Source organism: Silene latifolia, chromosome 11, assembly GCF_048544455.1.
Source record: "Silene latifolia isolate original U9 population chromosome 11, ASM4854445v1, whole genome shotgun sequence".
NCBI classification, from domain to species: Eukaryota; Viridiplantae; Streptophyta; class Magnoliopsida; order Caryophyllales; family Caryophyllaceae; genus Silene; species Silene latifolia.
This window is the reverse complement of record NC_133536.1, coordinates 182445120-182517208: the sequence shown is the minus strand read 5'-3', so window position 1 is coordinate 182517208 and position 72089 is coordinate 182445120. Positions and strand designations below refer to the sequence as shown.

The window sequence follows — 72089 nt, the reverse complement described above, 5'->3', positions numbered from 1 at the left end:
TTTGAAGAATTTTATTTTTTGAAAATTGATTTTAAAACTATTAAAATCGTGCCTTAAAATGCAAACCAAGGTTATAGTAGGAATGGCTATAACCTGAAGTTTGGTAAGTTAAGTTATAGGTGAAATAGCTATAATTTTTACCTTCCCAATATTACTTCTTAAGATGTCGTTATTAGACGAAATCCTATACTAGCTAATCTTCCTGGAGATCTTCAGTAGTAGGATCATCTTTCAATCTTTATCATAAGCTCTTCATCTTGAGCTTGTTATAGACTTGATCGAGCCTTTTGCTTGAGTGATCATCATACTTGAAACTTGTTACAGTTACTATGACACTTTTAGAATCTTCAATGTTATAGCTTAAGCAACTATAACATTACTTGAACAATCCTTCACAAATCTTCAATATTATAGCCAAGATTCCTATAACATTACTTGCTCAAATTGTAAACTTTAATCAATCTATTAAAGACTAAACAAATAATTACAAGCAAGAGTATATATAATATAAAGTACATACTTGTCATTATAAAAACTAATCATATATCTATGGTCCAACAAACCTGATCGAAGAATTGAGCAATCTGATCTATCCTAGCATGATAGGGTGCTAGACTTTCACTTCGGATTTTCTAGGATCCAGTGATTTGGTTAATGATTAAAGATGAGTCCCCGTGAACTTGAAGGTTCTTGATGCCTAAACTCACTGCTGCTTGTAGAGCAATGAGGCAAGCTTCATGCTCTGCTGCATTGTTTGTCACCTCGAAGTCGAGTTTGACAGAAAGTGGTGTATGCTCGCCATCAGGAGAAATGAGCAACACTCTTATTCCAAATCCTCTCAAATTGGATGCCCCATCAAATTAAAGATCCCAAGAATCCGTACTGGTTTGTAAAATATCTTCATCTGCAAATGACCACATGTCTATTGCTTCCATATCGTTGATAGGATTATCTACGAAGAATTCAGCCACGCCGCGTCCCTTTATGACTTTCAAAGGTACGTATTTTAGATCGAACACTGCGAGCATTAAGCTCCATCTTGCCAAGCGTCCATTGAGGACGGGTCTCTCGAAGAGGTATTTGATGGGATCCATTTTAAAATACACTTTGACCGAGTAGCTAAGCATGTAATGGCGTAGCTTCTTTGTTGCCCACACAAGAGCGAGGCATGTCTTCTTGAGAGGTGTATACTTACTTTCGTACTCCAAGAACTTCTTACTAAGGTAGTAGATAGCTCTTTATTCTTTTCCAATAGTCTGTGCGAGCATAGCCCCATGGCTGTTTCGGTAACTGTGATATATAAAACAAGAGGTTGATCTTTTTTTTTGGTGAAATGTGAGAGATTTTCATTAATCAATAAAGAGAAAATTCAATTACAGCCATACTTCAACATTTTCTAATACTAACCACAGCTAAAATAAAATATCAAGGCTAGAAATCCATTGCTGATCTTGGCTAGTAACAGGTTGTTGGATCATCTGACTGATTCGAGCATGAATCAGTCTCTTCAAGTCTTTAACAATAATTCTAGGTACTGTCAGCTGCAAGTCCAGGCGACTTTTGTTTCTCTCCAACCAGATGGTGTACCAATAGGCCAATTTTGCCATTCTGCAAACATGTTGCTGCAACTGAGAGCATCTCCTATCCGGGTCTAAAGCAAGTTGCAGCCAGGTCTCTATTTGTCCCAAAATTTGCTTACTGTATAAGCAGTCTTCAAAAAGATGGGAGTGAGTTTCAATGCCATTCTCACACAGCACACAATTCTTAGAGTCACTTATCCCATGAGCATGTAACTTTTCCCGTGTATTGAGAGCCTTATGAGAAATCAACCAAGCTATAAAGGCATGCTTAGGGATATTCCATCTATCCCAGACATCAGAATACCAAGTCACAAGTGGGTGTTGTTCCTGCAACCAGGTATAACCAGACCCTACTGAGTAACCTTTAGGGTCAGCTACCCAGCAATTATCCACATAGCCAGCACTCATTTTGCACCTGATCTTACAAATGTTCCTCCAATTCCAATTGGAGTCACAAGGAGGGACATAGGTAGACCAGTCAGCATCCTTCAGATAAACATGATGAATCCACTGAACCCATAGCCTATCAGCATCAGTGTAGAGACAATTTACAAGCTTCCCAACATTAGCAATGTTCCAACTTTCAGCATCTTTCACACCTAGTCCTCCTGTTTTTTTACTGCAGCACACAGTGGACCAAGACACAAGAGGAGCCCTCTGGTACTCTGTGCCCCCATCCCATAAAAATTCCTGCAGATGGCCACAATCCTCCTGATGATCATTTTAGGAATCAGGAAAATGGAGGCCCAATAATTATGAAGAGTATTGAGGATAGAATTAATCAAAACCAATCTGCTAGAGTAGCTAAGCTTCCTAGCCCCAATCCCTCTTACTCTACTAACAATCCTTTCCACCAGAATGTTACAGTCCTGTTTAGTGAGTCTACCAGGCTGGATAGGAATGCCAAGATATCTAAAGGGAAGGCCACCTTCTTGAAACCCTGAGATCTGCAAGATATCCTGTTTAAGTTCATCAGAAACCCCAGCAAAAACTACTTCAGACTTAGCCTCATTCACCACCAGTCCAGAAGTAGCAGAGAATGTAGAGAAGGCTCTAAGTAGTAGCATAATAGATCTAACATCCCCCCTACAGAAGAGTAATAAATCATCTGCAAATAGCAAATGAGTCAATTTAAGGCTTCTACAGAGAGGGTGAAATCTGAAGAACCAATTCTGAGTTGCATACATCAAGACCCTTGACAAATACTCCATACAAATGGTAAAGAGCAAGGGAGAAATGGGGTCTCCTTGTCTTAACCCTCTTTTCCCAGCAAAATATCCAAAATGAGATCCATCCAGCTGAAGGGAGAAATGAGGTGTCCTCACACAAGTCATAACCAAATGCTTAAATTTTTCAGGGAACTTCAAGGCAGTCAACATCTGCTCTATGAAATCCCATTCAATGGAGTCATAAGCCTTTTGCAAGTCCAGTTTAAACATACATCTAGGAGAAGCATTACCTCTGTTGTACATCCTTACCAGATCTTGGCAAATAAGAATGTTTTCCAAAATACTTCTTCCTTGAATAAATGCACCCTGATTCCTACTGATAATGTCAGGAAGGACTACAGCCAATCTAGCACACATAATCTTGGATATAGTCTTGTAGATGACATTACAACAAGCAATGGGACGAAAATGCTTGACACTAGTTGGTCTGTCAGTCTTAGGTATAAGAGTAATCATTGTAGAATTGATTTGAGTGAGCAACTTACCACTTTCAAAAAAATCTAACACAGCAACACACACCTCATTGCCAACAATGTCCTAGGCATCTCTATAAAATTGACTAGTGAAGCCATCTGGGCCAGGGGACTTATCCTTAGGGATGCTGAACAAATGAGTCTTAACTTCTTCTACAGTGACATCTTTACTCAGAATCTCCCAGTGAGCAGGACTGCAGCATTCCCCCAATCTGACTACCCTATCATTAACAGGGATAGTACTCTTCTGAGATCCCAAGAGATCCAAATAATACTCCAAAAAAGCCTGCTGAATATGAGACCCCTCAGTACAGGTCCTACCATCCTTATCCTCAATGCTAAGTACTTTATTCTGCATCATTCTTTTTTTAATTGAATTATGAAAATAAGCAGTATTCAAGTCTCCTTCAAGTGACCATTGAATTTTAGCTTTCTGAATCAGAAAACTATCCCTAGCTGTCATAAGATCTCTTAACTCAGTAGCCACCAACAACTCCTGTTGCATTAGCTCCATATCACCAGGATGGTCCACCAAATCCTTCTGAATTGTTTCCAAGAGAGCAGCAGTAAGATTTGTACTATTCTCAATATCAGAGAAGCACTCTTTATTAAGAGCTTTTAGCCCAGGCTTCAGTGCTTTCAATTTTTTAACAACAGAGAACATTTTAGTCCCATGATAAACCTGGCACCAGATATTCTTCACACAAGGAAGGACCAACTCAGATTTCCCCCACATGTTGAAGTACTTAAAACTTTTCCTTCCACCCATGTCAGCTTTCTTGTTAACAACTGTGCAAGGGCAGTGGTCAAACACACCTTCAGGGTGGAAATGAGCTAAATAGTCACCATATTCCATCATCCACTCATTATTACCCATCACTCTATCTAGTCTACTGTAAACTCTATCCACAGGATTCTGCTTATTAGTCCATGTGAACATAGCCCCAGTAGCCTGCAAATCTTCAACACAGCACAAAGATACACATTCCTGGAAATGCTGTATTTCAGCATAAGAAGTAGAACCACCAAGCCTCTCCACTGGACTCAATACAGTGTTAAAGTCCCCAGCCCAGAGCCAAGGTTCAGTACAGTTCAAAGCAATATGCTTCAGGAAAGTCCAAAGTTCAACTCTCTCATGTAAGTCATTGTGAGCATAAATCATAGTAAGCAAAAAAGACTTATCATCAGTCCTAGCAGTCACTCTCATGTGGATATATTGGGCATTATAAGCTAGCACATTAACAATGAATAGATCAGGTTTCCACAAGACCCAAATACGACCTCCCTTGTGCCAACTGCTATTAGTAGTTATGCGCCAGCCTTCACAAAGAGAGGAGTTCTTATTCATAAGATTCCTAGGCTTTATTTTGGTTTCCAGAAGACCAAATAACCCTACACCATTATTATGCAGAAACCATTTAACTAATTTTTGTTTATTAAGATCATTCAACCCTCTCACATTCCAAAAACCCAGATTATGCATGGGATGATTGAGAGGGGGGATCTTTACCACTCTGCATCACTCCCCCTCTAGGAGTAGTGCCATTCAAAGCATTTAAGAAAGACAAAGGACCCTTCCTACCAGAAGCTATTATCTCAGTAAAACCACCCTGCTTGTTAAGTTTCATGATATGCATAGCAGGGGTAGTAACACTGGGTCTGACCAGAGGAGGGAACCCCTCAGGGGAAAACACTATTGAACGTTTAGCCCTAGAAGGATCCATCTGTTTTTGCACTGGCCTCCATGTTTGTTTATTTTGTTTCTCAGGAGGGGGGTTTGGCTTCCTTTTTGGCTGAGCCGTAGGCTTAACCTTTCTACACTGTTGTTTGTCATGACCAAATCCTTTACACCCCTCACAAGAAACAGGTCTCCATTCATAAGTCATCTGAACAACCACAACATTCCCAGTTTCATCAAGGAACTGAACTTTATCTGGTAAATGCTGATCCATCTTCAATTCAACCAGGACACGCGCATAACTAAGTCTCTTTTTTTCAGTAGTAGCAATGTCCTTTCTAACAAAGTTACCCACAAGCCCTGCAATAGGCACTAAACAGTCCCTCCAGAACTTCAGGGGTACACCTGTTAACCGCAACCAAACAGGGACCACATCTATTTTCTCCTTCACAAGGTCTACATCCACACTCCAAGGCTTAATCACAATTGGCTTGTTATCAAAGAAATAATATCCAGCATTCATAAGAGCAAACATCCCAGTAGGCTTAGTAAACCTAACTAAGAAAACACCATTCTCCATGAAAGAGACTCTGTCTATACCAAATTCAGACCAAGCCTGATAAACATAATCCTCCATAACATCCATAGGAGGGTTAGTCCCTAAGATATAACAATAAACAGATTGGTTCCAAAATTCTACCTCAGATTTGATATCTTCCGGGGTGAATTTCAGAAGATCCAACTGTTCCTCCTCCTCAACAATTGTCTCCATAACAATATTTTTGCCACCCTGACGAAGAAGCCATCCAAAGTCTGGTTTATCAGGCACACCCTCATCAAGGTTAAGAACAGGGATACCCACAATAGACCCCAAAGACGCTGTCTTTCTCGCATCACCAGTTTGAGGCCCATGTGTAGTCTCCTTAGTACGGACCGTCTGTGGAACTTTCTCAGCTGTCACATTCACCGTCCCCTGATTTTTTTGATTTTTTGTGTTAGTATTAGAACGTGGGAGTTTAGACGATGAAGCTAGAGGTGAGAATTGATTATCTGTAAAAGTCATGATAGCCATAGTTGTTAGAGCTGCACTGAAAGCAAGGAAAAGTTTCAGGTTTTTTTAGGGTTTTCTCTCTCTATCTCTTCCTTCATTTTTTTCGGCCTCTAATAACAGATAGTATTTCAAGAGGTTGATCTTGTTGAGGAGGCATTAGCTTTAGTGGCTTGGCCAATATCTCCTTTATCCTGTCAAATGCCTTTTGACAGTCATCGTCCCACATGGTATGGTCCGTTTTCTTAAACTTTTTGAAGATAGGTTCGCAGATCATAGTGAGTTTCGATATGAATTGACTTATGTACTTCATTTTACCCAGGAATCCTCTAACCTCTTTTTCTATTTGAAATTGTGGCATCTCGATTAAGGCCTTGATCTTGGATGGATCAATTTCTATGTCCCTCTGGCTGACAACGTATCCAGAAGCTTGCCTGACGTTACCCCAAATGCATATTTCTGAGGATTGAGCCTCATGTTTTATTTGCGCAATATCAGGAAGAATTTGCGAAGGTTAGCGATGTGCCCTTTTCCATCCTTAGATTTAACGATCATATCGTCCACGTACACCTCCACCTCTTTATGCATCATGTCATGTAGCAAAGTAGTCGCAGTGCGTTGGTACATAGCCTCAACATTGATTTGCCCGAATGGCATAATAGTATAGCAGTATGTGCCCCACTGAGTGATGAAGGCTGTCTTGTGCATATCTTCTTTGGCCATTTTGATTTGGTTATACCCTGCATACCCATCCATGAAGGATAACAACGCGTAATCTGATGTATTATCTACCAATATATCGATGTGTGGTAGACAAAAGCCGTCTTTAGGACTCGCTTTGTTCAAGTCTCTGAAATCAACACAAACCCGGATTCTCCCATCTTTTTTGGGTACGGGGACTATATTAGCCACCCAGTCTGAATACTCGGAAACTTTGATTAATCCGGCTTTGAATTGCTTATCAACTTCTTCTTTAATTATAAGAACCCACTCTGTCCTCATCCGACGAACTTCTGTTTTACATGTTTGAAACCTCGCTTAATTAGAATGAAATGTTCTGTAATATCCCTATCGATCCCTGGCATGTCCTTGTAAGACCAAGCGAAGACGTCTTTGAACTCGTGTAGGATGTCGATAAAACTGGCCCTTTCAGTTGGGTCTAGGGTCGTCCCTATCCTAAGTTCTTGAGGTTCTAATTTCGTTTCTACGTTGATAGGTTCGGTGTTTTCTATAACTGGTGCCCCTTCCCTCTCTTCTAGTATTTCTTTAATTATATGGGGAGGTAATTCGATTGAGTCTGGGTCAGGATCATCCTCATTATCATCGTAAACAGAATTGAAATCAGAATAACACAAGGAGTAAGCAGAATCAGATTTATTCGTATTAATGTTTGAAAATAGCTGAAACAAAGAATCCATCTGTGCATTAGTTTATGGCAGTAAAGGGATAGTTGCTGGGACATTCCCCGAGCTACTGTTACTAGGTGATATTATGCTAAGAGAAACAAAGGGTGGGGAGTGACGATAGAAGGAGACTCTCCAGCGACTTCTCTAGACTTATATTACGACTCCGACTCTGATTCCGACTCTGACTCGAATTCATCGTCTTCGGGTTATCCTTTGAACATCTCTCCTTATCCAGTAGTGATCTTGAAGAGTTTTCCTTGATTGTTGGTCCACTTGATAGACTTTCTCCATCCTTTCTGCTGATTTGAGCTGGTGTGAGTGATCAGTGCTGTAGGGTTGAAATGGTCATCTTGAAGTATCATGGTAATGATCTCATCCTGTGCTGCCTTGACGAATCGATCCTTTCCAAATAGAAGGTTAATATCCCGTTGGTCGAGACAAGGTGTCTAACGAGTTTTGGCGATAGGAACCGTTTTTGGAGGAATGAAGTAGCAATTGTGGAAGACCTCGATTCCAGCTAATTGATTGCCTTTGTGCCACCAAGGTTCGGGAAATCCAAGAAAATATTCACAATCCCCTTCCCTGACGAAGTACCCATTTAGTTTAGGGAGTTAGGGTTGCATTTAGACTCCCTTACTTTTGCAATTCTGAACCTGATTAAGCATTTCGAAGGTTTTGGCCTTCGTGGGCTTGTACCCCAAGCCTAGTGGTATCTTTTGGGAGTTACCTTCCTTAAAAGGTGTAAAGGTACTCTATCTAATAGGGATTAGTGTCATTCTTGGGAAGTATCCCTGGGATTTGAGTATGTGGTTGACCACTAAGTTGGAGTATGGGTTGAAGTAAAGGGGAGCCAACTCGCTCTCTATAAGGTTTATGATTTGAAATCCTCCAAGCTCATGCACTGGATTTGTAACTACTTGGTTGGACATTTTCTCTATTACGGCCTTGATAGGTGACGAAGTGATCGTTGCTACCTTGCCATCTAGAGGGATCTTGATCTTTTGGTGTAAGGTGGATTCACTGATTTGGAAGCGTGAATCCAGAGCCTACCTAGAAGTAGATTGAAAGATGCCTCGATGTCCACTATCTAAAAATTATCCTTTTGCTCGATAAGCCCAGTGGCCATAGTAAGGTTAATTAGCCCCACTATTTTACGTCGCATTTCATCGTATGCCTGAACGCCTTAGTTAGTAGAAGTCCAGTTTGATTCTTTCATGCCTAACTTGAATGTTGTCTTTAGTGGTATGACATTGACTGTGGAGCCATCATCCACCAAAGTCATTGGTACGTTTTTCTTCAAGCATGTGACTGTGATGTATAGAGCGAGGTTATGAGTGCCGCCAAAGGGAAGCAAGTCCTCATCTGATAAAGTAACTGGGTTACTTAGCTTGACTGAGTCTTGAAAGACTAGGTTGACGACGTCATTGGGTGTAGAGTCGTGTGCTACGTTCATTTTAGCCAATGTTTGCAGTAAAGTATGACGATGAGGAAATAAACTTACAACTAGTTGCCAGACTGAAAGATCAGCCTTTGTCTTTTGAAGTTGCTTCAATAAATGGTCAGCAGATTTATATTCGCCATCATTTGGTGTGATGACATTGGTGTTAGTAGTTGGACCATTAGCAATTGGACCACTCATTTGTCCTTGAGTGACATTTTGAGATAGACGTCCTGAACGACTAAGGTGGTCTATATCTTATCTTCGCTACCCTTGAGTAGAGGATTTTCTTTGAGGTAAACATCTTCATCGTCATCCGCCCATATTCTATTGACGATACTGAGCTCTCTCAAGCTTATGATTTCAGCCTCTAGGCTGATTATTTGCTCGACTAGATTGTCGGTCACTGCTGTCACTTCTTGCATTTTGGATCGTTGAGATAAGATTGGAACCATTGGCATGTTTCCCCTAGGTATAGTGCTTGGATTGCGTAGGGATGCCACTGTAGCTTCTAGATCTGAAACTTGTCTACTTACACCCTTTGCCCATGCGATAAAATCAGCGATAGTAGGGGAGATGGTGGAATAACTCTCCTCATTTAATAGTGCATTGACATCATCTTCAGCTGGAGAAATGAAGTGTGAACAATCCAAGGTGGATTCCTCGTCTGTGGTCATCATAATTCCAAGAGGATTCTGAGTATGTCTAGGCTTGCTTGCAGGAGGTATAGGCAGGCGCCCATATTCAATCATATCCTGAATGGCATGCTTCAATTTGAAGCAATTCTCTGTATCATGCCCTTTGCCTCTATGGTACTAGCATTACGCATTCTCATCCCAGAACCTAGACTTCTTCTCTGTGTCAAGTGTAGGTCCTATGGGTTTGATTTTGCCTTGTTTTATCAATCTTTTTAGAGCGTTGGAGTACGAGTCACCAACGTTGCTGAACTTCCTCTATGGGTTATTCTTCTTAGTAGACCATTTGAAAAGGTTGACCTCGTCGGTCTTGCTAGTGGAGCCATAAGAACGACTCGTTGTGCCTTGATATCCGCGACCTACCATTTTGGACTAGAGTCCTTTACGGATGTCGTCTTCAATTCTTGTTCCTAGCACAGTTATGTCTTTGAAAGACTTTATGTTTTGGTACCTTAGATGGTTTGCATAGATTGGCCTTAAATTGTCCACGAACCTTTCAACAAGAGTAGCGCATATTGATATGAATTTTAGCATTATCTGCGTACTGTTAGGTGAAATCAATTGCAGCATCGTCCCAAGTAGCAATTTTCTTGTGATCCATGAGTAGAACCATTGCTTTGAAATAGTATCAAGAGATGAAGGAAAGATCCTTAAGAACATCTCTAGCTTAATGCCTTTGATAGACATATAATCTTTGAATGCACGAATATGGTTCAAAGGGTTTTAATGCCCCTTAAACTTTGGGATGTCAGTCATGTTGAATTTAGTTGGCAGGTGAGCATTTACTGCCTCATATTTGCGACTATTTTCCCTATAGATGTCATCTTCCTTGAGATACATTAGTTGCTCCTCCAAATACTAGAGTCGCTTTTCAGGTTCAGTAGGACCTGGTGGAAGATTGACTTCTGGTTGTTCAAAGGGTGGAGAATTATCGTGTATGGGCGCGTCGGGAATGGGACCCTCTACAGGAGGAAGTCTAGCTTCTATAGCGACAATACGGCCTTCGATAACGTAAGGCGAGCATAAGCTTGGTCTTGGCTTGTCTGGAGACGAAGGAGTGCAGCTAGGATTTGATCATTACCATTTGCGGGCTGTTCGGGTTGACCATTAACGCTTCCATAACTAGTTCCCACCATTTTGGACTAAGGATAAAAAATCGATGACGAATCAAAATACGATCGACCATTTTTGCACACTTACTCAAAAAAAAGACTCGACTTGTGAAGTGGGTGTGTGCCACCGTGTCAAGTGGGATTTAAAAATGACAAATTTTGAAATGTTTGTCCTAGACAACCGTAGTGTAGTTGTAGGAGTGCTGACTCGAAGTGAGTTTTGAAATGGGTTTGAGGCCCGAATTTTGACTCGACATTTGGACAGAGTTCCGGCTTATTTTGCGCTATTTTAGGCCATATTTTAAAATGTTTATATTTTGAAATGGATTTTATTTTAAAAAATTTCGTCATTGTTTTGTTTACAAATGGTGATCACGGCTGTGATATAAACATACATATGGGCATTATAACGGTATGCTGAGTGCATTTAAAGGGTTTTGGCTTAAAAAAGGTGGGTTGTCATACCAAGCAATCAAACCCTGGTTTGTGGAGAGGTCCGTGCCAAACATAAGTAAGGTCTCCTAGTCCATTTCCTCGAGTAGTGAAAGCTCTCGATACAAACATGAGTATGTACCGCAGTATGGTTGATGTAAATCGCTATCCATATTTAGGCCCAGATAGGAATTTGGACCATCTAGACGGGATGATTGGTCGAATGGGTTGGTTTAGGGCCGAGAAAGACCAAATGAAATGACCTAAGAAGGTTGAGTAATGAAAATCGACAACTGTCTCGTATAAACTATTCTCTATCCTTGTTCATCTTTCACCCTGGGTAACACGTAAGTGTATCATTCCCAGCGGAGTCGTCAAAATGTGGACAGGGCCATCCGCGCCGCGTACACCCGTGCGTTTTGCTTTTGAGGCGGCGACACTTCTCCCACGGAGCCTTGGTTTGCCAAATCACGTCATGGGCCGTTACCGATTTATGAGGCATTGAAACCGGTGAAAGGTTGAATAAGCCTACATTTGTGGAGTCGCCACCAATTTATTGTGGAAAATTGGAAACCGTTCGAATATCTCGGGCTATGTCAAGACACAAAATAATGACATGAACACTAAGAACTCGTTACCCTTAGCATTCTATGTCTAGAATGACTCTCGAGATGCCAATGGACAAGGATGTACCGAGATAACTGATGTAAGGGGTGAGGGTGCGTATCAGGAAGTTCTTTAATTCAAACACCTAATCCCGCCCGCCTCGATAGCGGCCTCTACTAATGATTAGGGAATTATAGATACCTCATTTCTGCACCTCCCGCAAGCCACCCGGTGATGATTGGCCCGCATGTTTGGTACACGGAATGATTTATGACAGTTTGTAAGTTTATCGTCAAGTGATAGCTCAAATACTTGTGTCTACCCCTTGGTTGTCGTCTACGGGCCATTACGGTCGTTTTGACAGTAATTAGAGTTCATTTGGAGTCCGGGTCAAAAACCGCTTCATTTTCTAATAAACCAATTAAAATGCCGAGTCGGAATGTTCTGGAATATTCCGGGTATTTCTATTCTATAATCTTAATCTTTTTATCTTTTGGTATAATATATCCCGAAATCATATTTTAAAGAATAAGGAAGTCCAGATCTACCGCAATTCCATAACAGAAACGCGGAAATCTTTCTTCCGCAGGAGGAAACCTCTGGGGAAAGGACGCAGCACCTGCTGCGCCTCTTCCAAGAGTCGCAGTGGTTGCTGCGCCTCTTCCCCAACCTTTTTCTGCGTATTTTCATATCTTTTCGAGATTTATTCCAAAGTTTCAGTAATACCATAATTCCTCCGTGTGATTAGAATAAATAGGGACCTTCGTTCCTCATATTTCTCACGCGAGTGTCCGCCCTTCTCTTCTCCCTTTTCATTCTTAAACTGTGCTCTAAGCTTATTGACGTCTACGTGCTTAATCAATCGACCACCTAAGCTCGGATCCTTCTGAGTACCAGTCACGTTGCATGACCGACCAATTTGACCAACTCCACTCATTTAATCAAATCACTTTAATTTAAATCCTCTAACGAGGGCACTTTCATCATACATTTGAGTGGAGCAATCACTAATCGTTAACTTAGTTAATCTCGTTTCGTCAAACATGTATGTCTGAGGGTGTAAATCCCATATTTTATTATTGTATCAATTAATGTAAGGTTTACGTCAAAAATATGCTTAAGAACGATTTCCAAAACCCTTTCTTTTAAACTGTTTTTTGCGGATTAATTACTGGCCGATGTCGAGAAGAAACGCAGCAACTGTTGCCCCTCTTCGAAGAGTCGCAGCATCTGCTGTGCCTCTTCCTGAGACTGCCGCAGTTCCTGCTTTTCTTCTTCTTCCTCGCCTTTCTGTTAATTCGTCTTCTTTCGGTTTTCTTTCTTATTTTCTTCTTTTTTCATTCGTATATAATAATTATAATCATAACATGTATAATTATCACTTTTAAATCCAGACTTAAATCTCTTATAATCAATATTTGCGAATTTTCGTCATTCAAATCAAACCTAGATTTTGGAGATTCGATTCATTCATATCAAATCTCTGGGATTCGACTTTTGTATATATTTTCATTAGTTTATCACATCTTTCATTCGTTTCCGTCTTAATAATTTGACCTAATTAGTTATAATTCGCTCATAATACGTCTTAATCCGTTCTACTTCGTTTCATTCGTTATCGCTTTTATGACGAATTCACAAGTAAATAACCTGTTAAATCACTTCTACTTGAGTCAAATATCAATAATCGATCATTAAATCACCAACGAACATTAACAACACGCAGTTCTGACTTCACAGCCAGAACTTACCTCGGGAACAGACGCAGTAACCACTGTGCTTCTTCCAAGGGACGCAGCATTGTTGCGCCTGTTTCGGGGTGACTTCTGTCTATGAACTTCCGTTCTTGCTTTGACCTAATTTATTAGTTTACGTATTAATCGACTATTAACCCTAATATCACTCTTAGTCTGTCCGTATTTTCTGACCTAATTTATTTTCCTTTCTTTTCTCAAGTTATCCGTCTTAAATATATTTTTGACGTAAATCATTAAACCGTTGTAATTTTATTTATTGTAATTTTTTTTATTATTTTGTATCGTTTATTTGCTTGTTTTTCACATGTAATCAATCCTAAACCCTACTTCGACATTATTGAGTGCTAAATTACGTGTTCACCGACTTAGTCAATTCTCACATGCTAGGATTAATCTATTGTTTGTTGCATTGGATGCATATAATCGACAACATATCGAGTACAAATGACTTCCCTAATCATTAGTAGAGGCCGCTATCGAGGCGGGCGGGATTAGGTATTCATTAAAAGGACTTCCTAATACGTACCCTCACTCCTTACTCCAGATCGCTGTGAACATCCGTGCGAGAGTCATTGTAGACATAGAATGCTAAGAGTAACGATTTCTTAGTGTCTATGTCATTACTTTATGTCTTGACATGACGCGAATTATTCGAACGGTTTCCAATTTTCCACAATAAATTGGTGGCGACTCCACAAATGCAAACGCTTGTTTCCCAAGCGCAGTTTGGCGACTCCACTAGGGAGTAATACACTTGAACAAGGTTAGGGAATAGTTTATATGAGACAGTTGTCGGTTTTCATTACTCAATCTTCTTAAATCGTTTTATTCGGCCTTCCTAGGTGTAGATACCCAGTATCTGCTGAGACTCCAACAAACACCCGATAATTATCGGACTATAACATGCTTTGGAATCGCGGCGTTTGATCGACAGTTCGTGTACAACTTTACGTCGGAAAAGTTAAAACCATTTCGAAAATAAAACATTTCAAAACATTTCAAAAGTGCCTGGAGTGTTTAATGCATGACGACGGGGTCGCAATGACACTAACTAGAGTCAAAACCGACACCGGACCAAAAACCGATTCAAAATTCAAATCCCGACTCCAACAACGAGTCAAACCGAGTCAACCACAAAAAACAAACCATTCAAAACCTTCTATACTAAGATTTCCCGGATTCATGAATGGTCAAGTACCAAACATGTGACTACAAATCATAGGATAGAACAAATCATGATTGCATTTGTGTGAAAGTGACAGGACAACTCGAAGACCCGCGACGTGGCTTGCGCCTCGTTGAGCAGCCCAGGTGGCCACGTCGCTCAAAACTCACACAACCACTCATTTTCTTATAAATATCCCTCAAATACCCCCATTTGAGAACTTACGCGAGTGTCCGCCCCCTTATTCTCCCTTAAAATTCTAGACTCGACTTCCTAAGTCACAATCCGACGCGTATTTACGACCTACCGATCGTAATTACAAGCCCTACACATTGTTTGGTACCGTCATCGTGCATTAAATCAATTGACCGACCACTTCGACCACTACACCATCACTAATCTTAATAAAAAAATCTTTTTACTTACTAAAACGGTTTTAAACCGAGTCTTTTCCGACCAAACGAGTTGTTACACTTACGTCGGTTTCTCGCCATAACCAAGCACATAAGTATGAGGGTGTAAAAATCCTTCTTTTATCATGTCTTTACTTATTTCATGACTATAACATGCTAAATCATGCATAACACGATCCAAAACATGGGATAGACGAGCCAAAACTGAGTTTTGGCCTGAGACAGAAGCCCCTTGTTATGCAGGGAGGCCCGCGCCTCAATGGGGTGTCCAAGTCAGACTCGACCGTGTTTGATCTCGTCTTTCCTCCTTAATTTATTTTCATATTTGTAATCTGTTTTTACCGTTTCAAATATTTTCAAACCTTTTATTTTATTTTCTTTTACAAGTTTTAACCATAAAACATTTTTCACCCTTGGTTCTTAATACCATGACGGTTTAATCCGTGTTTCGGTGATGATATTTGGTTAAAAACATTTAAAAGGTATTTTAAAGCATTTTATTTCATTTCTTTACATTTTCAAAACAAATGTATTAGTCACCAACACAAAGTCATCCTCGGTTCTACATACCATGCCGGATTTTAAACCGGGTACGATGATGAGTATCGACTAATTATATTCAAATGAACTTAAAACAATTAGTTCATGATCATTCTCAAAACTGTCCATGTCAAGTCGAACCTGACACCGAATATCATCAAAATAATGATGATTATTCGAGTCTCGTTCTTCAAATCAACAAATACGGTCTAAACGGCCCTTTCAAACCAAATCGGGTTCAAATACCCACTTTTCAAAACGTTTTATAAACGTTTTTCAAATGGTCAGAGCACCTCATATAACCGTTGACTGACCCGCGCCTAAACAGGCATTTTCTTTCCTATTTTCAAAACCAGGGGAGACCCCCCTTACACCGCCGGCAGGCTCGCGCCTCATGTGGCCGTCTGGTACAGGGCCTGTTTCCTTTCCAGCATTAGTCTAGGACGATCTCGACTCCGGCTAACCCGGATATAGGACGGATCAGATGATTAATTTGCTCATTCAAAAACCATATTTGCAAAATGCTTTACTAAGACAAATGGATCACGTTATGCACCATAAACCTAATACGGTAAATGGATGTTTAATTTCCGTCTTGCATGCAAATCAACCATAAATCCAACTCGACATCTTATACTTGATACTTGGATTAAATCAACCGACTTAGAAAGCTCTCACATGTTAGGTTTAAATTATTGGATGCGCATTCATGCATTTAAACCGTTTTATCAACTTTTGCATTCAACCAACCAAGATCGATCAGTAGAGGCTGCTACCGATGTAACACCCCTCGATGAGGCATCAAAAAAAATATTAAATCTAAGCGGAAAATACGAGATTTTTAAAACCTTTAAAAGTTTAAAGGGCGAAATCCACCATAAGTGATCAAACAAAAATGAAAAGAAAGATAATTAAGTTTTACAATTAAAAACAAAGTGCGTTGGGGAAAAGATATCCCACGAATAAGTGCAGGTCTAAAGATAGGTGGGTCTAAGAAAACGATAACTAAAGTCTAAGGTCAACGTTCTCGCTAGCTCACACGTCTTCCCCATAATCTGCATCACAAACCTGTCATTCATGTAAATAACGGATCAATTAAATAGAAAATACATGGATGGAAACAAAAAGCCATTACTTTGAAAACCTCTTAACAACCATAGCATGGGACGCGGCTACTAATGTCACATTCATACTTATAGCTTGCATCTCACCATAAGAACGGATGGGAACATTGATCCCGACGATCCTATCGCAACTAGGGGCTTGCATCTCACCACTAGTATCCGATATGACCAAGACTCTCACAAACAATCATATAAGACGTGAACTCTCGTATATAAGGACACGCCAATGACCATGATCAAGCAAGACATTTACGTAGTATGGACTCACAAGACAAACCCCTAGACTCCAACCTCCTGGTAGGACGACGATCATTATACGGTCCTAGTCTAAATCTGGCCAGACTCTCGGGATGGGCGACACCCGATTCGACATGCGGTGACCTATCCGCATCCAAGACTCGATCCATGACACCTAACCGTTCCCCAAGGTCGAGTAACCCAAAATTGGAACCATGGTACCTAACCGTACCCCAAGGTCCGAAGAGGCGGAAGGATAACCCAACTCGGAAACAATAGCACCTAACCGTGACCCAAGGTCCGCAAGGGTAGATAAATAAGGAATGTCAAGTCATCACACAATGTAAATCATCACACTTGGGTCACAAATACGAGTAAAAATGATTGCACAAACATAACGTAAACAATTCATGTGAAGCATGTATAAATATAAGAGTATAACAAATATCTGGTGCTCTCTGCCGGTGTGGGCACCGACTGCCGGCCCACCGGCAGAGGATACATGCTAAGGTGAAACAAGGTCAAAATAGATGAAAGTGTATTCTCTGCCGGGGCACCGGCTGCCGGCCCACCGGCAGGGAATACAAGCCAAGGTAAAACAAAGCCAAAAATAGCTGGAAGTGTATTCTCTGCCGGGGCACCGACTGCCGGCCCACCGGCAGGGAATACAAGTCAAGGTAAACAAGGTCAACAATGCTCAATGATTGTTCTCTGCCGGTTGACCGGCTGCCGGCCCACCGGCACAGGATACATGCCAAGTCAAAACCAAGCCAAAATGCTCAAGTGTGTTCTCTGCCGGTCGACCGGCTGCCGGCCCACCGGCACAGGAACACACCAATAAAAAAGGACATCAAAATTTCATACACTTGCTGCCAGTTGGGTAGGCCGGCTGCCGGCCCACCGGCAGGGACATACAAAGGCTATTTTCCCCATTTTTCCAACTTAGAATTAAAATGTAACGCTGCCGGTTGGGGAGGCCGGCTGCTGGCCCACCAGCAGGGACACCCTGTACATGAAAAACCCAACAAATGTCCATCCAAAGTTCTTTAATTTCAATCATCTTAAATTCAATCATTTCACACTTCTCTAATATGATGAATACTCAAAAAAATTGGCATGTTAGGATAATTTAAACATATGACATCAATTATGAACCTTAAAATAAGATAGCATGTCACTCAAACATATGAAAATGCTCATAAAACCACCTCATTCAATACAACAATGGAATGAAACATGAAAGTTACCAACTTTAACATTTGTATGCATCCAACCACACATAAAATACACAAATTTGACATGTAAGTCGAGTAACCCATCACAGTTACCTTTTTAGCTCTCAATCTCTAATGGAATCGTCTCACATGCATGAATTCACTTCCGGGTCAACTAATCTTTCTCCTAAACATAAGAAAACCCAAATTAAGACTAAGAATCGAAACTAGAAAAAGGGTACCATGAGTAAAATGGGTCGACAACCCAATTCATGGAGGAAGGTTGGTATCTTTCTTACCTAGAAAGATGGAGAGCGATGAGAGGAAGAGATAGAAGCGAAACACACTTGATTCGGATAAGAATTGAGCAAGTTATGGTGTTTTGAAGATTTGTAAGAGAGATGTGTAACAATGGTGTTTGTTGTTGAATATGGTGTACTGAAATTTTGAGGAAGAAAAAGTGGTTAGGGTTTCCTACAAGATTCTTATGAGGAGGAAGGAGTAGTATGTGAGCCCATTAGTCATACTAGGCCCAAAATACAAGATTGAGTCGATATACACAAGAATTTACGTCTCAAGCACACTACAACTCAAGACGAAAAATATTATTATTATTATTATTATTATTATTATTATTATTATTATTATTATTATTATTATTATTATTATTATTATTATTATTATTATTATTATTATTATTATTATTATTATTATTATTATTATCCGACCAAAATATTTATTTTTATATAACTTAAGCTTTAAAAATATAATATTTATAAAAATCATGTTCAATAATGAAATTAATTTAAATTAAATAATTTAAAATATAAATAAGACAGTAGATGGTTAATTAAATTATAAATATCAAAATGGAAAATTCGCAGGTGTTACAATCACCCCATCTTTTAAAAAGTTTCGTCCTCGAAACTTGAAGGTAGAAAAGAAAGGTTATAAAAATGAAACTGAACTTTTAAAATCGGTAGCCAAAACATTAAAAGGTTACTTACTTGTAAGAATTAAAATTCTTTCAAAAGTTTCAACTAAAATTTTCCGACAGAACCAAGTCGAAAGTCAAATCATTTGTATAAATCGAAATCAAAACACTTTCAAAAACATTAACGGAGAGTTTTCAAAAGTGTACGTCTCATTCATGGAACGAAAGTAGAAATGAAAGATTATAAAAGTAAAACTGAAATTTTGGAACCGGTAACCCGAAACATTTAAAAGGTTACTTATCGTAAGAATTAAAATTCTTTCAAAAGGTTCAAATAAAATTTTCCGACAGAACTGGATCGAAAGGTAAATCATTGGTATAAATCAAAGTCAAAACACTTTCAAAAACATTAACGGAGAGTTTTCAAAAGTGTAAGTCTCATTCATGGAACGAAATTGCTCTTGTTGTGCACACAAGAACGCTAACTTTCCAAGTCAAGGACAGGTTTAAAACAAAATCAATTCGCCGACAAGCGTAGAACAAGTTATCAAACGTCTCCAATAACGAGTTCTAACATCCGGTCAACGTAAAATTCAAAAGGAAAAGATAATCTACTCAAATTTTATTTTGCAAAAGCCAAAATAAAAACGAAGGTTTCACCTTAAAACTCAAAAGGGAGTCAAATTTCTGAAAATGTAATATTAAACCTTCACCAAGAAATCATAAACAGATCAAAGTTAACCGAAATTGGATAAAATTTAAAGAAATTTCGGGTTTAGCAATTAAAATCATGATAAATGAGTCTATACTCAAGGAACAAAAGGAGAATTAAATCGAATTTTCATTTTTTTTTTCAAAATTTTAAAATAGGTAAGGTTTGAAAAAGTAACATAAACTTCTAACAACGAATCAAAACTGGTAGCTTGGAAATTTAGAAGTTGTACAAAAAGGAAGGTAACTTAGATAGCATAAAAAACAAAGTACGTTAAGAGAGTTCAAACTTAACCAACAAGGGAGCTATACTGAATTTCCTAGGGGTCAGGTTTCGAAGTAAAGTCAACAAGGATGTCAAAGATAGAGCTTTATAGGTTACTAGCATCAAACTTAAAGGAGGAGTATGATGAAGTAAGGAAAAGAGGTATGAACGGTAACACTTATGGCCAAAGGAGAATGGAAATTACATAACAAGGAAACGCCAGGTACTTGAACCTCAAGAACAACATCATCCAAAACGGTTCCAAAAACTTCCTAACCACATAACTCCCAAAGTTTCTCTCAGAACACTCATGTTACTCCGCCCTAAGTCATTCCGGGAAACAAGGTACTCCACTATAAGTATGATCTCATCACTCCAAATCCTCAAACATCCATAAACAACTTCCACAAGATCAAGGTCAAGGTTTCCAACAAAGTTGTACTCATATCCAACTAGTGTCAACCATGGGTTCCTCAAAGGGGTAAAATCCTCAATCAAGGATCCTTATTCTAAGCTCTAAATTCCCATAAAAGGTTTCTCAACTATTCCACAAGGTTCTCACATGAGGTAAGGTCGTAACAAGTCAACGTTAAACTCCTTTCATAAAAGTTCACTCTACTAAACACTCTTTGAGAAAGATGCCTAATCACTCAAGTTTGAAAAATCAGTAGGATCTCGAGTCCTTCTATCCTTTTACTTATTACGGATTCCCAAAAGCGGAACTACACTAAACTACAACATCATCCCATCATCTCAAGTACTCAACCTCAAAGTTTATAATACCATAGGGTTAACCATCATGTCTCAATACTAAGTCTCTCTCAACTCAAGAACTCCCATGAGCCCACTAATATCAAATCACATAACCAATCCTTTATGGTCATCAACATCCCAAGGAATATTCTTTCAAATCCGAAACCCTAGAACTTACTTACCATCGAGTTCCCAAGAAACAAGATCTTAGTCGTAACAACGCTCTACCACTTCATATATTCTCATTCTAACACCAAAAATTGAAACTATGTCCTTTCACTTAACAATCGGCATCAACCATACCATTATCTCTCCTAACTACTAAAATAAGCGCTAAAACTTCCCAAAAAAGTACCTTAGTCTCACTCTCGTTCCATACCTCGAGTAGTAATCAAGATCACTCACTTAGCCCAACCAATAATCCCACAGTTAGCATTTCTCATATGGTAACATATACATTATCAAACCTTCTTATCCAAAGAGACTACGAAAGCCAATCACAAACTCGACTTACTTAGTCAATCCTACATCCTCAAGTCCACCATTCAGTTTCATCCATTTTTAGGTCAAGTACTAAGCACTAGTATCCTAAGACACGTCTCACTACACTTCTCAAGCCTTTCAAATCCCAAGCATAAGAAACAAAGCCAAGTTCTATAACCTCAGTAACAAATGCAACTCACACTTGACAACACAAATAATCCCACTAAACAACCACACTCACCTTATCAAGGAACTAGGTATAAGAAGCACTAAGTATGTCTCATCATACTACCTGAGTCTTTCCAACATCACAACCTCTCAAAACCAGGGTTAAGGGTCAGACACAAACAATCTCCTCAAAAGCCAACTTATTCGACCAAGGTTAACATTCCATGAGGCAAAGATGAAGGTGTACATGAGGGGTCTTACAAGGAGAAAAGGTACAAAGACAACTCCCAAGATATGGCATAAGAGTTGCGAAAGGTATAGAAGCACGAAGACAAGGGAGTATGACAAGGCACTCGAAGAGATGGAGGTATCTTCAAGACGGGAAAGACATCCTTCAAGGGAAAGAGATCCATAATCAAGATGTAATGGAAGGAGAAACTAAACGAAGGATAGGTCGGGTGAGTACTAAACTACTTTCCAAGGTTAAGCAAAAGAGAGTTTAGAAGGGAAGGGTGAGCATCATGGGGATAAAAGTGAGGAAAGGAAGAATGGAAAACACACCTATAGCGGTGTCGGGGGAAACGGCGGTTCCGACTTGATTCTTGACAAGAATGACTCCATGAGGGGGAGGAGGAGGGGTAGTCTTCTTCTCGGGGCAATCCTTGATGAGATGTCCGGGCTTCTCGCAATGGGAACACTTCAAGGGCGTATCATAGCATCCAATCCCGGGGTGATAAGCTTAGCTACACTTGAAGCACTTGCGGTTCTTCATAAGTCTATTAGTAGATATAGGGACTTGTCCTTTAGGCTCTTGCAGTATTGGCTCTTGTCCTCCATGGTTTTGTAATCTTTGTCCTTGGACTCTCGGCACCAACCTCTTCTTGTTAACAGATGGCGAAGATGAGGCCACAAATGGCCTCTTGCCACGGCGGTTAGGGCGAGGATTAACTTGAGCATAGGCATTTCGTTGATTCCGAAGAATTAGAGTAAGAGCTTCCATGATAGTATTCTCCACCTTGGTTGGTCACACCATCATCTCAAGACACCAATCAATTAGATCGTGTTAGCACCTAACAAATAGCATGGACAAAGAGACTACCAAATTAGGTCCTTAGTTCTACCCATCTCTCATTCATTATTCAAGGTCAAGTTCACGTTTAAATTCGGGGTACACGTGTGTGCGTCGGGAGCAACATATGCTCTGATACCCACTGTGATACCCCTCGGTGAGGCATTGATGTGACCATAATTAGCGCATATTTAGCCCCCAAATTAGCCTTGTTGCCATGCTTTTTAGTGCATATTTGGGTCATTTATTATCTTTAGTTCTTTGTTTTGCATATTCTTTGAGATTTTGATCCCTTGGTAGGAAAGGAGTAAGAATCTTGCATTTTCATGGCAAAACGAGACTAAAATGATCGAATCCAATGACCAAGCATCAAGGAGAGACAAGATTAGAAGGCCTTTGTACATATGATAGTAGATGAGCAATGTTGAGAAAGGATCCTTGAGTCCCCAAGGAAATCCCCAGAGAATTTATGAAGAAAAGGGAAGAAAAGAAGAAGAAATCTTGCTGAGGCACAATCCGTGCGGATTGACCACAATCCGGCCGTCCTCACCATGCACAATCCGTGCGGTTTCACCAGAAGACGCTCGGATTTGGCCATCACAATCCGCCCGGATTCACCTGAATCCGCTCGTGTTCATCCACCAGAATCCGCCCGTCCCGACTCTAATCCGCTCGGATTCCTCTACAGCGCGATTTCCTCTTCTCCAAGCTACAAAGAAAGAAGCCCTTCCTTCGAAAAATACCGGCTCCTCCCTGCTCAATCTAAAAAGTGTAATTACTAGTTTAGCCCTTAGTTAACCGTAATGCATCCCCCTAATTTCCACTATAAATACCCCATTAGTCTAATTAGAAGAGCATGTTCTTCTTAGCAATTCTTAGAGTAGTTAATATCAATCAAATCTCTCTTTAGTTTTGTAATCAACAATTAATCAAGTTTTAATACAAGTTCTATTTCCTTAATCTCTCTTTTGTTCATCCTTTATTTTGGGTAATCGAAGATTATTTGGGTTATTATTGGGATATTGACAACCTCTCAATCAAGCATCAAGTACTTCTTTTATCTTTGCTTTATTATTGGAATCATTAGTAGGTATAATTCTCTTAATCCCTTTTTAATTATTGTTAATAAATTTCATTTATTCATCATGTTTCATTTTGTTGGTATGATTGACAACCTTGCTAGCATGATCAACTTGATAATGAGTGAGTAGTCTCTTAGCTAGGGTTAATGGGTGATTAGGGGAAACCAACATGGGGAATGATTCATGCTTAAATTAATATGCTTTCATGTTTTATTTGCTTGCTTGTTTTGATCTCAACTCATGCACATGTTATGTTTGATGAAATGCGAGCCTATGAATCCTTGCATTTTTTACCCATCACCTATCTTTTCAATGAGACTTGTAAGACATAAACCAACTCGAGTCTCATTAGACCATGCATGTTGTTGAGTAGGGAAGATTAAGTCGACTTGTAGGTGTTGTACAATCTAATCGATTCGGCTCCGGGACCCAAACTTTCCTAGGATTGTAAGATATAACCCAACTCAATCCATCACAACAATAATTGCTTGCTTATAATTTGAGAACATGTTTGTATGATCAATTCCCATGATTCCCCTATGATCCCATGACACCCTAGTGCTTTTTATCAATTGTTTACAACCCTTTAATTCATCTTGCTTGTTTATTTTCATTGCTATTTTAGTTAGTGACCTTCTACATCAACCCAAATTGTGACACCCCTAAGACACCACTAGTTTCAATAGAAATCTCATCTCAATTCCCGTCCCTTGGGATCCGACCTTTACTTGCCTCTTTACTAATTGTAAAGTTGTTTGTGAAGTTATAAATTGTGTTTTGATTCGGACGTGACCCAACGACCACATCTATCTATTTGTGAACACGAAATGGACCGATCAAAAATGGCGCCGTTGCCGGGGACGGTGTTAGCTTGATTTAGATTTCTTTACATTGTTATTAGTTGTGTCTTTTCTTTGCCTTGGGGAAGTAAAACTCCTCAAGGTTTGTTCTAATTGTTTTCAAGTTGTTTGATATTTTGCATGTCTAGAAGGTCACAAGGTGACTTGTTACCTTTTGATCGTGAAATTGAAAGAACTTTGACAACCAATAGGAGACTTGCTAGGAGGAATTTGAGAGGTATTAGTGAGGTTGTAGATATTCAACCTACTATTGAGTTCATCAACCCTTTTGCAAGAGAAGGTGAGGAGAACCCATTACACAATACCACCCAAAATCAACCTACAATGCCTAAGTTTTCATCACATTCCGTACCCACCGAGGAGAACCTACCCAATGGTACTCCCACACCACAACATCTAACCGGAAATTTTATTGCCAAATCGGCCTTTATCCAATTAGTCGAAAGGAGCCAATTTGGGGGGATGCCTAGTGAAGACCCTCATTCTCATATGGAAACCTTTTGTGACTATTGTGATGCGATTTCTCAAACCAGTGTAACTCAAGACCAAATTCGATGGGTCTTATTTCCTTTTTCTCTAATTGGCACCACGAAACAATGGTTGAAGGGCCTTGATAAGGCCACTCTCGGAATTGATTCTTGGAAGAAGTTGGCTCTAGCTTTCTACAAAAAATTCTACCCACCGGAAAAGACTAACATGCTAAGAGCTCAAATTACGGGTTTTAAGCAAAGGGATGAAGAATCTTTGTATGAAGCTTGGGAGCGGTTCAAGGGAATTTGTCGCTCATGTCCTCACCATGGACTTAGCGAATGGTTCTTGGTACAACAATTTTGGAATGGTTTATATGAAGATTCAAGGAACATTCTCAATATGGGATCAAATTGAATGTTCACCGAAGTTGATGACAATCAAACATGGAACAAAATTGAGGAAATGGCGGTCCATAACTCACAATATAGTAGTCCTCGCAAGGCTATTAGAGGAGGAAAGCATGAAGTGGACTCCGTTACTCAATTGGGTGCTCAACTTAGTGCTCACATTGACACAATCAATTTGAAGTTTGAAAAAGCTATGGCTAGACTTGAAGAAGTCTCAAAATCACCAAAGCATCATGTTAATGCCATGACGGCATCTTCATCAATCCTAAGTGGGATATGTGAGAATTGTGGAACTTTGGTACATGACCAAAATGAATGTAGGGGAACAATTGAACAAGTGAATGCTTTCCAAGCATACAAGAGTGGTACCCCTTATTCGAACTATTACAATGAAAACACCAAATTCCATCCAAATCTCTCATACAAAAGCCAAAATGTTCAAAACCCTCAAACAACATACACCCCACCTCCCATGAAAAACCAAAATCAAAGACCCTTTTACAATCAAAACCAAGGTTACCAAAATCAAAATCCATACAATCACCAAAATGACCAAGGTTTTGATGTCCAAAAAGCGATCCTCCAAATGCAAAAGAATCAACAAGAATTTTTCAATCAAATGCAAAAATATAGCCAAGCAAAGGAAACCACCATCAACAACATCCTAGCTCACACCAAGATGTTGGAAACCCAATTGACTCAACTAGCATCTTCAAGCTCACAAAGACAAAAGGGGCAATTACCACCTCAAAGTAACCCCCCAAGACATGAAACGGTTAGTGCCATTCACTTGAGAAGTGGTACAAGGTATGAAGCACCGAAGAAGCAAGTTGAGGATGAAGTTGTGGAAGCTAGTGATAAGGAAGAAATTGTGCAAAACTCCAAAGATAGAGAATCATCAAAAGAAGAAAGTTCAAAGAAAAATGAAGACAAGGTCAAGGAGAAGGAGCCCATTGTGATTAGACTTCCTTTTCCAAGTCGTCAAGCCAAGCCCAAATTTGATGATCAACTTGGAAAGTTTATGGAAATTGTGAAGAATTTGGAAGTCTCGATTCCTTTCACAGAATTAATCAATCACGTGCCGGCCTATGCAAAATACATGAAAGATATCCTCACAAAGAAGAAGTCGATCCGAAAACTTGAGACTATCGCCTTCACTAAGGTGAGTAGTGCAATACTTCAAGGGAGTTCACCTCCAAAACTAAAGGATCTGGGAAGCTTCTCAATACCGTGTACCATTGGCGACACAACGATCAACAAAGCCTTATGTGATCTAGGGGCTAGTGTGAGTGTCATGCCGTACTCGGTGAGTAAAAGGTTGGGGATGGGAGAGCTTAAATGCACCAATATCACACTCCAAATGGCAGATAGATCGACGAAGACACCATTAGGGATATGGGAAGATGTTCCCGTGCGAATTGGGAAGCTTTTCATCCCGGTGGACTTTGTCATTGTTGATATGGAGGAAGATTCCAACATTCCAATCATTCTAGGAAGACCTTTCCTACACACCGCGGGTGCGGTGATTGACGTGAAACATGGTGAGCTCACTCTAGAAGTGGGAGATGAAAGCATAACCTTTAATCTTGACAAAACTATGAGAGCTCCTCGTTTGCATGAACCGTGTTTCATGATTGATCATTATAGCCGGAAGGATGAAAGGAAGAAGTCGGAACTCCAATGGAAGAAGAAAATTGAAGATGCTCCATTCAAAGAGCAAGTGAATTGTGACAAGGAGAGCTTGCAAAGCTCATCAAAATCAATCAAAGAAGAAGAGGATGGCCTCATTGGCCAAGAGAAGAAATTGGGAGAGTTGTCTCCATCAAATCAAGAGATTTTCAATGATCAACTTAATGAAGTTTGTGGTCTTTGGGACGACGAATTTGAAGGGATTTTTAATCCCTACATTGGTAATGCCATTGATCAAGACCGACAACAAGGGCCGAGGTCTATTGAAGAGCTTTATAACGATAATGAACAAGCTTTTGATTATTTCTTTAAGGTGTTGAGCAACATCAACAACACCTTAAACATGCCCCCTTGACATCTCATCAAGAATGAGAGTTTGGTGGAGTCCTCCCTAAACCACCATTTGTAAATATTTCTAACTCCCTAACTCGTATTTCAATTCTTGTATTGCATTTTTGTCATCTTTGGATTTATTTTATTTACTTTGATCAAGATAATTGTCATGTTTGAGAGAAGTGAGGGAGGGACTAACGATTTCAATTGATGTGTAGTGCTTTAGCTTAGTGTGGGGATGACAATTGCCTAGGCTATCCATGCCTTAGTAGTGCCCCCACAATGAAGAACACAAGATATGAAGAAGAATGGAAGAATGGTAAGGGAAATGCATTGTACACGGATGGAACTGAATCCGGGTACAAAAGGGTAGAATCCGAGCGGATTCAGGAGAATCCGCCCGTCTTCAGAAAATCCGAGCGTACTGGGTAGAAGACGCACGTCCTTCTGAGCCGAATTTTGAAATATTTTTGACTGTAAGAGAATCCGGGCGTCCTGAACAGCAATCCGCCCGTCTCTGAAAATACGCCCGTCTTGAAGTGAAGACGCCCGTCTTCTCAGCTAAGGAAAACAAGGAAAAATCCCTGTGAAGGAATCCGTCCGTCTTATGGAGAATCCGCCCGTCCCGTATCAGCGAATCCGAGCATCTTCTCTTGGATACGCCCGTCTTTAGGCGAGTTTTTCCCAACCCAGAAAGTGCAGAATCCGCCCGTCTTGAGCAGAAACCGCACGGATTGCCCCTGCAGTTCGAAAATTTCGGTCTTTATAAAACCCCTCCCACATTCATTCATTCATTCATTCATTCATTCATTCATTCATTCATAACACTACTCAAAAACATCAAAACCCTCATCCTCTCCATCACAAAAACAAAATCCCTCAACTACATTCACCAAAATCAAATCAAACCATCCTTCTAACAACAAATCAATCACTCCTTTTTCAATAACAATCAAAACCAAGCACAAATCTTCAACCTTTGAGTCGATTTTTGAATTCATAAAGGCAAAGACTTTCACCTTTAAATCGATTTGGGTACAGTACAAATTGAAGATTTTTCATTCTTTTCTTGGTTAATTCATCAATGGCAAGAACTAAGGGAGCAACAAAGGCAACAAAGGCACCAAAGACACTTTCACAAAGGCAAAAGGCTCTTCAAGCAAAGAAAGCATTGGCTATGGTGGTAGCAACCCCAAACTTGGAAGTGCAACAACAACAACAACCTTCTATGGGAGCAACAACATCCACTACTCCGGAAATTGATCAACTTTTGCATTATCCGGAGGTAACTTTTATTTCCAAAACCCATAGAGATACTTTTGCCATGTTTGCTAGGAAATCACTTCAATCCACCAAATTTATTTGTGAAGATACCTTAGATAAATTGGGTGTCCTTGAGCAAACTAGAGCCTTCTTTAAAGCAATGGGGTTGAAGAAATTGTTTGAATCGAAAGAATTGACATACCCCTCCCTTACTTACCTTGGAGTTTTTGAGTTCTTTGAAAGTCACCAAAGTTGAGACTAAGGAGAATCTCGAGTTTTGTCTAGCTAATGTTAGTAGATGCATTTCCTTTAGGGAATTGGGTGAAATTTTGGGTCTTAGTGATGAACCGAGTTATTTCAAGAATTATGGAAAGTATGACCCCGACCCTCTTTGGGAGGCAATTTCCGGAAGGAAATTTGAGGACTTTCATGCAAGTCGTGCTCTTCTAGTCCACCATCCGGGCATAAGAGTATGGCACAAGGTCATAGGAAACACCATTATTGCAAGGAAAGATACCAACCATTTCACCAAACTTGATTTTATTCTTCTTGAATCGGCTTTGAATATTGGAAGAGTACACACCAAGCCTTTCAACTCTTTAAGGCTTTTGGTAGATAGATGGCTCAACATTGATTGTGGGAAGAAAGGCACTACCGTTATTGTCAATGGCGGCTTAGTCACTATCCTTGCCAAATACTTTGATCCTAACTTCAACAAGGATAACAAGTATGAAGCAAAGGAGGGTGGTCATCTTGTTGATATGCATACTATGATAAACAAGTACAAGTGGGTTGCCCATAACCCTCTTGACACCAAGTATGGATGGCTCACTAGTGAAGCTAAATCGTTTACTTTGCCTTCAAAGATTTGTCGTCTAAGTGTCGACCGGACCAATTATCTACTTCCCCATTCTAAAGAGGCCGAGTATATTATCCAACAACAAAAGGGTGAACTTGAAATGCCCTCCTCTTCCATTGTCATACCACCTTACCCTTTCGAATACGAAGAGTTCAAGCCCGATGGGGTTGAAGCAAGAAATGATTATTTGACTCATCTCATGCAAGCAATGCACAAGCAAGCCTTTGAGGATCTAAAAAACGCTTACTTGGCTCAATATCCACCCCTCCTACACTTAGCTAGGCAAGGACTACTTGATCCATCATGTCCATTGCCTAGTTGGGCGGATAGAGAAGTCCTATTTCCGGGTGCATCTAGGGTCGTTTTGGGTGACAATGAGGTTGTTGGTAATGAAGAAGTTGATGATAACATTGGTGAAGAAGGAGAAGAAGATGGTGAGCAAGAAGGTGAAGAAGAAAGTGAAGAGGCAAATGAAGAGGGAAGTGGCAATGAGACCACTTCTAATGAGGAAAGTGATGATGATGATGATATGATGGAAGATTAGCAAGCCCTGGAGGCTCCTACCCTCTCATGGTTTGTCTATTTCTCTCTTTCTTTTAATTATTTTTCTTGATCATTGTTGGAGTAGTCCTAACACCATAGAGGACTCACACCTCGGTACCATTGAGGTGTTCTCATTTTATTGTTCCCGCTTTCAAAATCTAAAATGACAAATTAGTTTCATGCATTGCATAGTGTGTGCATGAACTAAACCCATCCTTAAGACATTAGCAATAGTGTCTCACTCGGTTTGGGGAAGTTAATGAATACACAACGGGAGGTAATCTAAATTATCCTCTCCGTCATAACAAAAACCATGCATCATGTAGTGTAGCTTAGTATAGATTGCATTTAGTATAGAAATCATGCATCATCTTTGCATAATTTCCATCATTTTGGCCATTGAGGACAATGCCCATATTAGTGTGGGGATGGGAATTCTAACATTTAACTCTTTATTCAAAAATCCAAAAAAATTGAAAAAATTTCGAAAATCATAAAAATCTAAAAATTCAAAAACCAAAAACATGTTTATTTCCTTTTATATATATTGTTGTATATATTGTGTTTGTTTTATCCTTATTCACATTGATCGACTACGCCACATCCGAGACATGGGGATATTGAAGACCGCATGGTATGATCTTTCCAATCTCCTTTTTCCTCTTTATGTTAATGACTATGTGGCTTTATTTTGATTGATGCGGTATAACAATGTGAACGTAGGACTTGCATTTAGTTTATATGTCATATTAGTTGATAGAATCACTTGCATTAGGATGTTTATATTAGTTGCATCATAGCATGTAGTTGCATTTAGAAAATTTTTGAAAAGTGCCTAATTAGGAACTTTGACAAGAGAAACTAAGCCATTACAAATACTTGTTCAACTTAAGACTTTGCCTACTAGAATGGTTGTAAAACACCCTAGATAGTGTCATACTAGTGTCTTTTGACCCATGACCCAAAGCCTAGTCAAGGGTTTGCATGTGAGTCACCTATCCAACCCCGTGATGCGATGTGGACTTGGTTAACTTGTCTAGGTGACCTTGATTGACCTTGTGGTAAGGCAACCCAAAAATATTTTCTATCAATAAGTTTGAAGTGCTCACTTCTAAAGTTTTGTCATGTGGAAGTAATTTAATGCCAAGGAAACCTCAAATGTTATGAATTGTTGAATGTTGAGAAATTTATATTGTTTTGATGGAGGCGTACCACTTCGATGTGCTTTGGAGCGGGATCCATTGAATTGGGCCCCCACACGGTTGTGAATTCGGCCGCCCAGAGACAGAGTGACTATTACCCCGAAAAGCTATTGTCTAGAGGTTAACCGGTTGCCTAATAAGCGATTGGCGAAAGCAAAGGACACTAGCCCGGAAGGGACAAACCCCATCTTAAATCATTGAAATGTGAAAGTCAAATGAGTTCAATTTTTGAATACTAGTCATATCCACCCGTTGTGTATAAAGATTTGAGCATTTCATTCCCAAAAAGCATTTTTGTCAAGCCACTTTGTCGAGCTTGGGACGATCCATGACCTTTACTTTTGTAGCGAATTCGAGACTTGTCATGTCATATGCTACTAGCATCATAGGGATCATCATTCCACCACCATCCGATCGCTCTTGACGAAAGCATTTGGAAATTGAGGACGAAAGTAGTCTAGTTTAACACCATTTGGAGGTGATTTAATGCCATCCTCTTAGCCTTAGTAATTTGTTGAACTAGTATTTGTGAAGGATTACATGCTCTTAAATTTGTTCCTCTTTAGTGCCTCCGCCACTAGATGAGGAAGTGGCTATTCCTTTTGTAGATGCATCCATTATGTGATTTTGTGTGCTTAATGTCAGGATGTGTCGCCATTTTGGCAAGAACCACCTTGCCTTGCAAGAAGGCATCCTACCTCATGGTTGTCTTGTTGTGAGTTGAAGGGGCGGAGTGAGATCCGCTAATTGTCTCATATCGGCTATGTTATTAGTTAAGTTTAAATAATGGTCCTAGTCTTTGTCACCTCTTTACTCGGGACGAGCAAAGGTTCGGTTTGGGGATATTTGATGTGACCATAATTAGCGCATATTTAGCCCCCAAATTAGCCTTGTTCCCATGCTTTTTAGTGCATATTTGGGTCATTTATTATCTTTAGTTCTTTGTTTTGCATATTCTTTGAGATTTTGATCCCTTGGTAGGAAAGGAGTAAGAATCTTGCATTTTCATGGCAAAACGAGACTAAATTGATCGAATCCAATGACCAAGCATCAAGGAAAGACAAGATTAGAAGGCCTTTGTACATATGATAGTAGATGAGCAATGTTGAGAAAGGATCCTTGAGTCCCCAAGGAAATACCCAAGGAATTTATGAAGAAAAGGGAAGAAAAGAAGAAGAAATCTTGCTGAGGCACAATCCGTGCGGATTGACCACAATCCGGCCGTCCTCACCATGCATAATCCGTGCGGTTTCACCAGAAGACGCTCGGATTTGGCCATCACAATCCGCCCGGATTCACCTGAATCCGCTCGTGTTCATCCACCAGAATCCGTCCGTCCCGACTCTAATCCGCTCGGATTCCTCTACAGCGCGATTTCCTCTTCTCCAAGCTACTAAGAAAGAAGCCCTTCCTTCGGAAAATACCGGCTCCTCCCTGCTCAATCTAAAAAGTGTAATTACTAGTTTAGCCCTTAGTTATCCCTAATGCATCCCCCTAATTTCCACTATAAATACCCCATTAGTCTAATTAGAAGAGCATGTTCTTCTTATCAATTCTTAGAGTAGTTAATATCAATCAAATCTCTCTTTAGTTTTGTAATCAACAATTAATCAAGTTTTAATACAAGTTTTATTTCCTTAATCTCTCTTTTGTTCATCCTTTATTTTGGGTAATCGAAGATTATTTGGGTTATTATTGGGAGATTGGCAACCTCTCAATCAAGCATCAAGTACTTCTTTTATCTTTGCTTTATTATTCGAATCATTAGTAGGTATAATTCTCTTAATCCCTTTTTAATTATTGTTAATTACTTTCATTTATTCATCATGTTTCATTTTGTTGGTATGATTGACAACCTTGCTAGCATGATCAACATGATAATGAGTGAGTAGTCTCTTAGCTAGGGTTAATGGGTGATTAGGGGAAACCAACATGGGGAATGATTCATGCTTAAATTAATATGCTTTCATGTTTTATTTGCTTGCTTGTTTTGATCTCAACTCATGCACATGTTATGTTTGATGAAATACGAGCCTATGAATCCTTGCATTTTTTACCCATCACCTATCTTTTCAACGAGACTTGTAAGACATAAACTAACTCGAGTCTCATTAGACCATGCATGTTGTTGAGTAGGGAAGATTAAGTCGACTTGTAGGTGTTGTACAATCTAATCGATTCGGCTCCGGGACCCAAACTTTCCTAGGATTGTAAGATATAATCCAACTCAATCCATCACAACAATAATTGCTTGCTTATAATTTGAGAACATGTTTGTATGATCAATTCCCATGATTCCCCTATGATCCCATGACACCCTAGTGCTTTTTATCAATTGTTTACAACCCTTTAATTCATCTTGCTTGTTTATTTTCATTGCTATTTTAGTTAGTGACCTTCTACATCAACCCAAATTGTGACACCCCTAAGACACCACTAGTTTCAATAGAAATCTCATCTCAATTCCCGTCCCTTGGGATCCGACCTTTACTTGCCTCTTTACTAATTGTAGAGTTGTTTGTGAAGTTATAAATTGTGTTTTGATTCGGACGTGACCCAACGACCACATCTATCTATTTGTGAACACGAAACGGACCGATCAGGCATCAAAATAACTATTAAATCTAAGCGGAAAATACGAGATTTTTAAAACCTTTAAAAGTTTAAAGTGCGAAATCCACCATAAGTGATCAAACGAAAATGAAAAGAAAGATAATTAAGTTTTACAATTAAAAACAAAGTGCGTTGGGGAAACGATATCCCACGAATAAGTGCAGGCCTAAAGATAGGTGAGTCTAAGAAAACGATAACTAAAGTCCAAGGTCAACGTTCTTGCTAGCTCACACGTCTTCCCCATAATCTGCATCACAAACCTGTCATTCATGTAAACATGAACACCACAGACAGTGGGGAGTAACTCAGAGTTCTCCCAGCCACAATATGTCAAAATACACATAAGCAAGAACTTAATTAAACATATTGATCATACATCATATTTGAATAATAATGAACAAGGGAATATAATGATAATCATAATGAGATAGGCATATTGCATTCGTACTGAGATAGGCATGGTACATTATATTAAACATGCATTCAAGGGAACAAAACATGGACATGAGATTAGGCATCGAATCATATGAAGAAGGTAAATAACGGATCAATTAAATAGAAAATACATGGATGGAAACCAATAGCAATTACTTTGAAAACCTCTTAACAACCATAGCACGGGACGCGGCTACTAATGTCACATTCATACTTATGGCTTGCATCTCACCATAAGAACGGATGGGAACATCGATCTCGGCGATCATATCGCAACTAGGGGCTTGCATCTCACCACTAGTATTCGATAGGACCAAGACTCTCACAAACAATCATATAAGACGTGAACTCTCGTATATAAGGACACGCCAATGACCATGATCAAGCAAGACATTTACGTAGTATGGACTCACAAGACAAACCCCTAGACTCCAACCTCCTGGTAGGACGACGATCATAATACGGTCCTAGTCTAAATCTCGCCAGACTCTCGGGATGGGCGACACCCGATTCGACATGCGGTGACCTATCCGCATCCAAGACTCGATCCATGACACCTAGCCGTGCCCCAAGGTCGAGTAACACCAAATCGGAACCATGGTACCTAACCGTACCTCAAGGTCCGAAGAGGCGGAAGGATAACCCAACTCGGAAACAATGGCACCTAACCGTGACCCAAGGTCCGCAAGGGTAGATAAATAAGGAATGTCAAGTCATCACACAATGTAAATCGTCACGCTTGGGTCACAAATACGAGTAAAAATGATTGCACAAACATAACGTAAACAATTCGTGTGAAGCATGTATACGTATAAGAGTATAACAAATATCAGGTGCTCTCTGCCGGTGTGGGCACCGGCTGCCGGCCCACCGGCAGAGGATACATTCTAAGGTGAAACAAGGTCAAAATCGATGAAAGTGTATTCTCTGACGGGGTACTGGCTGCCGGCCCACCGACAGGGAATATAAGCCAAGGTAAAACAAAGCCAAAATAGCTGGAAGTGTATTCTCTGCCAGGGCACCGGCTGCCGGCCCACCGGCAGGGAATACAAGTCAAGGTAAACAAGGTCAACAATGCTCAATGTGTGTTCTTTGCCGGTTGACCAGCTGCCGGCCCACCGGCACATGATACATGCCAAGTCAAAACCAAGCCAAAATGATCAAGTGTGTTCTCTGCCGGTCGACCGACTGCCGGCCCACCGGCACAGGAACACACCTATAAAAAAGGACACCAAAATTTCATACACTCGCTGCCGGTTGGGTAGGCCGGCTGCTGGCCCACCGGCAGGGACATACAAAGGCTATTTTCCCAATTTTTCCAACTTAGAATTACAATGTGACGCTGCCGGTTGGGGAGGCCGGCTGCCGGCCCACCGGCAGAGACACCCTGTACACGAAAAACCCAACAAATGTCCATCCAAACTTCTTCAATTTCAATCATCTTAAATTCAATCATTTCATACTTCTCTAATATGATGAATACTCGGAAAATTTGGCATGTTAGGATAATTTAAACATATGAAATCAATTATGAACCTTAAAATAAGATAGCATGTCACTCAAACATATGCAAATGCTCATAAAACCACCTCATTCAACACATCAATGGAATGAAACATGAAAGTTACCAACTTTAACATTTGTATGCATCCAACCAAACATAAAACACACAAATTTGACATGTAAGTCGAGTAACCCATCACAGTTACCTTTTTAGCTCTCAATCTCTAATGGAATCGTCTCACATGCATGAATCCACTTCCGGGTCCACTAATCTTTCTCCTAAACATAAGAAAACAGAAATTAAGGTTTAAGATTCGAAACTAGAAAAAGGGTACCATTAGTAATGATACGTGCCTAATGTATAGTCTTTTGGCCTATTTCAGCACGTATTTCTATGCATTTATATACTGTTTTTATAGTATTTTGCCCCGAATTGGCTACTTTGGTGTATTTTGTCCTTTTTGTAGGGATAATCGCGGAAGTAGCGGAACCATGCCCCTTTTCGTCCTTTTTGCATGCATTTAGAGGAGACGGGATTGTCCCAGAGTGAGATGCTGCACTTGAAGTGTCGTTGCACGCATTACGAAGCATTTGGGTGAAGACGTGAGCTGAATTATAGACCCAAGTGGTCTATCGAGCTGATTGGTGGTCTATCGAGCAGTTATTTGGACGATCGAGTAGTTCCAAGGCTCCTAGAGGCTCGATCGAGAGGTTCCTTCCTCGATCGAGTAAGATGCACATGATCCAGGCCTCGATCGAGTGACCTGTTGGTCGATCGAGGGCCTTCTGCTGAGACATTGGTCGATCGAGTGGTTTAATCCACTCGATCGAGGGGTTTTTCACGGGCATGGGCTTGCTTCAGTCCGTGTGTTTAATTTTCGCTAAACATTGTTTGTTTCCTATTTAACCTATGTTTACGAGGTTAATTAGGCATCTCTTTACTTATTCTTTGGACTATCCTTTTTACTATCATTCACATTAGACACTGTTACCAGCTACGTTGCTTAAACCCTCTACTGTTACTTTCGTTTTCGGATTGCTTCATCGGATTTCGAGTTCTTTACGCCGGAATCGCTTAGATTGTAATCTTCCTTCTACTCTTAATAATAATTAATCTTTTTGTTGTTTTAATTCTTGTTATGTTATTGATCTTTTCTGCCCTAATTTCCGTTACCAAATTCTATTATTATTTCGTCATGTCTTTTGCTGGAATCTTGTTTGCTGCTAGTTTCATTAATAATATGAGTAGCTAAACCCTTTCATGTTGGGATTAGGGGATCTGCGGTAGAATAATGACGACATAGTGAATGAATTAGACGAATTAACATAAGAGACTCTGTCACTATAGCAATATAACTGTAATTCTCGACCTAGTTGAGTGCACGCTTCTATGTCACCCATTAATCTGGCTACAATTAACCCTGGATCGAAAGATTGGATTAAATAGGCCTGCTATAAACAGTAGACTACCCTAATGAGGACGAAAGTTAAGTTAGTGGTATTTTAGGGTGGGAAGTGGACCGAAAGGACCTTCTAATATCCGTCTCGCATTAGTTCGTCTGAGTCATTTACTGCTAAGTTGTTGTACTACCGTAGTGAACCGAATTCCCGACATGGCCCCCTCCTATTGATAGTTTAATTCATTCCTTGCTTTACTGCTCTTGCCTTATTTCTCTTCTTTCAACTCCGTAGTTAGAACCAAAAATTCAATCAAACCCAATTGTTACCATAGAACTAGAGATAGATAGCTGTAGTTGCATTCCTCCCTGTGGATTCGATACTCGACTGCCTCTACTACATTTTTAGTTGAGACCGTTAGGTTTTATTTTTGACAAGTACGCGACAGACGTGTCAAATTTTGGCGCCAGTCGAATGTGTCGACTGTTAGACGGTTGTCTCGCTGCCACAATTTGTTATTTGCAGTTATCGCCTACCTGTTACTGTTGTTAACCGCTGTTAACTGCTTTCCCGTCCCCTATCGCCATTACATGCTTTGAATCATTGGGAATCTTGTCTTGTGAGTTGGGATTTTCGCCTGCAAGGAGTCATACATGCCCCCATTTTTGGTTTTCATGCTGTATTAGCCCTTTTGCAGTCACTGTTTTATCATATTATCACCACTCACATGCCGCTCTTCGAAATTTTTGAGGAATTGTTGGGTTTTGCATTCTGGAAGTCGAATTTTCCGACTAATAGGGCTATTCTTTTTGCTGTCACATGTTGGTTAGCGGTTGTTTTAACCACGGTTAGCAGCATCTTCTCTTATTCGTGCCCTTTGACAGTTTGCAGGATGGACGCGAGTTCCTTGCCTTCTAGTAGTACGTCCTCCAGCTCTTCTGTGAGCGAGCAAGTGGCCCCTGCTGTAGCCACTAGCTCTGCCTTGGTCACCACTGCAGCACCAGTTCTACTTGTCTCAGCTGCAGGGACAGTGTACGCCGCAGCCAGCTCAGCCGGGAGCTCAGTTCAGGCTTCACCAGCCATTACTCCTAGGCCCTTCTCTCTGCTGGACTGCGGATTCAGGCCCCGTTTCCAGCAGCCTGGTATGCTGCCACCGAGGCCACACCGGCGAGCTAGCCGATTAGCCGTCACTTCCACTCTTCCGAGGTGTTGCTACGGGGAGAGCGCACTCACACCTCTACCGAAGATGCCCACGGTACGTTTCACTTCAGAGGCTCACCGGAAACGGTTAGTCACTTTACTTCGTTGCCCTCTCTCCCCCACCCGTTTCCTTGCGCGAGCTGACCTAGAGACCTTAGGCATTTACGAGGAGGTCTGTAGTTTGTTGAACGGGACGGGTATGTCGGGTTTGATTACTATGGAGGAGGCTACCATTCGTACTCTTACGTACGAGTTCTTTAGCTCCTATTTCTTTGACACCGACTCTTACACTGCCGACCACTCCAGTTCCTGCATTCACTTTCGACTCCGCAATGAGTCGCATCACTGGACCTTGGCCAAGTTTGGGCAGGTTTTGGGACTAGTTAGTGACGGTCCCACTGCCCCACCTCGAGAGCTCCTTCACCACTTTGGGTGCTCTTTCTCACACTCCCTTCCGGACACGGAAGGGAGCTCACGTTCACTTACCTCGCGCCCCGTTATTACTTGCGTCGTTAGGAGAGACCATTTTTGGGCGCCCTGAGCCCAATAACGTGACCAACACTGAGCTAGCGATTCTCGCGGGGTACCTCAACATTGACTACGGTACCCCGTTTGTTCTAAACATTGCCTATCTGGTAGCTCAGCATTGGAACGGGATTGGGACTCGGGTCAAGACCGCAGTTGTCTGCGGCGGGCTGGTGACCAGGATTGCCCGCCACCTTTACCCCAGTGAGCCCGGACTCACTGCACCTGATCAGATGGCTCTCCTTGACCTGGAGGCCATGGTAACATTGACCTGGTTTCCAAAGGCGAAGGGGAGTGCGAGGACGTGGAAGATCTGTGGTTCCACGTCTGTTACCTTGCCGTGCTCTACCCTTCCCCCACTTTTACCGCTCTCATCTGCTGCTGAGGGAGCGAGGCCACCTCCACCTACCTACCACCTTACCTTCACCCCTCCTTCCTCTACGAAGAAGAGGAAGCGGGAGGCCGGAGCATCTTCTAGCTCCCAGGCTCAGACTCAGGCCCAGGCTGGACCGACACCCACGCCTCAGCCTACACCCACACCCACTCAGACTCATACTCCACCTCCACTTGACCCTCCTCCTGGTTCGGTTTTCCCGGCCAACTTTGTCCGCCCTCCCTTTTAGAGGCGCCCGCGGTCATGGACCAAGGGCGTCATGATGCCGTGTCTCCGGATTTGTGCAGGTACCTTACTGAGATGAGACGGGATATGGCTTTGGCTGTATTCCCACTCTACGAGTTCCACATCCGAGCCCGGCGACCGATTCCAGAGGGGTGGCCGCATCCTTCCTTCTACCGATACCCAGCGGACGGGTACCCTCCACTACCTTCGACTCGAGTCGGAACCGGAGGAGACAGAGGTAGCACGAGAGGTGCGATTACGGGCGAGAGCGGCGGCGAGAGCGCGAGAGAGGAGGAGAGTGACCCTCCGTTCGTACTCCGGTCCAGGAGGATCGGGATGGAGATGACCGAGTCTCCCCCTTGTTGTTCTTTGGTTTGGGGAGACGGTTTTGTTGAGTCGGAGTACACGAGAGACGGCGGTGGTGCCGACGACGAGTAGCTTTTGGTCTACTCACTTCCCGATTTTCGTTTGGTTTGGGGAAGTTCGTGTTTTGTATGTCCTTTCACTCTTTTTATTTCGTCTCCTTTATTTTTCTTTTATTGGTTGTATACCCCCATCCCCCATTTTTTCTGCTGGTGTATGCTGGAGGACAACGAGGGCGTTGTCCGTTTTGGTTTGGGGAGGGTATTGCATCCTTTTGAGTCTGCATCTGCATTTGTTTTGCATTCACGTTTCATTTTTCAGTTTGCATTTGTGGTTTATTTTCAAAAAAATCAAAAACCAAAAAAAAAAAAATTAGAAAATGTTAAAAATTCAAAAAATTTCACGTTTATTTTTGCATTTAGGTTGAGTCGGAACGGTAGATTCCCGTGATGAAATTGCACTTAACTTGTCAATTCACTTGAGCCTTGCACTTTATTGATGGTTTTTAGCTTTGTCATACGCATAGTCTACGAATTTCTGTTCAAATAATAGCTGACTGTTTAGACTTGACCTGATAAATTGGCAAACTACTAAAAAAAAAATTCTGAGTTTTTAGAGCCATAACTGGTGCCATTCATGACCAGTTCATTAGGAATTTTGAGAGTAGTACTCCTTGCATAGCATGTTCGTCTCATTTGCACATTTATGACATTCAATTTCTTGTCAAATGCACACATTCGGGTCTGCGGTTGGTGTCACATGCAGGGAGGGTCTTGCAAATTTCCCTTTTCTTTACATCCTTCACCCATTTAGCTCCACATTGACCAAAACTTGCCTTTTTGACCCATTAGCCACAGTCCAAACAAGCCTGCCTAGTCAAGCTAGTTAGTCTGTCCTTTTGTGGTATGTTTTCCATTGCAGTTTGGTCCGTAATTTCTGTTTGGAGTTGGTGTTTGTGATAAAAAAAAAAAAAAAAAAAAAGTATTGAAAAAAAAGTATTGAAAAAAAAGAGGAAAAACGTGAAAGAAGAAGAAAGAAAAAAAAAGGAAAAGAAAGATGAGATTCACGTACAAAAAAGAGAAAAAAATTGTGAAAAAGTTGTGCCCTCTTGTCAGAGTTGAGAAGATGTTTGAAGACGTACAATCGACAAGAGGGTTGGTTGTTTCAGTTAGTTGTCTCAGACGGTGTTTAAAAAAGGGAACTTTGTGACCGTCTAGCTCCTCCACTCCTATTCTATATTTTTTGAGGAGATTGTGCTTCCAGTCTAGTGAGTTTTGTGCCAAGTGAAGGGCACATGTGTTAGTCTTTCAGTCAGTTTGAGATCCGGATGGTTTATTATGGTCCTGTTAGGAACTAGCTTGACGCTTTTACCTCCACATTTCCATAACTTGTTTAGCCTTTTCTCACCTGAACCTCACTATTCCCATATTACTTGCAAACCCTCGGCTGTGACGGACATTATTGGTTGGAGTGTGTGCATTAGTACTTGAATTGTCTTTCATTTTTGTTGCATGCATGCTACGTAGGTCGCAGTTAGGTGAGTGACTGTCTTTTCTTCTCTCTTTTACATATAACATTTGCCCTTTGCTTCATGAGAGGAGAGTGACCACGTGAGAGTCCAGTTTTGTTGGTCTTGCAAGGTCGATAGGTCAGCTTTATTTATGAACAGCTTATAATTCGTTTGCGTATTGACTGCCTAGCTTTAATGATTTGATTTTGTTGCATTAAAGTGGTTCAAGTAGACAAGTTAAGCTAGCTCTGAGTTATCATTTCCGTTCCATTAGTTTAGTTTTGAGTTTACTCGAGGGCGAGTAAAGGTTTGGTTTGGGGAGATATGATACGTGCCTAATGTATAGTCTTTTTGGCCTATTTCAGCACGTATTTCTATGCATTTATATACTGTTTTTATAGTATTTTGCCCCGAATTGGCTACTTTGGTGTATTTTGTCCTTTTTGTAGGGATAATCGCGGAAGTAGCGGAACCATGCCCCTTTTCGTCCTTTTTGCATGCATTTAGAGGAGACGGGATTGTCCCAGAGTGAGATGCTGCACTTGAAGTGTCGTTGCACGCATTACGAAGCATTTGGGTGAAGACGTGAGCTGAATTATAGACCCAAGTGGTCTATCGAGCTGATTGGTGGTCTATCGAGCAGTTATTTGGACGATCGAGTAGTTCCAAGGCTCCTAGAGGCTCGATCGAGTAAGATGCACATGATCCAGGCCTCGATCGAGTGACCTGTTGGTCGATCGAGGGCCTTCTGCTGAGACATTGGTCGATCGAGTGGTTTAATCCACTCGATCGAGGGGTTTTTCACGGGCATGGGCTTGCTTCAGTCCGTGTGTTTAATTTTCGCTAAACATTGTTTGTTTCCTATTTAACCTATGTTTACGAGGTTAATTAGGCATCTCTTTACTTATTCTTTGGACTATCCTTTTTACTATCATTCACATTAGACACTGTTACCAGCTACGTTGCTTAAACCCTCTACTGTTACTTTCGTTTTCGGATTGCTTCATCGGATTTCGAGTTCTTTACGCCGGAATCGCTTAGATTGTAATCTTCCTTCTACTCTTAATAATAATTAATCTTTTTGTTGTTTTAATTCTTGTTATGTTATTGATCTTTTTCGCCTAATTTCGTTACCAAATTCTATTATTATTTCGTCATGTCTTTTCTTTGGAATCTTGTTTTTTTGCTAGTTTCATTAATAATATGAGTAGCTAAACCCTTTCATGTTGGGATTAGGGGATCTGCGGTAGAATAATGACGACATAGTGAATGAATTAGACGAATTAACATAAGAGACTCTGTCACTATAGCAATATAACTGTAATTCTCGACCTAGTTGAGTGCACGCTTCTATGTCACCCATTAATCTGGCTACAATTAACCCTGGATCGAAAGATTGGATTAAATAGGCCTGCTATAAACAGTAGACTACCCTAATGAGGACGAAAGTTAAGTTAGTGGTATTTTAGGGTGGGAAGTGGACCGAAAGGACCTTCTAATATCCGTCTCGCATTAGTTCGTCTGAGTCATTTATTGCTAAGTTGTTGTACTACCGTAGTGAACCGAATTCCCGACATGTCCCCCTCCTATTGATAGTTTAATTCATTCCTTGCTTTACTGCTCTTGCCTTATTTCTCTTCTTTCAACTCCGTAGTTAGAACCAAAAATTCAATCAAACCCAATTGTTACCATAGAACTAGAGATAGATAGCTGTAGTTGCATTCCTCCCTGTGGATTCGATACTCGACTGCCTCTACTACATTTTTAGTTGAGACCGTTAGGTTTTATTTTTGACAAGTACGCGACAGACGTGTCAAGTAAAATGGGTCGAAAGCCCAATTCATGGAGGAAGGTCGGTATCTTTCTTACCTAGAAAGATGGAGAGCGATGAAAGGAAGAGATAGACGCGAAAATCACTTGATTCGGATAAGAATTGAGCAAGTTATGGTGTTTTGAAGATTTGTAAGAGAGATGTGTAACAATGGTGTTTGTTGTTGAATATGTTGTGCTGAAATTTTGAGGAAGAAGAAGTGGTTAGGGTTTACTTCATGATTCTTATGAGGAGCAAGGAGTAGTATGTGAGCCCATTAGTCATACCAGGTCCAAAATGCAAGATTGAGTCGATATACACAAGAATTTACGTCTCAAGCCCATTACAACTCAAGAAGGAAAATATTATTATTATTATTATTATTATTATTATTATTATTATTATTATTATTATTATTATTATTATTATTATTATTATTATTATTATTATTATTATTATTATTATTATTATTATCCGACCAAAATATTTATTTTTATATAACTTAAGCTTTAAAAATATAATATTTATAAAAATCATGTTCAATAATGAAATTAATTTAAATTAAATAATATAAAATATAAATAACACAGTAGATGGTTAATTAAATTATAAATGTCAAAACGGAAAATTCGCGGGTGTTACAACCGCGGGCGGGATTGGGTGTCAGATTAAAGGCCTTCCCAATACGTAGCTTCACTTCTTACTCAGAAACTTTGGATAGTGGACGACCTTATCCAGGGCGTGCGAGAGTCATTCTAGAGATAGGATGCTAAAGAGGGACGATTCCTTATCTTTAGTACCTATGTCAAACCCTGCTTTGTGCTTCCTTTGACCAAGGTATAAAGTGGATTCGAACGGGTTACAAGCATCCCACAAATGCTTCACTACTACAAAACTTGTGATGGACATCGGACTTTTCGCTATATGGACATCAGATACACAACCGATGTAGAGTTTGGTCATGTCCATTATGGATTAATGGACATCGGATTTTAAACCGATGTCCATTAAAATTTGCACATCAGATTTTTAGGAAAACCGATGTCTATTTGATCAATGGACATCGGATTTTTAGGAAAACCGATGTCTATTTGATCAATGGACATCGGATTTTTAGGAAAACCGATGTCTATTTGATCAATGGACATCAGCTTTTTGCAAAAATCCGATGTCTATAATTATTATTTTTTATAAAAAAAAAAATATTACGTTGTTGCCCATATTAGTCGTACACATGATGAAAATGCAAAATGATTCCATAATCAACAAAAAATATCTGTATACAATCAATCGGTTATCCAAAGCCAATTACAAAAAAAATTCATCTACATAATATGTCAAATTTACTTAGACGACTAACCTATACAAAAATATAAACCGATATGTAAACTGACTAATTGTTTAAAAAAAAGGCCGAAGATACAAGACTAATTGGCAGCCTCAGATCTGCTCATCTCCCATTGGGCATATTACCAAGAGAATCTGGTTCAACACAACAAAGTTAACGAGAAAACAAAATATCAACATAGAAGATCCTATATAACTAACGAGACACATACATTACTGTATTTTAAGTATCACAACTACTAGAAATACACTCACCTGAATGTGAGGAGCAGAAAAGTCGAGGAGCATCGTATGTCCTAATCTATACTGCAAAATAGTTAGTTAGTAAAAAAAATACTACCTTCCTTCATCGAAATTTTTAATGAATAATGATCCAAATGAACTAGGATCGAACTTCTACGAATATGTTTCAAATTACAATTCAGTCAATTCTCTTTATCTAGGAAAAAACACAACCTCCTGAGCTTCAATTTTAAAGGTCGACGAGATTGAGTCTGGTTGTCCAATCGCATCTCAAGCATATCCACGGTGCAGCTCAAATGAGCTCGTATCTATCTCTACTAGCATACTGAATGTAAAAGTTCAAAAGCCTGGAACATAGTTGATGCGTGTCTTTTATATGATGTTTTACATCCCATTTTACACGCATTTCAGAGCTCATTCATGTAGTTTATGCTACATTTCTCCCTATTTCCGTCTACTTCCGTTTTTTTGTACATTATTGCAGAAATGTGAAGGATCCAGCGGAAATCGAGCTAAATCCATCCCCGAGTATCTTGCATTGCATTTGACGTGAAGTATTCGCTTAAGGAACGAGCTTGGTGCGTATTTCAAGGCCCAAAAGATAAATCCACGAGATTTTAGAAGCTAATAGCAGCTCGAGCAGTCGATCGACCACTACCCTCAGTCGATCGACCAATATGCGGGTTCCAGAAGCTATTGTACACTGAGGATCAGTCGATCGACCACTACCATCACTCGATCGACCAATCTGCTATCCCAGACGAGAATTAAAAGACCGAGGAAGCGCAAGCCCATGATGTTTAGGTTTTAGAAATAAAAGTTACGTATACTTTCTATATAACGTAACCTAGAAACATCAGTTTTGACATCGGGTTTTTACATTAAGTTTTACATACGGTTCTTAGAAATAATTAGGGTTTGGGAAACTATTTCGTATTGGATTTTCGTTGTGATTTCAATCATTCCGTTACGATCCTTCTGCAATTTCGGTATTCACTTGCTCTATTTTCAGTTCATCTTTATTGCATTGATAGTATAGGAATTGTTAGTTAGTCTCCCAAAACCGTATTATCTTTATTGTTAATTGTTTGTTCATTCGTTTTAAGCATGAAACCTTCTGTCTATTTCGTTAATTTCATTGTTGTTATCAACGTTAGTATGAGTAGCTAAATCAATTGTGCTGGGATGTAGAGGAGTTGTAGTGTAGGCGGCAATATAAAGAACACGGTCTGATTCGCGTGTTGGTCGATCGACCGCCATACCTGGTCGATCGACTGACCACGCGAGGTTTTTATATTCGTTTTAATTGTTTAAATTATTAATTCGACAAATCGAGTGCACACGACTAGTTGAATGCTTAGGATAACACTAAACCATTAGATCGAGAGATAGGGACAGTTGTTAGATCCCCAAATTAAAATGACTAAACTATGCTAAGATCGAAAGATAGGTAAAGTTTAGATTTTTAGTCACTTTTCAGGACGAGAGTTAGTATTAGTGATATTAGGGACTTATAGCGAGATCGAAAGGTGCTATCTGTTAAGAGTGGACCGAGAGGACCTCTTTATTTCCCGCCTCATGTGTTTGAATTAGACCTGTTTAATATGCTGCCGCCGAAACTACAATGAACCGACCATCCTAGTACCTCTTTTATATTTGATTTTATATATTTCATTTGTCTACTTTTCTTTTATTTAGCTATAGACCAAACCCAATCAAACCCCCACCTTTTGTTACTTTAGACCGAATTTAAACAACTAGAAATTACGTCTGCCTCTTTGTGGTTCGACCCGACTGCCGCTAGCTATAGTTGTAGTTGGAGATTATAAATATTATTTTTGACACCTCACGACGGGTGTCAAATTTTGGCGCCGTTGCCGGGGAGGCAATAGTTCTAATTTTTAGTTGTTTTATTTTTAGTCTTTCTTAGTTTAAGGGACATCCGTTCCTTAAACTTTTCTTATATTCTTTTCATAGTTTCCTCTTATGCGCAGGTCACAGGGTGGTGAACTAGTACCATTTGACCGAGAGATCGAGAAATCCTTGCGCGAGTTGAGACGATCACAAAGGGTATTACCGACAGAGGAAGAGCTGAGTACTCTGTCAAGCTACTACGAGAACGCTCTGTTCGAAGGAGATCCACCTACATCTCCTGCCTCTACTTCTTCAGCTGAGACAGTTACTTCTCCAGAAATCCCAGTCATGGCTGAAGAAGCAATCATTGCTAGTCACTCAGAGCCTACAGCTGCGAATCTCTACAAAGGATTCGAACTACCTCGGGAGGCGAGAAAATTCGAGCCAATGCCTTCCTACATTAACCTGGTTGAGAGAAACCGATTCGGGGGGGAGCGCAAATGAAGATGCGACCAAGCACATGGAGATTTTTATTGATTATTGCTGCTCTATACCCCCGCCGGCCGGTGTGACCCAAGATCAGATCAAGGAGACCATGTTCATTTTCTCTCTTTGTGACGCTGCAAGAGAGTGGTATAGAGATCTGGACCGAGCCGCCCATGGGATCACCGACTGGAATTCCTTAGCCCTGGCATTCTACAAAAAGTACTTCTCTGTCTCGAAGACGAATGCCATTAGAGCTCAGATCACGAGCTTTAAACAAGGGCCAGATGAGAACTTCCATGAAGCATGGGTCCGTTTCAAGAAACTGGTGCGAACCATACCGCACCATGGGTTGAAAAATGGAGCTTCTGCAATCAGTTCTATGATGGACTGTATGACGATCAGAGGGCCATATTGATCGAGCCCAATGGCCGATTTCTTTGAGAACATGGGAGAGACTAAGGGGTGGAAGATTATCGATGATTTGGCCACTCATAAGGCCGAATATGGGAATTCGAGAGGAAACCAGAGGAGAGCTGCTGAATCTTCCTCTGTTGATGCACTAGAAGCCCTCACTGCAAGGTTTGACAAATATGAATTAGGAGGAGCTTCTAAAGGTGGGATGTACCAAGTAAATCTTTGTTTGAGACGATCCTTTCGTCTCGTAGAAGATGTGGAGCTGAGGGACATATCTCAGAGAATTGTCCCAGTCCTTTCGAGTCTTGTGATGCCTTTCAACACTATAGGCAGACAAACACGTACTATGAGCCGAATGTCCACCCCAACTTGAGGTGGAGTAGCCAGAATGTCCTAAATCCGACTCAACCTCCACAACAGCAGCAGCAGCAAGCTTTTGTGCCCCCTCATCATAAGCAACAACAATACCAAAAACCCCCTTATGTGCCGCAGCAGCAACAACAATCCCATGGTTCGATTTTCTTTGAGTTTAAGAACTTGCTTGAAGGAGTCCCAAGCTAGAGAGGCCGGGATGAAGCTACTAGAGAGCCAAATTGCTCAATTGGCTAGTAAGAGCACCACTCGAGCTCCCCGGACACTTACCGACTCAAACTGACCAGAAAGAGACCCTAAATGCCATTACTTTGAGGAGTGGGTCTACCCTGGAGGGGCCTGCTATGGTCGAGGATGCCCCTGAAAAGAATAAGGCGGAACCGAGTCAAAACAAAGTCAGAACGAATAATTCAAAGAAAAGGCCTCTACGGGTATCGCCGATCGATCGATCGATATACCCGTCGATCGATCGAGATGCGGGTTACAGGAGCTTCTGGAACTGTACATCTCAGTCGATCGACTGAGCAAGGTGGTCGATCGACTGAGACCCCTGCTGATATTGAGAAATTTCGTCCTTCAATGCTCGATAATTTGAGAGACCATTTGTTCCGGGGTTTGACAACTCCGAAAGTGTTGGGGAAAGACCCGAGTGCTGATGGGTCCATCCCGATTCCGAAGTTCGACCCAATGTCGGTCAATGGCTCACGTTTGAGACGGTCTGAGGAGGGTTCAAGCTTCAATAATGAGAAGGAGGGGGACTTTCAGCCTAAGTCCGCGGATGTCGGCATGCGAGACTTAGAAGAGAGGGCTAAGGTACTTCTCTCAGCCCCAAATCCAGAGCGACTAGTGCCGACAAAGGAACAAGTATCTTTCAATAAATTTGAAAAGGTTATTCGTAGTTTGAATGTACAAGTTCCTTTCCTTGAGTTGGTCAATTAAGTGCCTGCCTACACTAAATTCATGAAACAACTCCTGTCTAAGAAAAAGTCACTTGAAAATGTGCATACTGTCGCACTAACCAAAGAGTCATGCACTTATTTATCGCACACTGCACCCCATAAGCTAGAGGACCCGGGTAGCTTTTCTGTTCCTTGCAATATAGGTACCTTCTCTATTGAGAAGGCATTATGTGACTTAGGAGCTAGTATAAGCGTCATGCCTTTGAGTCTAGCTAGGAAGCTCAAATTGACTAGGTTCGCAGTGTGCGATGATGACAAGATGAGATGGCCGATCGATCTGCGGTCCAGCCAATAGGAGTCTTAGAGGACATCCCTGTCAAAATAGGGAAGTTCTTCTTCCCCGTCGACTTCGTGGTACTTGACATACCTGAGGATGCCCATATTCCCATTATTTTGGGTAGGTCATTTCTGCACACTGCTGGTGCAGTCATAGATGTCGGTCTAGGAACCCTGACTTTTAAAGTGGGCAAGCATTCTATCGTTTTTTTTGACCATCTAAGAAAAAGGACCCCATGTGGCTGTGACTTGTAATACGGTTTCGACAAGAAATCGTACTTTGTGCTTCCCGATTTACCTATCTCTATTCTGTTGTAACCCCTCCGCCCCTGACCGGGAGCAAATTGGAGGAAGATTTGTCTATTTTCGATATCGCAGAGTGGTTTGGGGAAGGAAGAGCGCAAGTCACTCTAGCCGCAAAGAAGCCAATCATTTCACGAGGAGGTCTTGGTTGCCTTAGCTATGCCACTGATGAGGAAGTTGATGACGAACCGGTCAAGGCACGGAAGTCCGACTTGGACTTTGATGAGCAAGAAGAGGTCATTGATTGGGGAGACGATGAAAGTGTTGATCCATTGAGCCATACAGACGTGGAAGCTAAGAAGGGTGCAGCTGCTAAGATAAGCACCGTTGAGGCTACCTCTAGTAGCCAGAAGCCGACAAAGTGGGCTATTCCGTGGCCGTTCTTGATCAACTACTAGTTGATCACATGTTTTCTAAACATTTTATTTGCTTTTGTTAGACACTTTTTATTGCTTTTGTGTGCGCGAAACTTCGAATTTTATTTTGCTTGCTTAGGATTTTATGCATTTGAGACTTTATTCTGGGTTTTGCGCAATTCTGGGCGCGTATTATTGTGCACTTGTAGGTTTTTAGACCTCATTAGCTCAAGTAATTGAGCAAATACGAAGAAATAAGGAGTACAGCAGTATTTTCAGTCGATCGACTGGCTACATTGGTCGATCGACTGAGTTGCACTTTCCAGGAGCTACTGTTCCTGACACATTGGTCGATCGACTGCCGTTCTTAGTCGATCGACCAAGGACGCTGTTGTACCTATTCACGACCTCTCCCCTGCTGTGTTTGGTCGATATGCGGACTTAAGGGAGTTTTTTACTCCACTTTATTTTCCGTCCAATTATTTATTTCTTCTAATTTTCTCATTTGTGCACATATTTACCGCTTCAAAATTGTCTTCTCGATTTTATGCGTGAGTTTTATTTGTCTTTCAGGTACTTATTAGTAGCATGTTTGCTCTTTGAAACCTCCTAGCTCACGCTGGTTTGGGGAGGTTTCCTTTGCTGCGTTTAAAGTCTTGTAAGTTCCCGATTTCCACTTCATGTCATTTTTATTTATTTTCCCGCAAATTCCCATTTCTCTTTTCTTCATTACATGATTTTGCACAATGGGGACATTGTGTGATTTTGTTTGGGGAAGGGTTTTGCGTCGCATATCATTTGCTTGCATTCACGTTTACATTTTGTTTTGCATTGTTATATTCAAAAAAATTTGTTTATTTCATTCTTATATTCAAAAAAATTCTAAAAAAATTGAAAAATTTCAAAAAAAATTCAATAAAATGCACGTTTATTTTAGCATATAGGTCGAGTCGGAACGGTAGTATTTCAAGGATGATATTGCATTTGCACCTGTTTTGCCTAATCCTTGCTTGATTAACATGTTATTAGTAGAATCGTAAATGCATATCTACGAGTTTTCGTTAATTATTTGCTGGACTTAAGACTTGACTTTGAAAATTGGCAATCTACATCATATTTCTGAGATTTAGAGCCTATAACTGGTGACATCTATGACCAGTTATTTAGGAATGTGAGTAGTACTCCTTATAAGACATGTCATATCAATGTGCATAAATATGAACTTAATCTGCTTAATACCTGTATGCATTCGGTCTGTGGTTAGTTGACACATGTGGTAGAGGTTTCCCTTTTCTCGTTTCACCCATAAGCTCCACACTGCCAAAAATATCCTTTTTGTCCTATTTACTACATCCTACACTTAACCTGCCTTGGTCAAGCTAGTAGTTTAGTTTTTGGGATTGTTACTTAGTTTTTGGTAGTAAATGCTCTTATTGAGATTTAGTTGGGAAAATGAAATGAAGGAAGGAAAGAAAAGAAAAGAAAAAGATGAAAAAATGATTCGAAAAGAAAAAAAAAGAGTTCTGTACTTTTCATGCGGTCGATCGACTGCCCCTTTTGGTCGATCGACTGAGGTTCGAGAAAAAGAGAAAGAATCAATTCGCATAATTCAAAATCCTTATCTTTTGGCGATTTTTTCTCCCATGTATTATTCATATTTTGTGGGGAGTTAGTTGATTACTTTTATACCTGGAGATTGTGCGATTTGTGCTTGCTATAGCACCGTTCCATTTGTTTTTGAGCAAGGAGTTGGATGTTGCCATATGGTTCCGTTTCGGTACTAGCTTGATCACCTGTACCTCCACTTTTCCATAAATGTTTTGCCTCTTCTTACCCATACCTCACATATCCACATATATACCTCGGCATGTGTCATGGTCTCTTGTTGGTGGAATGCGTATGTACGGTTGTAGAGATTGCTTTCATATTAGACTGCAGGCATGTTCTTATAGGTCGTAGTTAGGTGAGAGTCTTTACAAAACCAATTCTTTCTATCTTTACGTTATTCACCTGTGCTTGTTTGAGTGATATGAGCGACCCGTGAGAGTCCAATTTGATGAGTCTCTACAGTTGACGGTTCAGTAGTTTTAACGGCTCCATAACTCGTTTGCATGATTCATTTGCTAATTGATTGTTGGTTGTGCATTAAATTGGTTTAGGCTTTACATGTTGCATTTCGCTCTGGGATTGAACTCGTTCCATTAGGTAATTAGATCGAGTCTAGTTCTTGCTTGGGGACAAGTAAGGGTTCGGTTTGGGGAAGTTTGATGCGTGTCTTTTATATGATGTTTTACATCCCATTTTACACACATTTCAGAGCTCATTCATGTAGTTTATGCTACATTTCTCCCTATTTCCGTCTACTTCCGTATTTTTGTACATTATTGCAGAAATGTGAAGGATCCAGCGGAAATCGAGCTAAATCCATCCCCGAGTATCTTGCATTGCATTTGACGTGAAGTATTCGCTTAAGGAACGAGCTTGGTGCGCATTTCAAGGCCCAAAAGATAAATCCACGAGATTTTAGAAGCTAATAGCAGCTCGAGCAGTCGATCGACCACTACCCTCAGTCGATCGACCAATATGCGGGTTCCAGAAGCTATTGTACACTGAGGATCAGTCGATCGACCACTACCATCACTCGATCGACCAATCTGCTATCCCAGACGAGAATTAAAAGACCGAGGAAGCGCAAGCCCATGATGTTTAGGTTTTAGAAATAAAAGTTACGTATACTTTCTATATAACGTAACCTAGAAACATCAGTTTTGACATCGGGTTTTTACATTAAGTTTTACATACGGTTCTTAGAAATAATTAGGGTTTGGGAAACTATTTCGTATTGGATTTTCGTTGTGATTTCAATCATTCCGTTACGATCCTTCTGCAATTTCGGTATTCACTTGCTCTATTTTCAGTTCATCTTTATTGCATTGATAGTATAGGAATTGTTAGTTAGTCTCCCGAAACCGTATTATATCTTTATTGTTAATTGTTTGTTCATTCGTTTTAAGCATGAAACCTTCTGTCTATTTCGTTAATTTCATTGTTGTTATCAACGTTAGTATGAGTAGCTAAATCAATTGTGCTGGGATGTAGGGGAGTTGTAGTGTAGGCGGCAATATAAAGAACACGACCTGATTCGCGTGTTGGTCGATCGACCGCCATACCTGGTCGATCGACTGACCACGCGAGGTTTTTATTTTCGTTTTAATTGTTTAAATTCTTAATTCGACGAATCGAGTGCACACGACTAGTTGAATGCTTAGGATAACACTGACCCATTAGATTGAGAGATAGGGACAGTTGTTAGATCACCAAATTAAAATGACTAAACTATGCTAAGATCGAAAGATAGGTAAAGTTTAGATTTTTAGTCACTTTTCAGGACGAGAGTCAGTATTAGTGATATTAGGGACTTATAGCGAGATCGAAAGGTGCTATCTGTTAAGAGTGGACCGAGAGGACCTCTTTATTTCCCGCCTCATGTGTTTGAATTAGACCTGTTTAATATGCTGCCGCCGAAACTATAATGAACCGACCATCCTAGTACCTCTTTTATATTTGATTTTATATATTTCATTAGTCTACTTTTCTTTTATTTAGCTATAGACCAAACCCAATCAAACTCCCACCTTTTGTTACTTTAGACCGAATTTAAACAACTAGAAATTACGTTTGCCGCTCTGTGGTTCGACCCGACTGCCACTAGCTATAGTTGTAGTTGGAGATTATAAATATTATTTTTGACACCTCACGACGGGTATCAATAGTAACGATGCTATATGTAAAAGTTCTTGAAAAAGGTATAAACATTACCTGAATGCTACTACCTCGATAAATTCTGCATCAATCTGAAGAGTTACATATGTATTAGAAAAATCTAGTGTCTTGTCTTTGGTTTAAAGGGGATGAATTTAATTAAGATAGCACTTACTCCCGTCTCTTCTTTAACTTCTCTTACTGCTGCCACACATATATCCTCTCCCTGACTGTTCATCAATCCAACAGAGATTAACAGCATGCCTTATAGTCTTATACGACATCGAATTTAGTGGCATAAATACCTTTAGCACTTTACCTCGTTAACAACACCAGTAGGGACCTTCCAGATACCAGTTCCTCGTAACCTCGTAACCTGCCACTATTTTCTTGTACTACAAGCAGCTGGAAAAAGAAAGGATATACATTTAGGCCACATATACGACGCTCAAGTCCAAAGTGAGCGTAAAATTCAAACGCTTGTTTCTTCAAACTCGGTTTAGAGATAAGACAATCTAATAGTGTTTGGCATGAATGATCGAATCCAAGATCAAATCTCAATTCGAAATTAAATACCATGTTTGATGCTGCTATATCATAAATCCTTGTATAGCGAAAGTAAATAAAACAGAACCAGGGAAAGGGGCAGTGATGAAAAACAGGTATAAAAACAAGTACCTCTCGTTTCTCCGTTAAGACAATAGCACCAATTCCAACACGATGTGAGGCGTTTGCAGGGATAGTACAGATAGTTTTAGGAATCCAGTAAACATTACTGCAACGCTAAATAGAAGAAATAGCACCATATCTCCACCAGGCAGAGAAGGCAGAGAAGACCTGCACATTCAGGGAATCTAGCTCAGTTTTCCATTAAAACTACAGCCTTAAGATACCAGGAATAACTCGAAAAACAACAAAATAATTATTTTATATCTACTCAGAAAGTTAAGGTTTACATGCTTAATGATAGTGTCAAGTATAAAATGTCGAGGTACCTTAGTTTCCCCCTCGATTTGAAAATGTAAGCCATGGCTGGAGGAAGAATACCGGACAAGAAACAGTTTGCATAAACCCCAGCAAAGTCAAGAGCCTTTGAAAATGTCGATGGAATTAGTCAACTCACCCAGAATCAACAATCGAAAGAAGATGGCTCAAAATCAATTGAATCAAAGAAATAACACAAAATTAAATAGACAACTCACCTGAAACTTCTTTACAATGCGGGATAACTTCAAACTAAAATCAATTTCTAACATGTTACTTTACCTTTTAAGCTTGGGTCTTGCATTCTATAGAAGTTTTCTCTGATATCGTTATGTTGCTCACAACAAGATTGATTTTAGTTTGATGGTAGGGCTAATTCTTGATTATAATTAAGTACTCCCTAATTAATTTAGGAACGTAAGTGAAGCACATGGTGGAATTAGGCTCATCCCTTTTTTTGTTGTAGTTTTATGCACATCCATAACATGATGCTCCCTCCGTCCTCATCATTTATTTACCTTTGATTTGGCACAAAGATCAAGGAACGGGGAGAGGACCATTAGTAGTGGTGGTTAGTGGATAAGAAGTGTAGCATAATGGAGTTGATCAAATTTAGCGTCATCATATGGACAAACCGGGACATAAAGACAATGAAAAGCCAATTACCTCGAATATACAGCATGAAGGGCTTTCTATGAAGTCCATTAAAAAGGATTTGCATGGTAACAAACCAAATCAGTCAATTAGGTGGAAAAAAGGTCAAACATGGTAGTAGTCTTAAAGGCAAACCTAGTATTCAAGCAACATATGTACTAGTTTTCGCTACAAGTTCTATAAGGAAACATTTTCTTTGCTATCTCGGTGGCCTCAATTTCACTAGAGACACATAACCCACACTTGAAAAATTGACATTAACATTCTTATTCACATATAAAGCTACATCTGGGTTCTCATTCACCACAAATCCATTAAAGTGTGAAAACTAGTGCCCTAATAGACTGGCTTGAGGGCCTTCGATGACTCGGTAAAACTTTGGTGTATATTAGACATAATCTGCGTCGCCCATCACAACATGGAAATTACCTTACCATATCTAAAACATGGGCATAAGTTCCATGTTACATGCTTTAAGTAACATACTAAGCTCCTCAATATAGTTAAGTTAGAGAGTAAGACAAAATAAAGGAAAGGACTTATAGTTAAAAATTTGTGAACCTGTTCAATACAAAGGCTAACCAATAAAAGAGAAATTAATCCTAAACAAACTCTGCAACTAGTTAATGACATATTTTCAAGTAGCTAACAACATAAAATCCGAAAATGAACAACATAAAAACAAGAGGAAACGTACCCAATTAAAGCTGGTGAAGACGATGGTTGGCTGATGACAAAGATGGAGTTATGCGCCTCTATCTGCTTAATCTATAATCATATCAACAAAACTACGCAATACTTTTTAGATACTAGACAAAAACACTAACTTCATACAAAAGCCCCAATTTCGTATCAACCCTAAATCCAAAAGAAGCAAAAATTACATTAAGATTTTTCTTTGAAAACAGATGAACCTAAAATTATCAATAAACTAATTATTAAGTTGTGAACTATTAATAAAACTATTTAGACAACAAACAAAATCCCAAGGATAAAAAAATTACCTGATTCTAGGTGGCTGTAATTGAATAAGAATTAGTGATATTGATTTTGCAAAAGCAAGGAGCCAAGTATTTGGGCAAGGACGTCATTGGGGAGGAAGTGTGGCTGGCGTAGGGAGATGACGACGGTGACGGGGTTGAGGACGGGGGTTGGTAGCCGGAGGGAGGGAGAGTGAGTATGGGGTATTGGGGGTTAGGGTTTGGGAGTGAGAGTGAGGGAGAGCGGATTTGGGGAAGAATGTATGTAGTCGAAATTATAAGTGATGGCGGTGAGGCAAATATTTTTGCCGCCTATAATATTCACTTTAGATGCACATCGGTTAAATGCAATGTTCCATGTCCATGACTTTTATATAGACATGGGTTTTATTAAATATCACATGTCCTTTAAAATCAGAAATAATGGACATGTGTTTTTTAACGCAACCGATGTACATATAATTATATGCAAATCAGGTTTTTGCAAACAACCGATGTGCATGTTATGTACATCGGTTTTCCAGATAATCCGATGTCCATCGACTGATGTCCATGACGAGTTTTGTAGTAGTGCTTGGTGGCGACTCCCAACATCTCTAATCGTTTCGAGACCCTTACCGATGTTTGAAATCTTTATCTCATTATACAACATATTCTTATATGTTACAAATTAATTTAGTCATAAAATTAACTTAGATCTTATGCATGCAAACAATAATAAAATTAGAGAAGAAATCGTTTTCTCACCATATAAATTTCGGTCATCATATGGGCACCAACAAGATCTCCTTCTTGTTAGTTCTTGAGCTTTCCAATATTGGATGAACATTCATGACTTCAAAATAGAAGCCCTCCAATTAGTAGCACCCAAGACTATCCCTTAATCCCACAAACTAATATGTACTAGATATTTATAATGTGGTTTACCTTAAAATTGATTACTAATACTCATATACTACTACTAGTATTATTAGTTATTGATTCATACAAATAAGATTCATCAAACTTGATTTTATGATGAACAAGAGAGAGAAGGTAGGATTTTCATAAAAATGTAAGAGAGTGAATAAAATTGAGAAAAATCTCTCTATATTGTTCTCAAAACCGGTTGGCACAATGGAGTAGTGGACAATTTTTCTTTTTCCTTTTTTTGTCTTCACAAGACAAATGTGTAAGCCTTTGTGCATGGTCTTGTCACTATCATGCATTTTAGACAAAAGAATAAGACAAATGGAAAAAGACAAAACTATATACATTGCCCATCAACCGGTGTTTATGTAGTGTAATATGGAGTCCATTTTATTTTTATCAATTGTACAATTATATGTCATACACGCGATTTTTAAAAATCGTTTTAATCTTTTCTCTCGATTTAAATTTTAAGTTTTTATAAAAGAAAGACGGAATTCGATTTTAAAACCCCTAAGTTCACCTTGACTTTCCATTACATTTTCGTTCTCCCTTTTGTTTTTTATCTTCCCTTTTTTATTCGCATTTTGAGGCGTGCGTTCACCCATGGACGGTTCGAAAGGATGATTCATGTCAGCCGACCCCAAATCATTTTGGGATTAAGGCTCTGATGTTGTTGTTGTTGTTGTTGTTGTACAATTGTATGTCATGTGACATGTGACATGTCTTATGTCATGTTTTAATTTAAAATGCATATTTAACAAATTAAATATCATTTACAAATTAAATAAATCATATTTAACAAATTGACTAGTAATTTAAAATTACTTTCTCATAAAATGGTCATTTAATTACTAGTTAGTATAATTAACAACATCCTGTAATTATAACTGACTTATCATTCTCATCTCGCGTGTTTCGCAAACACCGATTAATTTTAGTAATATAACTTCTTAAATTACTAAATGAAATCTCATTTAATCACATTATAATAAGATGTCATTTCTCTCTCTCTCTCTTATAATAATTTGTTCAAATTTAAGGAATTAATTAATCTGTAGCGGCATACAATTAATTAACCTTTTCAATTAAGGGAATCGTCCTTTAGGTGTGACCTCAAGGGATCAACTGATCACCACCGTCGCACGACAGTAATGTCAAACTCTAGCCAGTCAATCATTACCGATATGTGTGGACCAGTTGACTATATATGTAATGTATCATCCCTTTCGTATTCTTGGTATGAGTTTTAATAATGATATTTAAATCATGTGATCGCACTATTGTTGAGGACACATTTCCCAACAATCTCCCACTTGTTCTCGACAAGTGTGCGTTGCCAATTCTCTTGTCCTATTACTATCTCCCACTCAATGCAAGGTGTCTTTCGGGTCGTACTTGCAAGTGATCATATCGAGAGTGGTTTCCTCGATCTGGAGAATAACTGATTGACCGGAATTTATCCACCATGGATACCTTCCGAGCGTGGCCACGCATTTCCAGTTCATTACTCCTCGAGTGGCCCTGAGATATTGTTTTAACCCTGACAAGGGGGTGGACAATTCCTATCGCACTCATTCCCTTCGACTAGCCACAGCCATCATAACCCAAAATATGCCCATTTGACCCCATTTACGAAGGTCGTAGTAACACAATTCAAAGTTAATCTGAAACTGTGCCATCTTAGGCGAACAGTCTTTAGTCAAAAGAATCGACTCATTAGAATACTATAGTAGCTCTCGCCACGACCAGGCTATATAAATTTGCCAGAACTCTATAAGCGGTCACTGCCCCGACAAAGTGTTCCTAACAGTCTGCCTATGTGATCGACTAGTCATCTCACATGACTCTATGGCACTTGAACTTGCCATCAATCACATCACACTCTAGTCACTTCGAGACGTCACCTCATACAAGTGACTATGGGCTAATACTATGTTAATCCGGGTTCACTTTAACAGGGGTCAATGTTGTCTCTACAACCCGTTTGGATGTAACAAAGTATAACAAAAGAGTTTTAAAGTAAAACTCGAACGACAAATGCGATTATCACATATGAATAGTTAATGCCTGATTACTATTTCATGTTCTATAATCTAATTTTGATCTTGTATGTAGTTGTTCATTTCAATTCAATTGAAATGACATGACTCATCATGTTTAGCCTATGAGAAGGCTTTGGTTAGTAGGTTTTATCAACTTCTTGTACCTTACTGAACCTTACTACATACTCGTTTTCCTTTGTAATGTATACATTTGCATCACAAAACTTTCTGAGTACGTGTCGAGATCCAATCAAGACATAGGCCCTCTAGCCTAAGAATAGCTCCCACTGTTTTCACAGTGTTCGGGACTCATCCTTCTTGCACATCCCATGATTGCAAGTGTACTCAATTTCCGTTATAAATATCTCTCATTGTTCTTTATTGCCTAGAATGATTCTAGAAAATCTATTTCTTAAATAACATAGCCACAATGGTATCTTAACCATCCTAATGTGTTTTGATTATGGTTTTGTCGGAAACCATGCGCAATCTCAATTGTCAATTGTCTCTTGTGTAACACCCTTACACAAAATTGCATCAAAAACACTTTGCATTATATCCTTAATGCTTTTGCAAGCACTTAAGGGTAATCAATATGCCTACTTAAATTTCGATTTTGAAACAATTCATCATACTCAATGTATATGAAGTGTTATACATCATTTCCTATTTAATTGATTCGGCAGCGGAAGCAGAATGGAATCAATCAAATATGTTCAACTTGATTGAACTAGTCATGAATCTTATAAAAATAAGACTTCTTATTTGACGCTAATATCATGTGGATTTATCTTCATAAATCCGGATATTAAAGATGTATTATAATACTTCAAAAGTCTTAAATCATTCCCAATGATCAATATGTCATCCACATATAAGACTACTTAAAATTACCGTAACTCCCACTAAACTCCATGTATAAACACAACTTCTCAACCTATTGAGAAAAGTTTTATCACATGATCAAAATGTTGATTCCAACTCACTGATGTCCTACTTAAGACCCTCTCTTAAGTTTCACATTATCTTAGGATTGCAAGAATCTACAAAACTCAAGACATGTATTGAATACATTCCTTCTATTTGAAGAAGTGGGTTTTTAGATTCACTCGCTATGTATTTCATAATAATGAAACACAATCCCTAAGAAGATCCAAATGGACTTAAGCATTTCAACTGGTGCAAAACCCTTTGCTACCAATCAAGCTTTGAAATCTCTCTTTATTAGTGCAAAACCCTTTGTCACTAATCAAGCCTTTTGTTTCGGATTTTCATGTCTCTAAGCCTTGTATTGAGTTGTGACTTTAAACAGTCTTATGTAAGTCATATGTTCATTACTTTCCAGAAGTAATCAACTTGAATCAAACAATTTCTTTGTAAGTTACAAGCTCTTTACTTTCTAAAAGTAACACTAATTCATCATTTTCAACAAGTGATGACTTTAACCTCCTAGGTTTTGAAGAAACAACGTCTTACACGTTCTGACACAAAACGTCTTATGTAGCCAAGAAAGACCAGTTTCTTGCGACATAACATTTGACATGTGCGACATAACATTCTTTGTGGCTCTTGAATAATTTCCCCCACTCTGTCTTCTAGAAATAAACTTGTATTTTAGAAAGACAGCTTCACGAGCCGCAAACCCGTCGTACTCATGATAATTGAAAGGGAAAAATGAGCATTTGTTTCTTGTGAAAACTTACAAACATGGTACCCTACCATGTCATATCTCATATGAATCGTTTTAGATTTAGTGGAAAAATAATTTAGACAAAAATGATAAATTTCCCAAAAGGTTCAAGTAACTCGAGGTAACTTGATTGAAGTCCAAACCATATCGAATAGCATTTGATTTCTTTATTCAATCACACACATTATTCCATAATGCGTGCTAAGAGAGATTAACTTGTGATACTATATCACATTTCCTTTGGCTTATATCAAAGTCTTCACTTTGATAATCCCATCACGACTAAATTGTGATTCCTTGAACTCTTTGAACTTCTTCAAAGATTTCTCTATTTACCTTATTAAGTGAACACATTAGCGTCAACTTAAATCGTTGGTAAAAGAAAATGATCAACCTATTTTGGATCAATGATTTACAACGTCGATCTCCTTTTCAACCAAAAGGCACGAGACATCTTGCTTTGAATACAAGATACGCATATACTATAAGATCTAATGGTTTCAAGAGTACTCGATAACTCTTTGCGTTCATCATTCCAAAATCTAAGGTTTAATCTTAGGTTACCAATTTGAGTCTTGCATCATCTTCATGATATATCATTTAAGTTTGGTTTAGAATATAATCACCTTGATAATGGGCTAGCCATACATCAATTATGGTGTATAGGGTCACAAAAGTGAAACCTCTTTTGTCTCTTTAACAAGTTTATATTCTTATTTAGAGTTTATGCACTTAATAGTCATAATTAAGTACAACTATAAATCCAAAACTAGATTGATTACACAAAGACTCTATCTCTCAACATGATTGTTGCTAGTCGTCATATTCTAATCATCCTATGTATCAAGTACAATGATGAAAACCACCATCGGTTTCTAATATTGACGAAATGGTACTAGCAAAATTTATGTCAATCAAATAAACATTTAAAGAAGAAGATCCCATTAGATGTCCCACAACTAATTTGTTGATTCTTCAAAAATTTGGGGTAGTTTCCTTTCTATTGTCTAACAATTAAGACAATGAAAACTTTATCGGTCAGGATTGATAGGTTTAGTATCGTTATTCTCAATAACGTTACTTTTAACATTACCTTGTATCAATTCCATTCTAATTTTACTTCTTTGAACCTCATCCCTTTCTTAACGGTTTAAGAGAATGCTCCCACTCATTTCAAAGAGTCTTTACTTAGAGAAGCAAAGTTGAATCTTATGAAGATTACTCTTCAATTCAATCGTTTTAGTCTTAAAACTTTCATTGAAGTGGTTGCGTTATTTTGGTCAATTACGAATTTCGACAATTCTAATTACCAAAACAATTTATCGCTTCAAGGTACTTAATTCAATTAAGTATATGAAAAACAATCCATTGTAAATAGATGTGTTAGTCAAGAATCAAAAACCTGTTTGATAATGAATAACTTTTATCTATACTCTTTACAAGAGATCCTTAGCAATGGTTAATATGAGGTTTTAGAAGCAAATTCATATTTGTCTTTAGTTACGATGTTTTAATGGAGATTTGAACTAAAATCGAAATGATATCGTATATGAATTGTGGTAAAGAAATAGAACAATATGATAACGGAATAGTGGAAAAACTTAACATTTATCGTTTTATTAATACTTGTAAACAAGTATAGCATTTACATAGTGACCTCTACCCAACTATGATAAATGATTCCGAGATCCAAATTCATATTAACTTGGGCACGGGGTAGCCGATGAAACCCTTATCAATATAACTCGGTGGATTAACTCTTTAATCGATTCTACTTTTATAACTCTCGGTCGATAAAATTACATTAACATTTATCTTTAGCCCAAAACACATCCGACAAGGGCACGGGGTAGCCGATGAAACCCTTATCCATTACTTTTGTTGAGTTCAACCCAAATTTCGAATAAATGTGTCCATGATCCAAATTCACATTAACTTGGGCACGGGGTAGCCGATGAAACCCTCATCAACATGAATTCGGTGGATAGACATTTATCACCCACTTCACCAACGTAACAAGGTTTGTCTTACGGTAAAGCCGGCTCAGCTCCCTTGCGAAACTGGTACTTCATGGTTTCTACTTTTTGGTAAGGCTAAGTCTCAATTGTTTATTTTAGCGAGAGGTCATGTCAATTTATTATCTATCACGTTTTAAGTGAACTAAAGCGGTGAACTACGATAATTGTAATTGACACGGTCGATAAACTCGATTAAAATGATGATGCATGTTTTAGTTATGGCGATTTAGCGATGCATGCAACATATAAATAAAATGCAAAGCATAAATTAAATCCTAGTATGGCCTTCCTAAAATAGAAAATCTAATTAACTATTACATATTCGGAAACAAACTCCATTGGTCCCTTGAACTTCGGTTTTTTTGGCACGAATCTCGAGGTAACACCGTCTTTATGTATCGTCTTCCTTGAGTGACACCGTCTTCAAGGAACTCCGGAATAAATAAATTACATAATAAATTACATAATTTCCTATTATACATTTGTAATTAAAATAAAATAAATCTATTAAATTACAAAACGGTAATACGAGATCACAATAAATTACAACCGAATCGATATTCCCATACATTTCGGGTAATATCAATTAAAAACTAAGGCCATACTAAGTAAAAATTACATAATTCAAAAAATACATAAAATAAAATTATGACAATCATAAATAAAATGCAACATTATAATATGTATGAACATGCCCAATTTTATGCTAAATCGCCTTTAAGGAGCCAATATCGTATATTAATCAGTTTTTACGGATTTGCGTGATTCAACCTCTTAAAATCACAATAAATTACATAAAATCATATTTATGCACAAGTTAGGTTAAAATCATATAAATTCAAAATTTGAAATTTAAACTCATGAACATTCTGGAAAAATACCATGACACTCATAATGTTAAAAGAACTTAGGTTAAAATTTCGAAAATTTATCGGGAAGAAACTATGTTGCGGTTTATCGGATTAAACAATAATAACCATAAAAATATGAGAAAAATTATATTCATCAACTTTTCAATTTTAGATCTGAAAAATATAATAAAATGCAACATGTGACGTTTTTCCTTAGTCATGAAGTATGTTTTAGCAATTATTCACTAATTAAGTCACTATTTATGCTATTTTTCATCAAAAATTCATAAATCATGCAAAAGGACTTCATTATAGCCCATTATTTTACACACATATTGTAAAATTACATGTGACAACATAATAAATTTCTATGACCAGATTCAAAATTTATCTCATATTAACCTATTTTTCATTTAAATTCGATTTTTATCATGAAAAATCCATATTTCGAGCATAAAAACTCCAAAAATTCTAAAACTTTCCAGATCATCTAAAAATAATATATGTGAAAACATATCCGAAAACCACTGGAAAATTCGAAATTTAGCTAATTTTCGTCCAAAAATGACATTTTTATCATAAAAATCACATTTTAATGCCAATATTATATAAAATGAACAATAAAATCCATAAATTAACCAAAATATCCTAAATACATTTTAGGATCAGAAACTTTAATATGCATAAATAAATTTCGTGATATATCATAATAAACACAAATTTATAAGTTTTATATGTTAATCATATAACTCGGAAAAACAATAACCGATTTGCATGCAAACAACCTAAGGCTCTTGATACCGCTTGTTGGAAATCTTTATCTCATTATACAACATATTCTTATATGTTACAAATTAATTTAGTCATAAAATTAACTTAGATCTTATGCATGCAAACAATAATAAAATTAGAGAAGAAATCGTTTTCTCACCATATAAATTTCGGTCATCATATGGGCACCAACAAGATCTCCTTCTTGTTAGTTCTTGAGCTTTCCAATATTGGATGAACATTCATGACTTCAAAATAGAAGCCCTCCAATTAGTAGCACCCAAGACTATCCCTTAATCCCACAAACTAATATGTACTAGATATTTGTAATGTGGTTTACCTTAAAATTGATTACTAATACTCATATACTACTACTAGTATTATTAGTTATTGATTCATACAAATAAGATTCATCTAACTTGATTTTATGATGAACAAGAGAGAGAAGGTAGGATTTTCATAAAAATGTAAGAGAGTGAATAAAATTGAGAAAAATCTCTCTATATTGTTCTCAAAACCGGTTGGCACAATGGAGTAGTGGACAATTTTTCTTTTTCCTTTTTTTGTCTTCACAAGACAAATGTGTAAGCCTTTGTGCATGGTCATGTCACTATCATGCATTTTAGACAAAAGAATAAGACAAATGGAAAAAGACAAAACTATATACATTGCCCATCAATTTCGGTTTATGTAGTGTAATATGGAGTCCATTTTATTTTTGTCAATTGTACAATTGTATGTCACGTGACATGTGACATGTCTTATGTCATGTCTTAATTTAAAATGCATATTTAACAAATTAAATATCATTTACATATTAAATAAATCATATTTAACAAATTGACTAGTAATTTAAAATTACTTTCTCATAAAATGGTCATTTAATTACTAGTTAGTATAATTAACAACATCTTGTAATTATAACTGAATTATCATTCTCATCTCGCGTGTTTCGCAAACACCGATTAATTTTAGTAATATAACTTCTTAAATTACTAAATGAAATCTCATTTAATTACATTATAATAAGATGTCATTTCTCTCTCTCTCTTATAATAATTTGTTCAATTTTAAGGAATTAATTAATCTGTATCGGCATACAATTAATTAACCTTTTCAATTAAGGGAATCGTCCTTTAGGTGTGACCTCAAGGGATCAACTGATCTCCACCGTCGCACGACAGTAATGTCAAACTCTAGCCAGCCAATCATTACCGATATGTGTGGACCAGTTGACTATATATATAATGTATCATCCCTTTCGTATTCTTGGTATGAGTTTTAATAATGATATTTAAATCATGTGATCGCACTATTGTTGAGGACACATTTCCCAACAACCGAGACGAAACCGACCGATCTAAAACGATCCGGTCGAAAGCATTTTTACGCCATCGAGCGTGGCTTTGAAAAGACCGCTGCCATTGTCCACAGATCAGCTGGGCATGCGCATGTGGGCCGTTGTCCACAGATTGGCGACTCCGCTGGGGAAAACTAGGACACTAATGTCTTTGTGATCCCTAGATGGTGAGACTCGAATGAGGTATTAGTTGGAATGCATTAATTGATATTTTGGTCACGGTCAGGTTCCTTGTTCGGGCCCATAAACTAACCCTTTTCAACCAATTAGCTCGTCTCGTCGGCGTGAATTTTCTCATCCCCGCGTTTCAAATTCCGATTGAGTCAAGCATACCGTTGACGTTACACATTTCTGTTTCGTCAAAGAGCTTTCATCACTTTCGAGCACGAGGCTACGGCACCCTCCTTACACATTTTGTTTGGATTGGTATCCCTCTCGCAAATCGGTGTTTGATTGCTTGGTGTGTAACCCACCCTTCTAAGCCAAAACCCGCGTCAGCATTATGCATAATATAATGAAACTGTGAGTGCTTATATGCTACTTGATCATAAGTCCTTCCGTGTCATTTTCAAACTTTCAAAAACACCCTTTTGCGCCGTTATAATGGCCGTTTCAAACCTCGGTATTTCGCCGACCGTTGCACGCCTTTCTAGGCCGTCGTAATGACGATTTTCAAACCCGGTTTTTATATCCATTTCAACACGCCTTTCTAGGCCGTCATAATGACGATTTTCAAAACCGGTTTTTTATAACCATTTCAACACGCCTTTCTAGGCCGTCGTAATGACGATTTTCAAACCCGGTTTTTATAACCATTTCAACACGCCTTTCTAGGCCGTCGTAATGACGATTTTCAAACTCGGTTTTCTACAACCATTTCAAATCACCTTTTTATGTCGTTATAATTTCCGCGTCTAGACACGGTTTTTAACCCGTTTCGCGCCGACAATGGCTTTTTCAAAACCCGAGAAAAGCACACACCCTTTTCTCAAGACACTTTCGAGATCCCGAGGACCATGCACCGTCCCCGAGACCTCTTCAAACATTTCAAAACCCGATTTTCAAAATATACAATTTTGAATTTCAAAAACCGTCTTGGGAAACAATACATTGTTTTCCGAGCCGACTTAAACTCAAAACCGTCTTTTTTAAATAAACTTAAGACAACCCTTTCAACTGACCGACTTGCGGGGATCCCTATCTTCGGAAGCCTTCCATAAAGCGACAAATGAATCCTTTTGAAAATTTCTATTTTCGAAAACTTCAGTCCACCACTCCAATTCCGCCTCGTGTCTATTGAGTCGAAGCAAACGTACTTATAGGTCTTTACTTATGAGTCGTCTCACCACGAGACTTGTCCAATGGCATCACGCCGCTACGTTGGACGCATGTCAAAAGTTCGGTCGACACCGTCACGTCATAAATCGAGTCAGCACCGAGGAACCACACGATCATCCTCGTCTTGTTGAGTCGGATCTTTGTCCCGTTCTTTGTGTTGTCTGCGTTCAGTCTTTGAGCCGTGTCGGATTGAGTTGTAATGTGAGCCGTTTTTCTGCCTCAGATCCATGGCCCCGTCTTCAACTTCGTCTGTCAACAACAACAACAATGATAACAACAGAGATGTCACGACTGCTTAGCTAGCCAGCCTGCTCACCGCTCTTAAGGTCACCCTGGATCGTGTCTAGACTCGTATCGACACCCTGAAAAACAAGGAAACTGGAGAACATAACACTCCACCTTTGACTGAAACCGAGAAGAGGCTCAAGCTCTTGGAAGAACAACTCCTAGCCCGGGGTAACAATATCCATCTTGAGAATAACCGAAGGTTTGAACCTGTTGGGGATCAATTACCCGACAACTTTACCCTGACCGATGTGCCCAATTTCAAGGGAGTGGAGGACCCTCTCAATCATATTCGAGCCTTCAAGGACTACATGGCCATAAAAGGGGTCAAACAGGAACTTTTCACCCGGATCTTTCCATCATCCTTGGAATCGATCCCTGGCCAATGGTACTACTCCCTTGACCCAAAAAACCTCACTACCTGGGATGAGGTCGCAGTTGAATTTGCTAAGCAATATGCCGACAATGTTGAAATCCAAGCCAATACCCGTACTCTTGAGGTCCTAACCCAGAATGACAAAGAGCATTCACCGAGTTCTTAACCCGTTGGAGGAGGGTAAGTACTCAGATGGTCAGCAAGCCGACTGAATGAACCTTGGTGGAGAAGTTCGTCAACAATCTCCGCCCAGTGTATGCCAACTTACCGAGGTACCAAAACGTCAAGACCTTCCAGGATCTGCAAATTCTTGGGAAACGCATTGAAGACGACCTCCGAAAGGGTTTCCTAGCCAAAACAACTGGTAGAGGCTACCAAGGATCCACATCAAAATGAGGAGAGAATAGCTGCTGAGTCTTATAAACAGCTTGATGATGCCAGGCTTCTTTTCTTAGCTCAAAAGGCCAAAGCTCAGTGGGTCAATTTTGCTGATGATAACACTAGGTACTTTCACAGTACCATTAAAGCTAGACGTGCCCAAAACAAGGTCCTCAGGATTCATGATATGAATGGGGTGAACTGTACTGAGGCTAATGCCATTGAACATGCTTTTGTTGAGTACTATCAGGCTTTGCTAGGTAGTTCTACAAAGGTTACTCCTGTTTGTAGAGCTGTAGTTAAACATGGTAAGGTTGTGAGTTCTGAGCATGCCAGGGGAATGGTTAAGCAGGTTACTGATGATGAGATTAGGGAAGCTCTCTTCTCTATTCCAGTAGAGAAAGCTCCTGGTCCAGACGGGTATTCTGCTGGGTTTTTCAGGGATGCTTATGACATTATTGGAGGTGATGTGATTAATGCTGTTAAAGAATTTTTTACCACTGGTAGACTGTTACAGCAAGTTAATGCCACAGTGCTTACTCTTATCCCAAAAATGGATTGCCCTTCCTCAGTCCATGATTTTCGTCCCATTGCTTGTTGTAATGTCATGTACAAATGCATTTCCAAAATCATTTGTAGTAGGCTTTCTGGAGTTCTGATGGATGTGGTTAGCATGAATCAAAGTGCCTTTATTAAAGATAGAGAGATTGTTGACAATATTCTCATTTGTCAAGATTTAGTGAGGCTTTATGGGAGGAAAACTTGTACCCCTAGGGCAATGCTTAAAATTGATCTCAAAAAAGCCTATGATTCTATAGAATGGGCATTTCTTAGAGATATGTTGGCTGCCTTGGAGTTTCCTGAGAAGATGGTCCAGTGGATTATGGTGTGTGTATCCACACCTTCTTTCACTATTTCTTTGAATGGGTCACAGTTTGGGTATTTTAAGGGTAAACGAGGACTGAGACAAGGGGATCCTATGTCCCCTTTGCTCTTCACTCTTTGCCTGGAGTATTTTTCTAGGATTCTGAGAGTTGTCACTGAGAAACCTGAGTTTAGGTATCATTCTCTGTGTAGGGGGTTAAAGCTTAGTCACCTAGCTTTTGCAGATGATCTCTTATTATTCTGCAGAGCTGATATTCCATCTGTCACTATTTTGTTGAGGGCTTTTATGACCTTCTCTGAGGCATCTGGGTTATGCATGAATAAGACCAAGTCTGATGTTTATCTGAATGGTGTTAATGACAGTCTTGCTACTAATCTTGTTAGGCTTGCAGGGTTTAAGTTGGGACAATTCCCATTTCGTTATTTGGGGGTGCCAATCTCTTATAAAAGATTGAGTGTAGCAGATTGTAGTAGGGTGGTGGATAAGATTGTAGCAAGGATTCGAGGTTGGGGAGCTAAACATCTTAGCTATGCTGGGAGGCTAGTGTTGGTTAAAGCTGTCCTTACTCAGTTGCATGTGTATTGGGCTAGGATCTTTCTGTTACCAAAAGGAGTGCTTCATAAGGTGGAGAGCATCTGCAGGAATTATTTATGGGCAGGGACTGCAGAGTACAAGCATTCTCCTCCTGTGGCTTGGGAGACTTGCTGCTTACCAAAGGAGCATGGTGGTTTGGGCATAGTTAATTGTTCTCTGTGGAATGCTGCTCTTCTTGGAAAATATGCGTGGTGGATTCACAGTAAAAAGGAGAGTCTCTGGGTTCAGTGGGTTCATCATATATATATAAAGCAGTGTGATTGGTGGTTATATGAGCCTTCTCGAATTCCACTGGGCATGGAGACAAATCTGTAAGATAAAGGAGCTGCTTAAGCCTGGTTTTTTGAATGGTGCGTGGGATGGCAACTACACTATTCAGAAGGGTTATACTTGGCTTCTTGGTCCATGTCAGAAGAAGGATTGGGCTCCTATAGTTTGGAATAGAGTTTGTGTGCCCAAGCATAATTTCAGTACCTGGATTTTTGTTCAACAAAGGTTCTTAACTCAAGATAGGATGGATAAGTTTGGTATTTGTACTGCTGGTCTGTGTTACTTATGTGGGATGCAGATGGAAACTCATAGGCACTTGTTTTTTGAATGTCCATTTAGCTTGCAGTGCGTGCTGCTACTGCAGGCATGGTTACAGATTCAGTGGCAGGGAGATGTGGTGGCTTGGCTTATTCGGTGGAGATGCTGTTCCCTGTTGAAAAAGCAGGTGGTTATGGCAGCGATCTCAGCTCTTATTTACCACATTTGGGAATGCAGGAATAAGAGTAGAGTGGAGATGTACATTTTGCAGCCAGCTTGGGTTGTTAAGAATGTACAGAAGCTGGTCAGTTGTAGAGTGACAAGAGGAGACTTTGGTAAGGGGAGGTCGAAATGTCTGGCTTGGTTACACAAAATTAATGTAATAGATTAAGAAGATTAGTTTGATTGTAGGTTGGAATGATGTATGGTGGGTATACTTGATTTTAATGATATTCACATTTTCACCAAAAAAAAAAAAAAAGGATCCACATCAACCGGATCTCGCCCTTATGGTCAGACGAACAAGATTTAGGAGGTTAACCTCGTTGAGCCAACCTCCAAGAGAGTCGAGCGCCCCAGAGAGTGTTCACTAATATAGGGTCAACTTATGCAAGCGCCCTAAAAAGGCTCATGGACCAGGGGAAGTTACAACCAATCAGACCCACCCCGGATCCGTTCGATGCTAAGAAATCCCGCTTCTGGAACCCTAATGCCTACTGTCGATACCATCAAGGGAAAGGGCATGATACAGAAACCTGCTTGAAACTCAAACACATCATCCAAGACATGATTGAGAAAGGGGATTTGCCTTTGCCCCAGCCGTCTAAGCCAAACAACAAAACGAACCCTCTCGGAATCCACGCTATCTCCAACGATGGGCCAACTCTATACTGCTCACACCTCATCCTGCCAGTTGATGACGAGGTGAATGCCTTGGAGAAAGATCCCTCGGACGAGGTATTTGTGTTCAGTGCCGCAACTATGCTCACCATGTTCCAACAGGTTAAGGAAGTCATAGCCAGCCTCTCCGAAAGGATCGCCCGACTTGACGATGCCTATCATCGACTCATTTTCAATCCTCCAATACCACGCCCGAGGGAGAGTCCCCCGAGCACCCAAAACTACCCTCACCAAGATGGATTGCACCCGCGACCATTCTGGCATGCACCTCACGACAATCACCCTCACAATAATCACCCCTACAAAAATATCCGTCACAAAAACTCCCCACCGAGGAATACCCCTCCAAGGTACCCTCGGAATTCTGAAATTAACGGCATCTAGAGAGATGATGTTGAGGATGTCTATATCATCCAAGGGAAGGAGAAACAGGCGAAAGAGGTCGGTCACCTTACCCAGCCCGGACGCCCCTATCAGAACCCGAACAATTCAACGTTGACTTCAACGACAAGCGACCAAGTTGTCCTAGACGCGGACACTCAACCAAAAGCTCACGAGAATTCAATCCTCAAGCAGCTTCAGAAGGCAAAAGCCGAAATCTCAATCTAGCAACTGATCGCAACATCCTTCGAGCATCGGCAGGCTTTGCTGCAAGCCTTGGGAAAATTAATTGTGCCCTCCACCTCCTCCCCTGAAGAAATAGTGGCACACATGACGAGGGATGCCCCTGACTTAAACAACCAGGTCGTCTTCTCTGACGAGGATATCCCTCCCTTCAGAGCCAATCATAACCTTGCCCATGTACATTACCGTACAATGCCTCAAGAAGAATGTGCCCATGGTCCTTGTGGATGACGGATCCGCGGTAAATCTCATTCCCTTCAAGACGGCTCACAAACTGGGTATTAGGAAAGCTGATTTGGTCCCGACAAATCAAGGAGTACGCGCCTATGAC

General features: G+C 39.6%; 3 protein-coding genes, 1 long non-coding RNA gene and 2 other non-coding genes across 6 annotated transcripts; all 6 read right to left on the bottom strand.

Moving 5' to 3' along the window:
• Positions 1-1412: 1412 nt before the first annotated feature.
• On the bottom strand, positions 1413-3265 carry LOC141614454 (uncharacterized). Its single transcript, XM_074433198.1, has 2 exons — positions 2423-3265; positions 1413-2291 (listed from the first exon to the last, which is right to left on the bottom strand). Exons 1-2 carry the CDS (start codon positions 3263-3265, stop codon positions 1413-1415), a joined length of 1722 nt encoding a protein of 573 aa, XP_074289299.1.
• Positions 3266-3346: 81 nt separating this feature from the next.
• Positions 3347-6032, bottom strand: LOC141614453 (uncharacterized). Its single transcript, XM_074433197.1, has 2 exons — positions 4793-6032; positions 3347-4674 (listed from the first exon to the last, which is right to left on the bottom strand). The coding sequence occupies exons 1-2, from the start codon at positions 6030-6032 to the stop codon at positions 3347-3349; spliced, it is 2568 nt and encodes an 855-aa protein (XP_074289298.1).
• A 19136-nt stretch (positions 6033-25168) lies between these two features.
• On the bottom strand, positions 25169-25275 carry LOC141616347 (small nucleolar RNA R71). The gene has a single exon (XR_012530700.1). It is a non-coding gene; the product is annotated as a small nucleolar RNA R71 (small nucleolar RNA).
• Positions 25276-44453: 19178 nt separating this feature from the next.
• Positions 44454-45158, bottom strand: LOC141615224 (uncharacterized). Its single transcript, XR_012529727.1, has 2 exons — positions 44818-45158; positions 44454-44697 (listed from the first exon to the last, which is right to left on the bottom strand). It is a non-coding gene; the product is annotated as an uncharacterized LOC141615224 (long non-coding RNA).
• Positions 45159-47389: 2231 nt separating this feature from the next.
• LOC141616040 (small nucleolar RNA R71) lies at positions 47390-47496 on the bottom strand. The gene has a single exon (XR_012530418.1). It is a non-coding gene; the product is annotated as a small nucleolar RNA R71 (small nucleolar RNA).
• A 6098-nt stretch (positions 47497-53594) lies between these two features.
• Positions 53595-54843, bottom strand: LOC141614452 (nudix hydrolase 2-like). Its single transcript, XM_074433196.1, has 6 exons — positions 54790-54843; positions 54583-54677; positions 54260-54362; positions 53907-53963; positions 53763-53813; positions 53595-53679 (listed from the first exon to the last, which is right to left on the bottom strand). The coding sequence occupies exons 1-6, from the start codon at positions 54841-54843 to the stop codon at positions 53641-53643; spliced, it is 399 nt and encodes a 132-aa protein (XP_074289297.1). The 3' UTR covers positions 53595-53640.
• Between the last annotated feature and the right edge of the window lie 17246 nt (positions 54844-72089).

Coding starts and splice junctions, on each gene's coding strand:
- LOC141614454 (XM_074433198.1), bottom strand. CDS start 3,265: ATGATTACTCTTATACCTAAGACTGACAGACCAACTAGTGTCAAGCAT. Junction 2,292..2,422: donor ACATTCTGGTGGAAAGGATT/GTTAGTAGAGTA, acceptor AATGATCATCAG/GAGGATTGTGGCCATCTGCA.
- LOC141614453 (XM_074433197.1), bottom strand. CDS start 6,032: ATGGCTATCATGACTTTTACAGATAATCAATTCTCACCTCTAGCTTCA. Junction 4,675..4,792: donor AGGGGGAGTGATGCAGAGTG/GTAAAGATCCCC, acceptor ATAATGGTGTAG/GGTTATTTGGTCTTCTGGAA.
- LOC141614452 (XM_074433196.1), bottom strand. CDS start 54,843: ATGTTAGAAATTGATTTTAGTTTGAAGTTATCCCGCATTGTAAAGAAG. Junction 54,678..54,789: donor GCATTGTAAAGAAGTTTCAG/GTGAGTTGTCTA, acceptor ACATTTTCAAAG/GCTCTTGACTTTGCTGGGGT. Junction 54,363..54,582: donor AAATCGAGGGGGAAACTAAG/GTACCTCGACAT, acceptor TTAGCGTTGCAG/TAATGTTTACTGGATTCCTA.